Below are 72,089 nucleotides of genomic sequence, written 5' to 3' on the forward strand. Positions count from 1 at the left end.
TTTAGAGATTGCCATGAGCAAACATGAACACAGGAAGGTGAAACTTCAAAGACAGACAGAAAGCAGTTCTTGAAAAGGCATAATTCAAATGCCATCATTGCAACTGACTTTTTTTAGTAAAAATAGCAGAACCATTTTTCCCCATGTAAAGCGCTATTCATCTTGCAGCACGGACACAACACAGTCACATTATGCTCTCCAAATCAATGCTGTTAATCTAGTTTAACATCACACTTTCTATTTTCCATGAACTGAAGAGTTTGCCCGTGACTTTGTTTACAGAAGGTCACATTCCAAACCCATTCAATTTTGCATGCATTAAGGACAAACTCCTAGCAATGACATCCTGTTTTAACCTCTTACATAAGTGGACAGAATAATGGTTCTTCCACAAAGGGGACAGAGTTTTGGTTGAGTATGATTTCCAAGGGCTTGACTTCAAGCTGAGACCAACTGATGGTTGGTCTGTTTTGTTATTTGTTTTGGTGTGCAACCTAATATTTGCTTAGGCTAATGATTTGAAAATCTATAATGCATTGTCTGTCTGTGAAATTTTTAATGAGTCAGCCTCAGATCATAGCTCTTGTTTTTGTTCTCTCTTATCAGAAGAGAGATGGAGTCCATGGAGGGAGATGATGACAATAAGCTCTCTAGAACATACCAAGTTGGGTGATTCAGCACAGTGTCTCCACACACTGTAATTAAAAGGCAGGCAGACACACATTTTCAATAATGTGAAGGAAAGTGTTTTCTAATTGCTGGGTTTTTTCCAACTGAAATACACTTGTTTAACCTATAGTGCAATCCATCCCTTCCTACCATTATGTGTCATCAGTGAGTCTGAAGGTTTATTCAAACTCTGTGCTATACTCCCCCGAACGTTTCATACAAGGAAGATTTGAAATTTTGTGTTCACATTTTGCAAAATTCTCTCAGGCAGTCTGTACAAGCACTTTCAATATCTTTACTGAAAATTCAGAAAGAATGGACAAGTCCATTTGAAATCAGGACTAAGAACATTTAATGATTATAGATGAAAATGCTGCTATCATCAGGTCCTGTGTGGAGTATCTGCATCTATTTACACCTCTCTCTGTAGGCGGAGCGGTTTCTTCTCACATATCCTTGCAATGATGCATTTACATACAGAGCCTACTCACAGTCCATATCAACTCTGAAGCATTTGGCACCATGTTGCATTCTATTTAGTGTTAACACTTATGTTAAGAAAGGATATACCAGGAATACAGAGCAGCAGTGTAAAAGCACTGCTTTCTTTCACTTTTTCTCCCTTTCTAGCTTGATGTATTATTCCGTGCAACACAACACTAATTCATATTAAATTCTAACTTTTCTTTCTAAAGAGCTTAAGTATTTCTTTTTTTAGCTTCCTTGCGATTGTTTTGATGATTCCAAATGATCAAGCTGCTGTTTAGTCCTGGGAGATGTCCTTACTGTATGAAGAGGATTTTTTTTTTTATTCCACCAGTATTTGTACAGATGAATACATTTAGGTTTTGGCTCAATCTAATGTTCCAGAGGCACACTTTTCATGACCTTTGCTGAAGCAATTATGTTAGCTAAATTAACTGAAGTACCCTTCTACTGCTGCTGATTCAGGGGATCTTGAATTTTCAGCCACTTCTCAGCAAAGACCTAGGAGACAGTTGCTAGATTGAGATTAGGACCTGAAATTTAATAAAAATCCCAGCAATCAGCACAAAGAAAAGTATATAATTTTAGGGATTTATTTTTTTACCTCACGAGTATAAAATAAACATTCTTTTTAAACAAAAGAATTCCTTTAGCTGTAATTTAAAACATGTAGAATAACCATATATAGTCAAAAAAGGAAAAGGATGAGGAGGTACCCCAGGAGAAGGAGAATTCAATACTGGCATTTTAACCAATTTTGAACCTGCATTGATAGCACTTGGGCTTCAACATCAATCTAACAGAGACTCCTCTCCCTTTTTTATTTTTTTTAAATACTTAGTGTTGAAGATTATTTTACTGATGAAATCATGATGGAGCTTAAAGTCTTAAAAAGCATTTTTCCCAGTTTTAAATATTTTTTGTTTTTATAATCAGTGTTGACTGAATGAAGCCTGAGGTTGTAGAGGAGCTTGCAGAAGAAAGTTTTGCTGCAGCTTATTTTTTCCTAACTAACGAGTGGGGTAGAAGAGCTCATTTGTGTGATGGCTCCATTTAATGATGTTCAAGCTCAGGCTTTTATTGGAAGAGCCCCAGGCTGTGGAGCTGTTACAGGTAGAGTGGGTGAACAAACCTCTGCTAGGGCTGTGGTGCCTCAGCAATAACTATTACAGATCAGGGTGACACAAACAGCCTCAGGCCATGTCCACAGTGGGGGTTTATCCTTTTATCAGTCTCTGGGAACATCCCATGGAGCTGCTGCACCAGCACTGTCCTCAGGCCGGGCACTCAGCGCTGGGTGTGAGCAGAGGCAGCTCTGCAGGCACAAAGGGTAAATCCCTGCTTGTCATGGCTTGGTCTGGGTCCCTGTGCCACAGAGGGCAAATGAGGATCCCCAGTGCCAGTAGGGACAGACACCCAAACGGGATCACTCTTCCTCTCCACACAGATCTGCCCTCGAGTCCCGGGCTCTTCACAATTCCTCTGCATGCCTTTAAAGCACGGAGAGTGTCTAATGCTGAAAGCAGGCTTGGTCCTGCTCCTAATGAAATCATTAGTAATGTTGCCATTAACAGTGATAGGTGCAGGACCGGGCCTGCAGCTCACAGGTATCATGTTTCCTGAAATATTAGCTAGACCATGAGTTGCAGAATGCCACATGGTGTCCCTGCCAATCCCTGTCTCTTCAGGAGCTGTTTATGTGGAAAAGAAATCACCTTGGCACTCCTGATCTGCTTTAGCATACCAAAGGTGAAGGGACTTCACAGACTTTAATTGAATGAAGTCTATAAATAATTATAATTTCCTGTAACTGGAGTTGAAAAGGTATCTTGGGAAGGATTTTAACTTTTGTTTTGAAATTATACTTCCCTTTCTTCCTGGCTTCTTTAAGAAGTTCACAGCACAAAAGCTGAAGTTTTCATCGTATTTTTAGATCATGATATTTGACAGCTCTTGGCCTTCTTTTATGTGCAGGGAAGACTCTCCTGACTGGCTCACAGAATGAGCATTAGCTCCCACAATTTAACAGCTCCAACCTCAACATACCCACTTCCTTCCTTCCTCCAAACTACTGAAATAAAATGGATGTGAACAAGGGCACCAAAAGGTGAAGAAGTAAGAAATCTGACTGTTCCCCTTTTCTTTCCCAAAGGCATTTGAAAGCATGCCTCCCTTAGCAGCCTTTTCTTCACCACATGTAAGCAACTTGGGTGGAGTAAACATGTCTGTGCAGTGATAAACCAAAGAGAGCCATGTATCATTTCATCCCGAGGGAAGGAGCATCTGGTGCATCACAGATTTGTCAGGAATTAGGTTGGGAGTCACAGTACTATGTTTTTTAATCTTGTTTGACTTAAAACTCTGTTTTGTAATCAGTGTAATAGAAAGGCACCGCTGAGACACGGGGATTAGCTGTGGAGAAGAAAAACAATAGTACTCACAGTGCTTTGATGTGATTCTGTTTGAATTAGAAAGTGGCACTTTAACAGCTCACAGAGATGCATACAAAATCTCAGCTTAGCAATCATACTGTCCAGCACATGAACTTCTTGCAAAGCACTGTCAAAGTCAGACAGAAACAAACTCTGAGCAATTTAGAAGTGCAATAAAGGATTCAGTATGCAAAAAATCACAGGAAACACGGATTATAATGACTGGCTACAGCTATCATTGATGCCAGGCATATGAGTGGAAAGGAGCATTTAGTAATGAAAATAAAATGCTTAATAGAAGATATTTAATAAAAGAATGCCTATTCTTTAATTAGAAAGAGTAGAAGGGAATCAAGGCAAATAATACATAGGATTTTAGACTTTGGTTTTGTGTGATGTTTTTGAGTCCTGGCTTTTGAACACAGGCAGAGTGATCATGGAGACCTTCCGTCTGTAAAACATAAACTGGGATTTATCACCCTAGAGGAGCTGCCACTGTAGAAATGCCTGTTTCAACATTGTTAAAAGCTGAACATATTTGGCAGCAGAGTAAAGCATTAGGAATTCTTTAAAACCCATCTTTTGATCCAAACTTGTATTATAAATAACACAGCAACAGCTGTAAAGGATTCTCATTTTCCACCATGAACTTGGTAGGCAGAGACTTTTCTTGCTGTAAGTACATTTAAAACTTGCTGAGCTGATTCCATTAAGCTTACATGTATTTGTAAGGCCAAATAAAACATATGCTTATTATTGTTATTATTTTAGTGTATTTGCTCCTACACATATTACACGAGCAAAATCCTCTTTAGTAATAAAAGTTTTGCAAGAATTTAAGCTGCAGAATAAAAGATGAGTCTACCCTGAATGGCTCCTTTTTGCTGGCAGTCAAGTTGCACACCACCAGAATTCCATGGAAAACAAAATCTTTAATTTGGAGTTTTTCAAATTAAATTTCAAGGCGTGAACTTGGCCTAAGAATTACCTCTTCATGCCACATAAGCTCTGAGAAAGCAGATGGTCTGCAAAAAAGGGCCCATGGAAAGCTGGTTTAGGCTGCATCAGAGAGAAAGGTCCAGAAGTTTGACTTAAGTGGAAAACACGAGACCATACTCTCTGAGGTATGACCCAGTGATAAGTTCAGCTGTGTCCAGTTCTGTTTCTATCCATGCTCAGTCACATCCCTTTCTCCATGTGCTAGGACACTCAATTCCTAGCTCAGGACTCAGCCTGCAGTGATATTATCACCTAAAGAAACCCTTTTCTATCTCCCAAGGGATTTCTGTTTCCTTCTGCCAGAGGCAGAGACTTCATTTTTCCTCAGTAGCTTATTCTTCAACTAAACAAGCAGAGTCCTTTGCTTACAGAAGGAACTGAAATCCCCATCTTTGGTTCCTAGGGAAGAACCCTCACCACCCACCTGCAGGTGCCATGGTATGGGTGCACAGCAGACTCCTCTCTCTCCTCACTGATACTCCAGTGGGCCTGTATCCATTAAAGACAACTGAGTGAAGGTACTTTCTAGTGTAAGATATTAATTTAGTTCTTATTACAAAAATATGAGATTGTTCTCTGAGCAAGGAATACAACCCAGGCTGCCTCCCTCTTCCAAGAAACCCACACTATTGACCATACACCTGGAAAAGCTGACTCCACTGAGCAAGAGTAGATAATTGTTTTTTCTCACCTAAGATGACTTCCACCTTTTCTTATTCAGGATCCTCCAAAAATCAAGTTACTTTGTGGTCCACTGAAAACTGTAGGAATTTAACATTTCAGACATTAAACTTGCCTCTTTCACCTTCCACAAGCCCACAGTTTTTCTTGTAATTCACATCTTTTTAATGATCAGGAGCATCAAATTGCCTCATAAAGCACAAGGGTTTGGGTAGAACACCTGCAGGAGCTCTCCTGGCAAGGCTGAGAGCTTCCTATGCTCACTAATGAAGACTGTCAGGTACAATAACATGCTGAAACTAGAAAGGAAATGTGATTGCTGCTAAAAAAGTTTTACCCTACTCCTGACAGAAGTTGGAGGTAAAACAGGCTGCTTTTTTTTTTCTACAGAAATTCAAAGACTGCAAATACAGGGACAATGCTGGGTTTCAGAAGGGAATTGGTGGAAACTGTGAATCCAGAAACATATACAAGGAGAACTCTTATTTTCTTCTTTTATGAGACTCAGGGAACAAAGCAATTAGGAAATATTTGGTATATGTAAGACAAAGAAAAAAGATGTCTTATTTTCCCTTTGTCCTGTCACAAAAACCTTCCCCTTCTTAAAACTGCTGATATACACACTTTAATTTTATTCGGACTTCCGTAATTTTACCTTGAACAAGAGCAGTAAAGCTTTTCAATAAAGCAAATGTTCACCTGTTACATCTCTAGTTTGCAGCACATGTACCTTGCTAGCTATATCTAGAGCAGCATTAAGGTATTTGGAGTGGATGGCTTGTTCATTAATAGAAAATAATTATATGCATATGTATATGTATATGTATATGTATATGTATATGTATATGTATATGTATATGTATATGTATATGTATATGTATATGTATATGTATATGTATATGTATATGTATATGTATATGTATATGTATATGTTGTTTCAGGTCCAGTCTGAGCATATGAAAACCTACATTGATCAAATGGGTCTCTAAAATGTAAATCTTGATAAATAAGTTCCATGGAACATAAAAATCTTTTCATCAGGAGCAAAGGCTGGATATGGTGCATCACCTGTTCTGGTTCCATAAACAGAGCTGAGGCATGCTAAAAGAGACTGGTGGATCCAGTCAGAGAAATGAGTACTATTTTCCCAACAATGTTGTTGACAGATTGCCATTCAAGAACACTATATGTAGATGAATAGAGAAGGAAACACAAGGAATATTCTATAATCTCCCTAAATGCGAGATTCCACACCACCTATCCTTTGACCTCTCTGATTTTCAGGAGCAGATCGGAGAGGTCACCCTTCACACTTCCAAGGTAAATTCAATGAGGTTATGACAGTTTTCACCTGATGAGGATTTGGCTTACTGAATATGAGACTAATGGCTTCAGAAAAACCTTCAGCCTTGGCAGCAATAGTGAATTCTGTTTCATGTTAGTTATGTATACCTCACACACTTAGCTCTAACTTACTGTAAATAGAATGAAGAGTGCTTTGCTGCTGAATAATTTATTGCACATTAAATATGGCCCAAGGCAATAGAGTTTTCAAGTTCCACAAAGGCCTTATATATTTCCTGCTGTTATAATTATGCAAAGGAAATACTGACAGTCTGAATTATGAAATATAGATTATCCATTCAGCAACAGTTCAAAGATGTATTGTATGTATTGTATGTGATTGTACTGAGCAAAGAGGGGATTTCAAGCATCCTGTGTACTCTTATGGCAGGTACAGTGTCTATTTAAACATCTCCTTGCTGTGTAGCAAAGTTCTAGAGCAAGAAGAGACTCAGTTTCCCAACAAACTTGCATGACTGACATTACTGACTCATACACCCTTTAAAGCCACATTTTCTTCTCTTTTCTTTGTTTCCTAGTTTCACTTTATCCTTCTTTTCATGCTTAATGAGACAGAAAAATACCTTCACTGAACATCTTTCATTGAAGCAGCTCAAAGAATACCACATTAAGGCTCACAACATTAAGGCTTCTGTGAGGAAGGCAAGAGGTACCCAGAGATTTTTTTCATTTACTAGAATGTGTATGAATCTCTGAAGCAGAGGGCAGTAACTTCTGAGAAGCAATGTACCTCCGGATTATTCTGAAACAGCGTAACACATTGATCTGAAAAGGTGCTGCACAACAGGTCAAGAAAAATACTCAATATTTGTGCTTAAAGTAGATGTGTAAATGTATTGAAGTTACATGTTCTTAAAATGACAGGTGATTAAAAGTTTCATTTCCACACCTTGAAGAACCAAATATTTTAGGAAATCAGGATCACTGGATTCTTCAGTCCCAGTGATATCTGAAGAAAATACCAGACAACATGGATGGGTTTTCAGCTATGGACAAATTTTAAGAATACTTTGCAATTTTACTATGTCTTTCATCAAAGTTCAGAATGCAATATAAAAGTTAAGAAGCACACTAGTTCTATGTTACAAGGGTGGACATTATGTAAAATCAGATTATGTGATTTCTGAAGGTTGGGGGAAGAAAGAAAAAAAAAAAGAAGAAAAAAAAAGCCTGGCACAAACAGAAACACCTTGCTGGCTTCCTGGCTTCTAGCACTGGGTTATACTTTCATTATATTTTAGAGAGAATTAAGCACTCCCTTTTGAATCTAGGGAGCTATGCACTAATCTTAATGCTGGAAGCTCTGATCTAGAATTTATTTTTTATTCTTTAAAAAGTCATCAGGCATGGGACCAATATTTTGAAAATCATAAACATGTGGATTCGAACATATTCCAATTATTCAGGATTGATTTTTTAATGTTTATGTTTCTGTGCTTTTGAAGTGGAGGACTTTCAGAAAATCCCTATCTTTGGTAGTAAGTCTGATAACTTTCCCAGATTCTCCCAAAACATCCCTGTACAAATGGAGTTATGAAACTTTTCTGTGATATGATGGAGTGATATATCATACTGTCTGTGGAGATGATGCATCATAAGATTTATGTTATTTTAGAGGATGGAAAAAGAAATTGACAATCAATGGCATGCCAACATTCTAATACAAAAGCTACTTGTGCTGAGTGACATTCACTATCTGAATGTCAGATCAAATGCACTTTGTTCTATATATGGCATGTATATTCCCTTAGTCATGCAGTCATGGAACTTCACCCTTGCTATAACACCGTATGAAAGGAAAACAGGCTGAGAAAGCAATTCCAGCTTGTATAATGAGGATACGTTGGATTTAGTTTAACTGAATCAGAAGCGCACTGCGGTCACTGGGAGGAGAGAGTGAGAACAGGCATTCTCAGAACCTGTGAAAAATAGAAAAACAAGTGGCTTGACTAAATGGAAGATTTAAGGAAGGGGGCAAGATTTGTCCATAGCCTCTCTGCCCTTCTTTGTACTTAAGCATTATGATTGAATATTTAATTACAGTAATTTCATGATTACAAGCCGCACCATTTTGACTAAAATTTTGCTCCCACACTGAAAATGCGGCTTACACTCAGGGGCAGCTAATATGTGAATAATTTTCTGACATTTCCAACCCCAGAAGTGCAAACCGAGGTGCTGAGCCGAGCACTGGCCAGTAAAACCTGGGTTTACGCGATTGTTACAAATTGGTTAGTCTGTTGCGCAGCGGGTGGAGCCGGGATCCCCACTGGCAGCGCAGGATGGGGAGGGAGGCAGGGGAGCTCCCTCCTTCCCTCCTCTCCCGCAGCCCGGGGAAGGCAGGGGCTCCCTCCTGACAGCCCCGCGGCTCGGGGGGAGGTGGAGGGCTCCTGTCCCCGCCTGCCGCCGTGGGAGCAGGGGGGCTCCTTCCCCTCCTGCTGCTACCGCCACGGGAACGGGGCGGGCTCCTTCCCCTACTGCCGCCACTGCCGTGGGTGCCGGCGGGCGCTGTGTCCCCCTGCCACCACGGGGCAGCGCCGGGCCAGGGTGAGCGAGCCCAGAGGTGGTGGCTGGCCCTGAGTGGCCCTGCCGAGCGGCAGCGCCGGGCTGGGCCACCTGGCCCTGTCGGCAGCCCAGAGCGGGCCGAGCCCTCACGGCTCGAGCCGAGCCAGTAAACCCCGCCATGCCGCGATTCTGTTACTAACTGGCAACTTTGTTGTACGCGGGTCCTCCCTGCGAACGACAGAGCGGCTTATAATGAGGTGTGGCTTGTTTATGGACAAAGAACAAAACGTTTGCCAACACCCGGAGATGCGGCTTATAGTCCGTGCGGCTTGTAATCGTGAAATTACTGTATATTGATCATGTACAATTTTTATTTAATTCTTCAGAATCGCTGCCTCATTTAGTGGGTGGTGCTCAGAAAACAAGGCAGCTGTTCAATATTCCTTTTTATCCACTTCATTCACTGTGTGTGGTCTCATGCCTTATTTACTTCACACAATCCCAAATCAGCCCTGGGTCTGGAATTATTCACCAAATAGTATGTGATTATGCAATTAAAGACTGTATCAAAACACACAAAAGGGTAGAATTAGGATTGCACACAGTTGAATTTAAGTTACTTGAACTAGCTAAATTTTGTGTGCTTGATTTTTCTACCTTAGCAATCTCCTCTATGCAGTTTTGTTTTTATTTTTTAAATAAATTTTTTTTAATCTTCTGAGAAAATATCTGCGGTGGACTTTTGTAAACCTCAGTTACTAGAACTGCAAAATTGTGGCTAAAGTTGTGAATGGTTTGCTGTGTGGAGCTAAAATGTCTTAATATCCCCATAAGAGTCTCAGGATTTTCTCTGCTGGGTCACTGCTTGATGCAGCAGCATCATTCTTTCCTATGCCATTCTCCTAATGGAGCCTTGTGAGAAACAACCCCACCTTTGCTGAAGGAGTAAAAAAGGCTCATTGTAGATCTTACCTAATATAACACTGTGCCTTACACAAGGAAACCCACATGGGTCTGGAGAGAGATGACACATCCTGTTCAACAACCCCTGGCCAGATGGGGGTACCTCAGGTATGATGGCATCCCTGAGCACAAACTGTGGCCTGTGCTTGTGGCTTACCAGGGCCACGCTTTCTTCCTCACTCAGCAAAAAAAGGCTATAAACTGACCCTCTATAATACGGGAGATAAAAGAACTATGCTGTCACCTACTTCATTTCCACTGTGGTTTTCACACATTTTCACCCTATTTCCATGGATAAGGGATTTTACTGTTAGCGAGGCTGTTTTTGCATGCTGCTTTTTTTTCCCTTTTATTTAATCCAAGTCTAATTATACCCAAGTATGTCTAATTATATCTCCTAATAGCAGGCTAAATAATTTCCAACCCTTCTTGGCTTTTACCCTGTTCAAATATTTAAAACCAGGGCCAGAATCTCCTCTCATTTCTAGTGAGTTATGTCAGTGCGTAAAATTTAGCTTAGACCAGTGGACCCACAGACTCACAGTAGGTGCAATGTGGTGTGACAAGACGGGGGCAGCTCATACTCCAGGATAATCCTAGGATACAATCACTTTGGTAATTGAGGCCTAAATGGGTTCAATTTGGCAATTTTCCATAACCCAGATTTCTGAGGCTTTGTGGGGTCTGGGAAAGAGGAGGTGGAAGGGAGCAGGAGGATTAACTTATCAAAGGGTAAACTGATTATTTTGAGTTTCAAGTGCAGAGGCTTTGGTAAATGAATGCACAGAGGGCTCCAAGCCCACACTTAGAAGCACTGGGCTGTGGGTGCTACAAAGGGCTGACTGTTAATTAATTATTGTCACATATGTTGTGTGGACGGTTAAACCACAATTATTTTACATTAGGGTATAGCTGGAAATGTTACCCTTGCTCTTGCTTTGCATGACCTGCTGCAGGACACAGATCAACATTCATCTAACTTGAGTAAAGTAGCCTGTGTGTTGGCTGCTGCTCACATTTTTTTCCTCTTTATGTTGGCTGTCTTCCTAAACCTATTGCAAAATTCAGTGTCCTGCACTTACCACCACTGCCTCCTCTTCCTCCACTTCCACCTTAAGCCATGAATAAAGAAAGGCAGCTGGATTTTCTACCACTTTACATATTTAACACTATGTAAATTTACTCTAAAACTGCCCACCCAAGGCCAGACCTTGCCAGTGGCCTGGAATTGATCACATAGAAGGAATCTAAGTAATCTCATTGACCAGTATTCAAAATCAAATATCCCATATCAAAATGAAAAAGATAAAGTAACATCAAAAGTGCCTTTCTGTTTAATAGGAGCTGAAGTCCTCATTTTGAAATAAACACAGCAGAATACTTGAAGTTCTTGTTTTCTACCATTGTGGGGAACAGTTACCCCTTAAATTTATTAGGAAATTACAACTTTGGAATAGGATGTTGAAGAAAAGAAATCTATAAATATAATTTTAGTCAACATTCTAAGATTACTAGATGTATTATAGGAGCTCCTTCAGAGATTTCATAAAAATTGATCTTAAAGCATGAATATAACAGATTTTTGAAAAATACAGTCTGAAAATATAAGGAAAGTACAGCATTTCCACTTTTGTCTTAGACTCAAATGCCTGAGAACATATAGGCAAATAACTATATGTGTAAGTTTAAATTGATTTTCAAACACAGCTTTTTAAGAACCGTAGACTTTATATCTTTCTTTTTTAAAGCACTATTGTAAGAGGGCTTTGTGAGAGGAATATCAAACCCAAGTCTGAGGGTTGGATTCAGTTTGCCAAAGCAATACACCAGGCACATCCCATTCCCTGACTGTCCCTTTCCTATCAGTCCTCAATCAGCATCTTAACAAACACCAAACTGCCACCCTTAGCTGAAACTGACCCTGAAATAGAAATGCAGGAAACAGGGCAAAATATCACAATATGTTTCTTCTGCTTCTCTCCTCTTTGCCTAGATCAATCTCTGGTGTCACAAGAAGAGCTAGCATTCTTTTATATTCCTTTGATTGATTGACAAATTCATTTCTCGTCTCCAGATGAAGGCATGTGGATTGAACTGAAGGGTGGACAACCAGCTGCTCTGAGTCACTAACAGCCAAAATTCACTCTCAGCTGCCAACAAGGGAGTGCTGCAAACAAGGGATGGATTACTTTTTAGGAGCTGAATGACTTTTCCTGAAATTAACAATTGTTTCAGATAATGTAATATAATATAATATGACATAACATAACATAACATAACATAACATAACATAACATAACATAACATAACATAATAGAATTCCTATTGTATGTCTTCTTCATATATATATATTTATATATATATATGTATATGTATATATGTGCACATTTGTATTCCTCAATGACAGGAACTTGGAGTTGACCGTGCTTCCACTGAGAACTCCACAAATAGCTTATTTTTTCCCAAATTATTTATTCCAAACTCACTGTTTTCCAGGGGATTTAAGTTTCAGATCTGCTATTAGCAAAAGTTCTTTGAAAAGGATTTTTTCTCACCCTTCTATCCCAAATTTCTGAAAACACTTCGCTTGGAAAATATGGTAGCCTGATATTTTGGGTTTGGGTGGCAAGCTTTGTAGCAGTGAGGCTACAGGTTGCCTTCTGAGAAGCTGCCAGAAGCTTCTCTTATGTCTGACAGAGCCAGTGCCAGATGGCTCCAGGACTGACCCACTGCTGAGCAAGGTCAAGCTCATCCAGTAGTAGCACCTCTGGGATAGTAGAGTTAGAAAAAGGAAGAAAAAACAACCAGACATCACCCACAGTGAGAGGACTGAGAATATGTGAAAGCAACAGCCCTGCAGACCCCAGGGTCAGTGCAGGAGGGGCAGGAGGTGCTCCAGGCACTGGAGCAGAGGTTCCCCTGCAGCCCTGGTGCAGCTCATGGAGAGGCAGCTGAGCCCCTGCAGCCCATTGGGGTCCCTGCAGGACCAGAGATCACCTGCAGCTCCTGGAGCACCCCAGGCTGGAGCAGGGGAAGGGCTGGAGGAGACCTTCTCCTCCCAGAGAAGGAAGAAGTGGCAGAGAATGTGTGATGAACTGACTGCAAACCTCACTCTCTGCCCCATGGTGCCTTTTGAGGGGAGGAGGGAAATAAGATCAGGAATAAAGCTGAAACTTTGGAAAAAAAAAAAAAGCGGTAGGGGGAAGGTGTTTTAAGGTTTGGTTTTATTTCTCATTATCCTACTCTGATTTCACTGGCAATAAATTAAGCTTATTTCCCAAAGTGGAGTCTGTTTTCCCATGAAGGTAACTGATGAATGACCTTCTCCTGTCCTGACCTTACAGCTTGCATTGATGCTTCTCTGTGCATACTAACTTTCATCCAGCATAATGGAGATCTTATCTGGGCATTTCAGTGGAATCCCATGATTCCCATGCACTACTTAGCATGCATCTAAACATACAGTTTTCAAGTTTGGAGTGATTCTTAGCTTGAAGGTTTGCTCATGCTTCTGCAGTACTTCCAAACTCTGCAAAGGCTAAAACAGATGCTTTATTCTTTGAGTGAAAGCTCTGTAGGTCTGCAGACTAAGTTAGCAACAGTAGATGAGCTCCTGATACAACCAGTAGGTTTATATATGGATCATGATAAATCTTCCAACAATATAATACCATGTTCTAAAACTTTGGGTTCTGCATTAACTTTGCACTATTTTATTTTCAAAAAGACTTCTTGTATCCATTCTGCTCATAATTTTTACTGTTGGCATGGTAACTGCCTAAAAATGTGCTAGAGGCATTACAGCTCCAAGCTTTTCTTGTAGCCTATGATGCTTAATCAAAAAGTTTGCAATACATCCCAGTACTGTAAGTGGTAAAGCTAAAAATATTGCTCTCTTCAGAGCATAAACAACTGCAACATGCCGTCAGAAAGAGTTTGTACTTACAATGAAATGGAAAAACACCAACACCCCTTTATCCACTTCTGCACCTCAGCAGTGTGCAGCAGTCCTGGAAGTCTTGAATGTCTGTATTGAGTAAATTTTTCCCTTACAGCACTCTATTCTTTTAAGATCAAGATAAGAATGAAGGTTAAAAGAGTTTGCTCTCTTTAATATGTGACAAAGATCCTATTTAAAGCCATGATAGTGCAAATGCATACACACAGAGGGATTAATCACAAAAGTTAATGGTAGCACTGAACACATGGGGACGACTTACAATAGTGGTAACCTCCATGTTCAGCTGGCTACAGAATTTATATAACATTCTTAACTGACTTAACTGAGTGATATTGTAAATATTCAATATTTATTATAAGACACAGATGCAAATTCAAAGGAAGATGGGGACAGTAAAACCATCACAATATGATGCAGGAATGTGTAATGCCAATGGCAAGCCTACCTGCATACAGCTATCTTGATGCCTTGGAGAGGCTACCTAGAACAGGGCTAGACAGAGATAGAAAAAAAAGTAGGTATTTATTAAAGTCCTTCAAAGGGCACACCTTGGGCAGTGCAGGAGCCTCACAGAGGCTACACCCAAGAGGGATGATGGTCATGAGTTTTTCAGACAGATTTAAGTTTGGTGTACTTGCATATCAGAGCTCAATTGTCCAATTAGATCTTCAGGTAATGAAGTAATTTACTCCAAGTTTTACCCCCAGTTCACTGATGTTTATGTTTTTGGGGCCTGAGACAGTAAGGTGTCCTTGAGTTTCAGGCATAGAGAGAAATTGTTTTGTTTGAATAAAATGGGAGAAATGCAGCTGACGGGCTATGGAGTTTCGGTTATACACTAAAGCAGTACTGAGCTGAAAAATGTGAAAGCTAAAATTCATGGCATCAATTTCACAGCTAAATCTGCATCTGTCTAAAGGACAGAACAGGAACTAGGGCTGTCGTAACCACCACTTGTGTCAACATGGAATATTCCTTGCTAGAGTGAGATTCTTCCATTAATAAGATGGACAAAGCAGTTCTAGACTTTGCCTCAACAAACAGGGCAAACATCTTGTTGGGGCAAATGATGGCCCTCAGATGGATTGTTTGTGCTGCTGATGTGTGTGAGATGCTGATGTGTGTAGTCTGTATGGAATACACTCTTTCTTGGTACAATTATATCTGGGTCTGTAAAAACAAGGGTCTTACCACAATTTTTTTCTAGAATATTATGAATCAAGCCAGTGGACCTGAACTGGCACTCATGCACTCAGTGAGAGCCTACTTAAACAAATATGGGCTCTTAGAAGGTGTGTGTGTGAATTCTAGGGCAATGTCCCAGGTGTGCATCCTCCAGCACACAGCCAAGGGGGTACAGCTATTTGCAGGGCCTTTTATCTCTTCTAAGATGCTGATCCTTATGTTCTCCCTTCTTTTTCTGAAGATTTTCAGACAAGGATATTATGTCTACTCCAGTGTAAAGAGGTTTGATTACAGTGCACTGATGACAGCAGTGGTAATGGTGGTGCAGGTAATGCTGACTCTGAAATAGTTTAGATTTGATGGAAAATCCTGTGCTGCAAAGCTCTACAGTCCTAATATCTGGCAGTTTCAATGTTTTGATGGAAGCCAGAGGTGCTTAGAGCTTCTGAGGATCAGATTTCTCAATGACTTGGGTAATTTGCATTTGAAAACCTTGCTTTGAAAGGTCTGGCCACAACACTCTCTGTTGTACTCTAATGAGACTAGGAAAGGCTTTTTGACTGTCACACACCTCTCTAATGAGTGTATGTGTAAGTTTGTAGTTTATTTTTATTCTGGTCTCAAGTGACAAACTAATTGGAACATAGGAAGGTAATTTTTATGGTCCCAAATTTTTGGATGAAATTACAGTTTCCTTCTCTGTACATCACCAAATTTTTGCAATCCCCTTGATAAGACAGGTATAGAAGATCCATCTTCCACAAGGTGAAATAAAGGTACATCCATGAGAGTGATGGTCTTGTGGAATACAAACACATAAGCACTCAAATCCCCCAGTGTGGAGATTTACTTTTTAAAGTGCTTTTTTGCAAGAGAAACCTTTATTCAAACATATAAAAGGTAATGATTGTACCAGTGCAAGTTCACTCTGTTCATAGAGGATTGTAGGAAAAGGCTCTTAAATAGCACTCTATTCAATTTTTTTTAAATCTAGGTTTCTTTTGGGAACAGTTTTTTGGTATTACTAAGTATTACATTTTAACAAGAAGGTGTAATTCTGCTCTTCATTAAAGCTGCTGAAAAATCTTATTTATTATTTCATAATTTCTTTGTATTGTTCAATCCAGTTTTCCAAGGAATAAGGGCTAATGAGACCATGATGCACTTACCTGTCCATCAGTCTTACTATCCATCTGACTCCACTGAGACATTTTGGATCTCTTGAAAAAATTCAGAGAAATAGAAATTGCATAGTTATCACATTGCTATAAATGTTTTGAAAATATGGAACTACATAGGATAGATCTATGATATTAGCTGTCCCCAGCGGGAGTAAGGATGAAATATGAACTCCCTCCTGATTACACAACAGAGCATCCATAAAACAAAACAGAAGTCTCATAATTGTTGCAAAAATTTCTCTGTGAGATTGTGCCTTAGTTGATGCTAGAGAATCTATTTATCAGTTAGTGCCTCACTGCCATGGTTTCACTGAGCTGCAGCAAGGGCTGAAATTTTAGTGAACTCATTTGAAAAGTCTTCCTCTATTTCCTGTTTATAGTTAGAAAATATTCCATAATTTCGTAAATATGCTAATTTTAGGTACATTTGGATTTTGTACAACATTTCTATCCCATGAATGGGACAGATCTTTTTTAAGGAATTCAGTGAGAATCAGTGTGTTTTAGGAAAACCTCGACTTTTTCAGTGCTCATGTAAGTTGTCACCCAGTCCTAGGGAAGCACAGGCACCACTCCAGCTTTGAGCTCCATCCAGGGCAAAGGTGTGGCTGGACTGGCACTCTGGGACTTCTGTTGATGACGTTGTGATTACCAGGTCTCTTAACATCATTCAGTGGAAACTGTAAAAAAGGAATTTAAAACCCTCTTTAAATTAGGTCCTCTGAAATACAAGAAAATATCTGCAGAGGCGTTTTCTTGATGTTGAGCTTCTGCTCCTACTGGGAGAGACAACCTTTCAGTTTGGAGAAAAGAGAGGACTAGATGGGAGTTCTGGTTTTCAGGTCTTGTCCAATTCACTTCAAAACCCCAAGTGTGCAATTAGGTACTTCTGGCTCTTAAGATAGAGGAAGTATCACCTTAATTACTGGTCAAACCTTGCCAGGAAACTATACAAATTATTTCAAGCCAATTTTAGAAACACTAATTAGAGAAAATGAAGAATAAACCTAGAAGAAGTAGCATTTTCGTATGTTTATATATTAGAGTGTTTTTAGATATTTTACCATTCCTTTACTCTGTGTGACTACTGTTTCACAAAAATGAGACACTCTTTACTGTTGGACTGGTCTTAAAGCAGAGAAAATTCCCAGGAGCTGCATGTTTAACACAGAGGTTGAATTCCAAGTCGTCATTCCTCTGACTCAAATGAAACAAGATGGTGGCTCCTGTGACAAGAGGAAAGGCAGTGATCCTACCTCCCTGGGACTCTAAGTGACCACCTACTCCTGAATAATTATAGTCTTAGGATGACAGTGCTTTGAAATCACTGCCTTTCTTTGGCATGCACTTACAATAAAATAAAAAAGGCATGTTTTTCTCAAGATTAAACTATTATGTTTTGACTACATATTTTCAATTTAAACTGTAATTTTACATATATAATATTTAGGATACTTTATCAAGGAGATTGCAAGGGTTATTGTGACTTCCTCTTTACTTTGCAACGCTTCGGGGCAATATTCAATTAAATTGATTCAGCAGTTAAGACTTTTTGTCAAATACTACCTGTGCTGCATTAGCCAAGAAAGCCTCTCTTCCTTTAATGGCTCTGATTCCTGCAGGAGAACCCGAGGTACAAACAGCCTCAGACCCTGAAGACACGTAACCATGTCTGTCCTAACAACATCAATGTGAAGTTACATATGTTAGCAAAATATGTGGATGTAGGCCAGGGTAACATCGAGGGATGTTTGCCAGGTCCTAATTGAGCAATAAGGCAGGGTGTAGACTCTGATCCCATGCTTTGGTATGTTGCTAGGCAAAGGGCAAAAGCTCTGTACTATCACTCAACAAGGTGTGCTGTCATTGCACAATAACTCCATCCTGTGCACTGGGATGATTATAGAGTGCTATTTTCAGTGTGTAGAAGATACTTTATTTATGTATATTTTATTCTGCTGACAGGCAGAGGAAATAGCTGCTTGGTAAATGCCGTGTTGTAGTAAGTGTATGGCCTATTCTTAGCCAGACAATCATGTGAAAGGTGCTGTTCTTTACAGGCCACTGTGGGAGTGAGTGGTCTTGCATACAAAGGCTGGATGGAGGACTTTAAAAAGCCAATGCCTTGTTCCTGCTGTGAGCTGTGGGCATGCAGAATCCTACCTGTGCTTGAGAGTGAGGAAAGAGGAGTGCCTTGCTACCTCTGAGACTGAAAGGTCTACAGCAAAAAATTCCCAGCACATCTCGTGAGGAAATCCAGGTTATATAAAAAGATAACACTGCTCCTTAGAAACAATTTCTCATAGGAAGCAGCGTGAAATTGTTTTCAGCTTCACAGTTATCTTGTTTGTTTTGCTAATCCTCACAAAGATTAATAAAGGAATGATGAGACAACAGCAAACTGTAAGCACAGGAAGCGACTATTGCCTAAAGCATCTGGATATGATTATGTAAACACGATGTAATAAGAAAGCTGAGAGATTTTACTTTCGAAATCTCCTTTATTCCCTTCTAAAAAAAAATGCCCATTTAGAATATTTACCTTATTCCCCAAGTAGCCTTTCAGTTGTTAAAACACTGCAATTTTCACTGCAAGCTCCTTGATGTTGTTGATCAATCTACTCTAGATTTGATATTTTACCCAAACTTTTCCTGGCATGTATTCTGCTATATAACCCTTTAATTCAAGAGAGGTGTGTCATTAAATTTGAAGGGGACATTTTGTGTCTAACTGCTATATGTACTATTTTCCTCCAACCCACTGGTAAACACAATAAATATTTTGAATTTTTTGTACAAGGTATAGTTTCTTTGTCACTGAAACAGTGACCTCTTCTTAAAGGGCATGAAGCTGAACACTCTCCACAGTGAGCTAGTCACACCCACAGATAATTTTGCTACTCACTAATATTCCCAAGAGATAAATCTTTTAAGAATATTGTTATATCATATATGTTAGCAAGTTGAATATTCTACTAGTTTTAGCTTTCTTCCTCCCTTAGTAATTCCATTTTGTACAGGGTGCTAGCTCTGTGAGTTTATTTTTTTTAGCCCTTTTGTTCAAAGTAAGGACTTCAGTTTTATTAACCAATTATCTTTAATCTGTTCTTCATATAGAATTTATATTAAACTCATTCTGACCTCTTTGTTGTTATCTCTTCATAGATAATCATGCAGGAGGCATTGGGGAAAATGCAGAGGAAGTTCAACTGTTCAGTAACTTAAACACTTTTTTAAAGCCAGAGAAATATGCACCTTTACTGTCATTTTATACCTATCAGATAATGTAGAATGACAGGAGAGTCCAGAAGGGAGAAGTGGAAATTGTTCCTGTCTGGCACTTCTACAACATCCCCTGTAATGTGCAGAAAATCCTGCTTAGCCTCAGTAACTCTTGGCAGAACATGGTCACTGCAGAGGCCTCTTAAGTGAATGCAAGTCTCATATTTTGGTAGTACTAGGGTAGGCTAGGTGGGTTTGTTTCATGGAGCCACCAAAAATATTTCTCTAGTGGTAGGGAAAAAAAGAATTCTCTCTTTTGCTTCTTTTTTTTTTTTCTGCTTAAGCACAGGGCTTAAAGAGCCACGAATAACACATGAGGCCAAACACAGACTCTGTTGTCTTTTTTTTTTCTTTTTTTTTTTTTTGTCCAAAGCACCATTTAAGTTGAATTTTGTGAAAAGGAAACACATAAAATGAGGCCGAGACAGATGTCTGGCAGCGGTATTTCCAATTCAGTTTGTTGGAGTCTGATAAGGTTATAAACAACAAAAACAGTGTTTCCCTTGACTAACACAGTTAGTCAACCTTAACATCAGAAAGTAAACTAACTTTGCTCGTAATTGTAATAAGGAACTACTGACTGCCAGAATATTATATTTTTGCCCATAATATTAAATTATAATAGATAATTATGGGTATCAAGATGGGCAGCTCTTTCTTTGAATGAATATTGCCCTTTCATTGTTTTATTTAGGTAAGATACCAAAAATGTTAAAAATGAGTAGTCATTCATTATATAAAACAGCAGCTGAGCGGTAGGTGGAGGAATGGTTGCTTGTTCCTACTTCTAAGCAAATACACATCCAGCTTCATTTTTAAAATTAATTTTATTTTGATGGCAATAAAAGGGGATCTCTAATGACACAGAGTTTCAACTGGTAAATCTTCCTTGCAGTTTTTCTCTTTAATCTTGAAAGCTGGTGTAGTTCATTCCAATTGCCCACAGCATCAGCTTTATTCTCTTGAAAGAACTTGCTCTCTTTTTACTTTTCCTTTAATGTTTTGAGCCCTTACCAGAAATGGTAATCTTCTTAAGGTGTTGGCAGGAGCCACAGAATGCACCAAAACTAAATCTCGTATCTAATGAAGTATCCCATTATCAGGACCACCCAAATGACTCAGGTTTTTCACAGACACAGTATACTCCTTTATATGATTTTGTAGAATTAGAAAGGAGAGAAGACTTGGGGGTTGATTAGTCAGGTTAGAAAAAGGTTATGAAGATCACTCTACATAAATAACAAGTCTTCTAGTTGTTTTGAAATACATTCAGGTCTATTCATTATCACAGCTAGCCAGTATATCTGGGTTATTTGATTACATGCAGACATTCTGGTTCTGGGTCCCACACCTTATGGTGAGGAACTCCCCTTGGTAATTTATAACCAAACTTTTCCCAAACTCCTCTTTCTGCAAGCTGGCACTGGATCCTATGGAGATAGAAACCCTAGGGGAGCTGTGAGATGCTACTGCACATGTAGGTTATAAACCTTCCCTCTGACCATGGCCCTGCAAGCTGAACCCCTCACATACTGCAGCACACTGTCCAGGCTGAGCCATGGAAATTTGTAGCTGGAACCCTGCAATGGGATGGAGAGAGCAGAGCACCCCCCAGGAACTAGTCTGTCCTGCAGCAAGAGCCCAAAATCAGGTGTGACTGTCAGCCTCACTGCTGGTTTCTCTCTGTGGAAGCCCAGAACGGGGCTGGCTCTGGAAACTCTGAAGCGTTTTGATTGTTTCAGCACAGGCTGGGAGTTGCTGTTGTAGCACCTATTGAAAAAACAGTGGTTTGCATCACAAGAGTGGGATGAGACATAGTGATACTTGAGCTAAGTCACCACCACTGCTTCCCAGCACAGTTCAAGGTGTTGACTGCTCCTGGAGTAGCTGGCATCCTGCTTAGGGAAAGATCACCTCTTTCACCATCTCTCATAGTAGTGATTATAATCTGGCAGATGAATCTTTCCTCTCCTGGAGCTGAAATCCCTGTGACTGACAGAAGATCATATTTGGAGGCTCCACTCTTCTGAAATGGGCTTATTCTGGAAGTCTGCCAGTGTCACAGCCTGGCAAAGCAGAGGGATCAGAATTACCCTTGGCTGTTCACTCAGGCTTGTGAACTGTTGCATCACCACTGCAGGATGTTACAAGCTTTTAAGTTTAAGGGACAGCTCTTTACTTTAGCCTTAGTATTGTTTTCAATAAATTCCACATATATTCACTTCTCAGGTCTAGTGCACTTTGAAAATGTAAAACTTCTCTGTTCAATAACCCTTTGTCCATCTTAGCCGAGGAAGCCAGGAAAAAAAAAACCAAAACCAACATGAAATCCCAGGAAGTAACAAACTGAAGACCCGCATAGAAATATTAGATGGCAACTGTTATTCCTTCATGCCTTGTGAGACAAATAAAACAATGTTTTTTGTTCATTTCCTCCCCACACCTCCACCCTTTTCTAAGGTTAACAGAAAGGATTCCTTTAGTACACAAGTTATTTTAAGATCTTGAACAACTTAGAGATCTAACATCTTTTTCCATGTGTATAAATAAACCCACCTGTTGCAGTATCATATAAATGTGATCATTAAAATAGATACAAGTAAAAAATAGTAGCATACATTTCAATCTAAAAGTGATTCTAGGAACAAAGCAGACATGACTAGCAGGCTTTTCTGTTTCAAAAAGACAAAAGGGATTCTCCAGTCTGAGGTGGATTTTCCAGAGTCAAAAACCTATCACATGCCCATCAACATGGTAGAAGTTACTGGAAATTGAAAAAAATAAAATTTTCCTTGACCAAGCTGTTAAAGTTCACAAGGTATCACTGCACATAGTAAGGGTTGCCAAAGTGGAGCCAGGGATGCATCAAATTTGTTTCAGCTTCACAAATTCATGTGTCCCCTTTTTACAATCACAGTTCTCCAGGAGTTAACAAAGTGCTTCTCCCTCATTTTCCAATAGAGATCAGAGGCACAATCTGAGAAAGCTCCAAGTTATTTTGTGATAAAGTCAGCACAAAACATGAGAAGACACGGCATCTGTGTCAAACTTTGCAGGCAGTTTCTAACTACAGATGAACAGCCATACTGCAGATAAGAAACAGATCTGAGACTAAGCTTCGTGCAAATTGTTCTCAGTGAACTACAAATCCATACTGCAAAGGTGGTTATTTTTAAAATTTTATTTTGGCTTCTTTGTTTGGTGATCATATGACATTTTCAGCACCTAGAAATCCTTCCCTTATGAGAGTGAATGAAATGTTGTTACTGACGTAACAATTATCTCCTCATCCCATAGCTTTCAAGTTATGACTTAATGTTGAGAAAACTGTGGGCTAAGTGAGTGAAATAACTTCAGTACCTTCAAAGGATGTGGTTAGAATAGTCTGCAGGGGTGGGAAGAGAGTTTTCCTTTGCAGTTGGTAGAGCAGCAACAACAGAGTGTCTTTCAATTGCTTCTGTATCGCAGCTCAGGGCTTTTAGCCCCTGTCTGCTGCACCCACACACGATCTGGTACAGACATTGAAAAAGCATACAGCAACCTCTCAGCTCAGGAGTCCTTTCAAAGCAAGCTTCAGTCACCCAGGGGGCTAGCAATCTGTAGAGGCTGCATTTTCTATCCCTGACATGGAGTATCACATTGGCTCTGCTGCATTGGGACCACCCTATGCTCATGGTGGAGAAATAGGATTTGCTTTTCATTAATTCTGTTACTATAAAAAATTCCTGTAGGATATTCTGTAGTTAGAGCACTGAATCATTTCTGAAACTTCCTATTCAAATATTTGTTTTATATGGCAATGGTATTAGTAATGTGCAAGTTTTATGCACTGCTATTTCCTCCCACACCCATTGAAAACTAACAAGAGCCAGCCTGTCAAAATAAGCATGTGAATTATAGATCAGCTATAACATGCTTCAAATAGCCAGTGTTCCAGCCTAGGTGATACTATATAACTCTGCTTTCCCTCTGCTTGCAAAACTGCACAGTCTACAATTCACCAGAAAAAGCCTACAAACAGAAGTCTGGAATTATCCCATCTCATTGGAGATACTCAAAACAGGTGGTTAAGAACAGAGAATTTTCACCTATTGTTGATGCAGAGACAGAAAACTTCTTTTTAGCTCACTTATTATTTAAGTTATCCTTAAAGAGGGCCATTGCTGGCTACTGATGGACACCAAGGTGACTCTGATTTCTGCTTAGGTTCTTCAGTACATAGCTCATTCTCAAGAATAAAATGAGACAAGGCTACCTCTGACCCTCAAAAAAGTTTGCAAGAAGGCTGAGCTCATTCTTTCTAGTCTGGCCATTTTTTTATAGACTGTATCCCCTTGGAGATGGGCTCTGGCATTACTCTGTGGTGCCAGCTGCTCCCAATACTGAACACCTAATACATACATTATCCTGTAGGCAGTATTCAAAGTGATCAGGAAATGGGAGTAAATAATGTGCCTGCAATGTTTGCTCATGTGGGGGTAATAAAAAGGAAAACTGACTCTGAGGAGCTACACAGGGGCCTTATGCTACAGAACGACTGAGTAATAAAACAGCAGTGGAAATCCAACATTGATAAATGCAAAACTGTTCATGAGAAGGAAAATAGCCTGAACTGCATGACCCAGCAATGGGCTCTGGTCACAGAGAGGATACAGAAACACTGGAGTCATTAATACAGCCATAGGCACAGACTATTACATTCAGCATAGCAATCAGCAGTGATCAGAAATGCAAATCAGTATCAACAACTATTATAAAGAAGTACAGAACAAACAGCATGTCACTGTAAATCCATACAGTTGTTGTATCCTGAATATTGAGTAGGTTTTCATTTCCCATCCCAAAGGGTACAGCAGAAGCAGAAAAGGAACAGTGAAATGAGACCTGTTATAAAAGGAATTATTAAAGAGACTGAGATTTTTCAGTTGGGAAAAGCATGGGATATAATACAGAGCCTATAAAATCATGAACAACAGAGAGAAATTAAGTACAAAATTACTGTTTGCTGCTTCTTCAAACACAATAACAAGGGGGTATCAAATGAAATTAGGAGGTTTGAATGACACCAGTTCAAACTAAGAGTTACTTTATATATACAATTAAGATTTGGAATGCCTGGCCACAGGATGCTGCTGTAGCTAAGAGCACACGAGGGCTCAAAAGCAAACCAGAAGGATTCACTGTAGAGAAATCCACTGATGGCTGTCAAACAGAAATGAACTGCTACCGGTTCAGGAAGCAAATGGGTAGCAAATCACTGGGAGAGGAGTTGGGGAGACCACTCTGAGGCTGTGCCAGTATGTGCTTGCACTGTTCTTGTCCTCTGCCATGGACATCCGCTGTTGCCTGTGTGTGAGAGAAGATGGGCCACTGTTCTGACTTTGTAAGGTCATTCTATGGTTTTAGTGTACCTACAAAACTCCCATGCTTGAAGAGAAGAAAAGCTCATTTTAAGTAAGATCATATATCTTTTTGTCTGGTCAATGTCATCACTTAAGTAAATGGAGGGTAAAAAAATGCTCATGGAAATCCAAACAGGAAGCACTTCGCAAACAAAGAGGCGCAGGCTGGTGCCTGCAGAGCTGCTGCTCTTCATGCTCCATGGGACCTGAAAGAGACCTCTGCTGCATTCAGCCACAAGGACAAGGACATGATTCTTTTTTCCTCTCCAGATAGAGGCAGTTCTGATGCTTATCATTTGAAGACTGTGACACACCTGGGCAGCAGCAGCACAGAACTGCCAGAATCATGACTGGAACTCCTTCTGCCTAATGTTCTGATGATACCCAGGCCAGCAGCCAAAATAAAACTCTCTGATTTTAGTGTTCTCGTGGACTTCAGTCTTCAGTGTCAGCAGCATGGTTACATTAAAAGTGTAGCATGAAGCAAGGCTTTGTTCCAAACAACACAGAACCGGCTCATCTAACCAGCCCTACCTCTGGGTGTAGGGTGACCTTCACGATTAGCCTTTTAAAAGCCTTTCACTATATATGGCACTTTCAGTCTTGGCAAGATAAATCTGAAGGGGGAGCAAAAGGATGTCTCATGATGCAAGTACTAAGGCATTCTTGGATTTTCAAGAAAAAATACACAAAACAACTTCCTGACTCAATGAGAGCTGTATCTGGCATGGGAAACTTCTACATTAGACCTCATCCTGACAGGGAAGTATTAATCACAAAATTTAGAGTTTGTTTAGGTGGAAGTCATAATGACTTTGTTGCAATGTGCTTTTTAAATGCATTTTATGTTTTACACACAAGCAGGATAAATTCCTAACCAGTAAAATTTACATCATTGCCCTGAAAGATGTTGTTCTACAAAGCTTAAAAAAATTAAGAGATGTATCAGCCACCCTGGAGGAGAAAATTTAAACCAACAAAAATGTGAAAAATAATTTACAGCAACTCAGAAATATTTCATTAGATCTTCAAAAAGTCATGATTGAGAAAGATGCACACACTGGCTAAAATCAGTCATCTGAGGAAGGACTGGAAGAAAGTGAATATTTTGCCAATAATTCTGTAGACAAAATAGGGCAACCAGGTAATTATAGGCCTGTCAGTTTGACGTCTATTCCAAGCAGAGTGATGGAGTTGCTGATAGGAAAGTCAATTAATAAAGTATTAAAACAGTGCAATTTAATTAATGGCAATCAACACAGATTAATGGAAGAAAGATCTTATCAAATTAATGTGCTATTTTTATAAGACTATGAATTTGGTGGATAAAAGGAGTTGTGGTAATATTTTATACTTTGACTTTGGATGCATTTGCCATACAGTACTATGAGTGATTCTGATGGAAACCAGAACTAACATGATGAACTCTCTGAGACAACCAAGTTGTTTTAAAGCTGGCTAGCATGGCACCCAACAGCCTAACCTAACCTGGGGCTCAGAAAGTGGGTTCTGCAGGCACTGCTTATCAGCCCTGTGTTAATTAACAATGATTCCAGCAATACAGAAGGAAGCAGAGCCTTTGCTAACACTACTTTTCAAGGAACCAAAATCTGGAAGTGGATGGAAGTGGGAATGCCTTTTTGACATTGCTTGAGGAGTAGGTGCAAAAGAAATACCAGGTGTATAGATTCAGAACCAGAGAGAAAGATCACTGTAATGTACCTCAGGCCTTACTTCACATAAAAATTCTCTGGGAAGCTGAGACTAAAGTTGAAAATGAAGAATGAATTAGGGTCCTAATAGACCCCAGGTGAGCTCCAGAGCCCTCTGAAATTGTATTGCCAGTGCAGTCATTTAGGGTGTGTAGAGATGCTATCCATGGAAAGGCAGTAAAGGGCTTCTGTTACTTCTGCATTTGACATTGTAGCAGGTTGACCCTGGCATCAATAAAAGTATTGGAATATTGTCAGTCCTGATGTCAGCAGCTCAGGGGGGATGTTGGCAAACAGGAGGTAGTTTAGAGAAGGACCACAAGAATATGAATAAAAAAAATTGGCAGTAAAATGGAATGACTCCACAGGGTAAGTCTATTTAGATTTAGTATATCAAAGCAAAGGCTAAAGAGTAACTTGATTATGGTTTGTAAGTGCTTTCATGTGGAACAGACACTGCCTAATAGGGGAGTTTTTGCTCTGGTATAAAAATATACAAGGAAGTCCTATCAAATGCTGAAGACACATCATTTCTGTTACATTAAGGATAGGCAACTACTGCAAACATTTACCATTTTCTGTGCTAAAGTTGGGTGTCTTTTATCTAGTCCTTCTCAAGTCCTTCTCTTGTTCAACTGGAAGCAGTTCCAGGTAAATTAATGACTCATGCTGAAGAGTCAGAAATGGTCTTAAGGTGGTTTGCACCTTTTACATCTGTGAATGCAGCTGTAACATACATTTTTAAGCAAATTTTTAAAAAAAAGTGAAGAATGGTATCCAAATTTAGCTGATGGGAGCTCCTTGTGCACATCAATAAGGGCTTTGAGAATGATGGGGGTGATGTTTCTTTCTAGCTCTGCTTTGGTAGCCTGCTTATTTTTCAGTGCTACCCAAAAAGCTGGCAACACAAAGGATTACAATGAGGTTTTGGAGAACAGCTCCTAGAAGCACATCCAGCTGTCATGTTTCCATCTCACATTCGCCTCCACCAGCATCATCCTGATGGGTGCAACTGAGGCAGCAAAAGCTGTTTAAGAGGGATTTGGTTCAGGTCATGCACTTCTCTGTGAAACAACTCCCCAGGGAAACCTCAAGCGAAAAACGAGTGTCATATATCCCTAAAAGAAAAGAGCTCTTAATGACAACTGGTTGGACTGTGCTCAATCTTTAAAGGTTAGGAATAACAAGTCACAGCATTTTATATCTTCTCTTGCGTATAAGGGTTTCCCTGGGATGTGCAAACTTAGCACTTTTCTTCCTGATCTTACACCCATGGCTTTGCTCTACTGACTTGGCCTATCACAAAAGAAATAAAAATAAATATGCTCCACCTCCCTTTTGCTTCTCTTGGCAATACAACTTAAAATGTGGAAAATATAAAAGGAATGGTACATATATCTGAGCAATGAGGGAGTGCTTCCTCAGGTTATTTCATAAAGCTAAAAGAGCAGGATGGTCAGAAGAGAATTCCACTATGTAAGATTGATTTCAATTAGCAAGGGATAACATTGATATGGATATACATAACACGACCACTTTTAATTTCTGGGAATGGTGCCATCTGTGAATAATGAGAGTTAGTGGCAACAGAGAAATGTAAGGTCTAACTATGGGAGCCAACAGCCCACAGCCTTGACAGTCAGATTTGGAGGGAAGTGTTATGATTTAGAAGGTCAATTTGCTTTTGTTAATGCTGAAATGCATCAGCAACACATTCAACATACAGATGGAGACTTGTAAACTACCAGGAATGATTAGGCTGGGAACATAACTGTGGTCGTAGCCATAGCTAGGGCCTGGGGATGTAATACTATTGCTTGGAAATACCCAATATTTAACTGAGACCCAGAACCAGAGAGAAAGATCACTGATTCTTTAGCTGAGAACTGCTTTGCTTCCTGGGCAGAACATTATTTCATACACAGAATTTTTTTCTGGGGACAACAAAGACACTTTTGGGTCCCAGATTAACAAACATATAATGGCAAACCTGAAAGCACTTTGGTTAATTGCTTTTTTTTTCTTTGCAATTAATGTACAATATAACAAGAAGGCAGTTTGCAGAAATGTTGGACTTGCTTCTCACTACCTCATTTAACTGGCTTCTGTACATAAATTATGTTTTAGAGTGGGTTTTTTTATTTTTTATTGCACTGTAGTCAGTTGTAAATCTTGCACTAAGTTATTCAACAACACCTTTTCTTTTAGCTGTCTGAGTGAAGAATGAAGCCTAAGGCTTGATTCTGATGGCAGATATGGCACATAGGTATTTATCCTTACATACTTTATTGTATCCTTATTTCACACACACGTAAGCCCCACACATGCAGTTCATGCAAATGGGTACATTTCATCTCAAGTTACCTCTTGATAGCAGCTCATCAAAAAAAAAAAAAAAAAAAAAAAAAAAGATCCACATACCAAAAATCAAAATCATGAGGTTTTTTAAGAAGAGATGCTTGTCTCCATGTCTTTGAATTGCCTTTTTGATGTATGGTGGTGAAAAGACTTGTCCCTTTACTGTCCCATGATTTATCATTTTCCTTAGCCTTCCTTACTAACATACTAGAGTTATAGCATAAACGATAAGCAAAAACAATTACAAAAACCAGAAAACATATTCAAACTGGCATGGGGATCCAGCCTTGACAACTGATGGGGAGGTACTTTCCAGCATATTTTGAGCTAGCTACTTGGATTAATTTTGCTGAAATAAGACTGTCTTCTCAATATGACAGCTCTCGGCACTTAATAGCTGTTTTATGTTCCCAGTAGGCTCAGCTCTGCACTTTGTAAATCAGTAAAAAAATAAAATTAAGGTCTTTCTTTTACCACTTCAAAAATTATTATCCTTTTTGTTCTAGCCTGTGTTTGTACACTGATAATATATTTTCTGTAAAGGGACAGGGAGCAGACTGACCTGGAAAAGGAAGTCTTTTAAATGTAGAACTGTCTTTGATCACTCACAAGACTTGTGCTCTGATCTAAGCTCATTGACATCAATGGAAGAAAGACTGCTATTGGCTTGGAGAGGAGGATTGGCCCCTGTCCACACAGAGTCCATATTTGCAAAAGCAGATGTTAAAAGATAAAACAGATTGAAAATCAGAGTTACAGAAAAAGATACTTTTCTTTTCACAAGATCAGATTTATGACACACTTTTCATTTAATAATTTTTTCTCAGTCCCTGAAACAGGAAGCTCCAATTTCTACACCTGTTTTTGCTGTTCACCTGCAGATAAACCTTGGATACAGAATAGAGGAGAGTTTGGTGAATGAATTCCATAGCATGAAAATATAAGGCCTTCTCCATAGACTCTTCTGAGATACTTAAGAATAGGAAAAGTGCTCCAGGGAGAACATCACACACACAAACCCCCTTGCCTCCCCCTCTCACCCCATCCCCTCCTGCAGCTGCATTTCCTGCAGAAAGAGCACTTCCAGAGAAGGAACTCAGTGCTATACTACTGGACAACATCATCAAAGAAGCAGATAATTGTAGGGTCTGTTTAAAAGATAAAGAAACTTCTAATTGGACTGTCTCTTTTGGTGACAGTTTCCAGCCAAGGTAGATCAGCTCGATGAAGTGCAAAGAGCAAAAGTCAGTGAGTAAGCTGTCCTAAAAGGAATCCTTCCTAACTAACTTCAATCTTATGTGTCTTCAGAAAAATCATGGGGACATATAATAGTTTTGTCATATGCCAAGCTGCTGGCTGCTTCTTTGGTAGCTACCATTGATTCACTGTTTTGTCATACATACTCAGAAAATTTCTCTCATTCAATTGAATGAGAAAATACAATGAAACAATATTTGCCACAGTTTACTTCAAATGGGAGTTTCAAAGTGTTATGAACATGATACTTAAACTTGGACCAGCTAATGGCATCCCTTTAGCCCTGACATTCTGGCTGATGTGTTTCAAGGCACATCTCTCTCATTTGGTTAAGTCACCTCAGCTATGGGAGACTGGATGCAGTTAGGTAATGCTTCAATGCCGACTTAGTTTTCAGACTTTGTTCTGACTTTTATGATCTCATCCATTTTCACATCTCATATGTTATATGTTGATCTTCCTCTGCATCTTCAGCTGACTGACACAGACTAAAACAATGGGCACAGAATTATGTACATCTAATATCTCTATGAGGCTGATAAAGGGGTTTGACCGTTCAGATCTCATTACTTCAACATTGGACTGAAACAGCAGTCTCTTCATTGACATAAATGACAGCAAAACCAAAATTCACAAAACATTAGGTTTGGGGAGGGATTCCATAGCAAAGGGAGGGAAGTAATTAAAATATTCTGAAAAGTAAAACTCATCTGATGGATAGGTAACCGTGTCATTACACACTGTATGTATCCTTCTATGCCTTACAGTGCAGATTTAATTCAGAACTCAAAATTTATAATAATCTCTTCATTCCAAACTTGAATATTGAATCTCTTCTTCAGATTTAGATCCCAATTCTGGTAAAAATCAGGAGTTTCCAACCAGAGGCTTAGGATGAATTACACTTTTCATCCCTTTCTCCTTTCACTCCTTTCTCCTGTTGGGCTTGGAGGCTCTGGGTAGCCTTTCCAGAGTTGCTAGGGACTGTGGCTCCCGCTGATGCTGGGTAACTATGAAAGTTAAACAGAAAACATTTATTTACAGAACAAAGGTTGATGCAAGAGCTTAGGTCTTTGTCATAGTCAGAAGGAGCATGCAGGGGGAGAGGAAGGGAGAAATTGTGTAAAAAGCCATCTACTAAGAAAAGAATGTTTGATTTGGATCACAGGATGCGATACTGGAGAATGTATTGCATAACTTTATGGCTTGTCCTTATTTGCAATGATTCAGTATCCGGCACTGCTCATCGCATTTCTAAAAATGGTATTGAAAAGTTACAAAGTATTCAGAGGTGATGGGAATAAGTGAGGAAAGGCAGGAAAAGCACCTTTTCATTTTACAGCAAACCCTGCGTCTGCAGCCTGTCCTACGGGTTGTTGCAGATCACTGGGTCTGTGTCCTTTCTCACCACACAAGTGACATTCACCAGGTCATATCTCTGTTGACAGAAGCTCGTCTTCTCCATGCCAAATTTAAAATCATGACAACCCTTTCCTTCTGGTATTTATCTTATAACTGTGAAACAGGGCACTTACAGCTCCTGGTGTGGAGAACAAGACATGAGGCAGGTGCAATGCTGTGGAGAGCCATTTCCAAAGCCTCCCCTGTCGAGGCTAGCATCCCTAGCCTCTTTGGAGCCCTGTTCACAGGCTACTTCTCTTTTCCTCAAAGCAGGCATCTCCTCCATTGGTTATTTCATTATTGTTACACTCACTTCTCTCCACCTCTTGCAAACAAGCATCACCCAAACTGGCAGGTGTTCACCACAAAAGAACCCTTGTCCCGTTTCTGCTCCTCCCCGGTGCTGGTGTGAGGAAAGGACACTCGGGACAGGGACAGTCCCTTGGCATTGCCCTGCAGAGGCTGCAGCTCTGGGACAGAGCTGTGCTCTCCTCACAGACCTCTCCTCACTGTCGGTATACCTTTTTCGGGGGCGGTAGGGGAATGTGGGAAGAGGTGTGAGTATTTGGTTTGGTCTGGGCTTTTTTTTCGGTCGTAGTTTTGAAGAAATTCACCACCAACATCCAGACAAAACCTAGGGAGCACATGTCAGGCTCATTAGGAGTTCAGGGAACCGCTAATCAAACTTCAATATATAGCTAAACTCCTCTTATTTAAACAAAAGGGGACCGAATAAAAAAAAAAAAAAAGCCAAACAAAAAAACCCAACACCAAATCGACAGCCTGCAGTGGCGCTGGGCGGAGACAGACCGACCTCATTCATGGCTTTCTCTGTGAAAAGGTTTACGTTTTCTCCCTCTCTTCCCTTTCCCCGCACTCCCTCCTCCCCTCCGTTTTAATTTTGGGACGGATTAAGACAAGTCTGGAGTCGGGAGAACTCCCAGCCGGCAGCAGCAGGGTCCAGCCGCCTGTGCTCCCCTAAGAACCTCGCTGCCCGGAAAAATCCCGATCGCTTCATTGAGAAAAAACCGGCCAGACACGCGGTACCGCATCACCCCGGCAGCGGGGCGGGCTCCGCTTTCAGGGGCGCTTAAGCCACTGCCATTATTACTGTTATTGTTTTATTTGATATTAAAATTAATACCAACACCTCGCCCCCAGCCGCAAGGGCAATCCCCGGGGCGGCTGGACCTGCCGGAGCTCTGCCAGCGGGGGAGCCGCGGTCAGCATCCCACGGCTGCACAGCGCTGCTCACACTGCTGGACGCACCGGCACACACGGGCACACACGGGCACACACGGGCACACACGGGCACACACGGGCACGCACCGGCACACCCCCGGCACCCCGAGCCGGCGGGCCGCCCCCGAGCGCCGGGCTGGGCTCGGCAGGGCTGCGGAAGGACACCTCACCTTGTTTACCCCGAGCGCGGCCGCGCGGGGGGAGCGGCGGGGCGGGCCGGGGCGGGGCGGCCGGGGCGGGGCGCGGCGGGGCCGGGCCGGGCCGGGCCGGGGCGGGCGGCGGCGGCGGGGCAGTCGGGCTGCGCGCTGGGCACCGTGCGGGCGTGCGGCGGCCGGCAGCGAGCACGGAGGCAGCCAGCGTCCCCGCCACGTAAGTAGTCACTGATAGCCGGGGGGAGACCGTGCCGCGGTGGAGGGGAGCGGCGCGGCTGGCCCTCTGCTCCCCGTGTCCTATCCCCAAGAGAAAAAAAAATAATCATGAAACAAAATTTGCTCCCCGCATTTATTTTTTAAAGCGATTCCAATTGGTTGCCCCTTACGGCCTTTCGCTTATCGCCCTCCCAGCCCCTGCAGTAAGAACTCGGCCCCTCTCGCCGCGCCGGTTTTTCTTTTCTTTGTGCGTGAACTCCATTAAGCGCGGCGAAGGCAGCGAGCCCCCGCTCACAATCCGCTGTGCAGGGGTAGCGTGGGAGCGCTCTCTATTCTCTGCTTGCACTTTTTGTTCTGTCGCGACAGCGACATCCCATTCGTTTCCGCCGGCGCGGAGCGGTGCGCGCTGCCCCGCGCTCCCGCGGTGCCGGTGCGGCTCCCCCGAGCCTCCCGCCGCGGTCCCGCTCCTTTGTCGGCCCAAGTTAAATGCTCCCTCGCTGTTTCGCGGGGCATTCTCGGAGCGCCCCGGGCGCTAGCGGCGAGGCTCCCGCGCCATCTACAGCCGAGCGGCGGCAGCGCGGCGCTGCCGGGCCGTAGGGGAGCGGAAGGACGGTCCCGCTGCGCACACCGCGTTACCGACCTTTTGTTGCCGCCCGCGCTGCGCGCCCCGCGGGAGCGGCGGCCGCCCAGCCCCGGCCGCGCCGCCGGCCGCCCCTCGGCTCCGCGGCCCCGGGCGCCGCTGCCCCGCCGCCGCGCTGCTCCGCGCCGCTGCGCGCCCGGCCGGCGGCGGGAACAAAGGGCCGCGGGCTGAGCGCTCTCTCCCTGTGCCCAGGACGCGGCGCTGAGGCTGGTCGCCCGCCGCCGCCGCGCTCCCGCTCCCGCCCCCCCCGCCACACAAAGGCAGCCGCAGCTGGACGGGCGAGGGACCGCGCTCCACGCCAGGGCTCCGGTGCAGCGTCTCGGCTGGTCTTCTCCATACTCATGAACATACAAAGGTCAACCCCTATCACGATAGCACGATATGGGAGACCGCGGAATAAAACCCAGGATTTTGAAGAGCTCTCGTCCATACGGTCCATCGAGCCAAGCCAGAGTTTTAGCCCGAATCTAGGCTCGCCGAGCCCGCCGGAGACCCCGAACTTGTCGCATTGCGTTTCTTGCATCGGGAAATACTTATTGTTGGAGCCTCTCGAGGGAGACCACGTTTTCCGAGCCGTACATCTGCACAGCGGCGAGGAGCTGGTTTGCAAGGTAATGCCTCTCCTTGTTCTCCCCCTGCCCGGGCTCTCCCCTGTCGCTCCCGGGTTTCCGTGTCTTGCAGGAGGGCGAGCACGGCCGTGCACCTCGGTTATTGAACAGTGAGAAACAAAAGGCAGGGAGACAGGATTATAGGCGAATCCTGTAACTTTTCCCTCTCTCCAGACAATGGCCACGTTATAGCGGTGGCCCGGAGCCAGGTCTGCCTTCTATTGGCAGGGGGATATTGTTCTGGAAAGAGCCGTTCCTGAAGTAGGTTTTAACGTGAGTTCAGACCAGGAGAAAGCCTCATCTTCCCCACACTCACTTTTCAAAATGGAGTAGGGAATCCCCAGCTAATTTTAAGGTGCTGGGACCTGCTGACTTCCTCGATTTTTACTGCCCCCGGTTCTGTGCGTTGGGGTACGGAAGAGGATGAAGAAGCGGGGGGTGGGGGCAGATCGCCATCAGCTTTGTCTTAAAGATGATTTTTAAAAAAAAAAAGAACCACATCTAATTAATTAGCTAGAGCTCCCTCACGGTGGAGGTTGTTTGCAAACAGCATCCTCCCCCATTGCCCAACTGAGCAAGAATAAAACCTGCACACCTACGGTTTTTAGAAGTGCAGACAAAATAGCTATCCCACTCTTTGTAGCCTGCCGGCTTTTCTCTGCCTCCTCTCAGTTTGTTCATACTATTAAAAGGTGAGCTGTGGGAAAAAGAAATCCACATGCGTGCACATCTGTGGAGGGATGTTTTCCCTTTTTGAGCTGAGGGAATATTATCCTTTGTTCCCAAACTGTGATTCTTATTGTCTGTAGTGAGACGGACTTCTGTCCAGCAAACTGAAGCAGTACCCAGTAGTAGTTTTTATAACTACGTAGCAAATTGCAACCTTGCAGCACATGCTGTAGTGTTTGTATTATTCCCAAAACACGGCATTAATGCCATTTGGCAGATTTCTAGATGGAAAAATAGATGTATTGTAGCTTACTAGTATTCCAGGGATTAATAATAGTGTTGCTGACTGTTTCATACTTTCTCTTACTTGATTCATAAAAAGTTATGGACTAGGCTGTAGCAGAGAAGTGAAAATAATTGCTCCTCCTTGCTATTTGTGGAGATTGGAGTTCAGAGGGCAATTTAAATATGCTTACTGATTGAGTTATAAAACCTGACGTTAAGGCAGCCTCAGACTTCATGTGATTATTTAGGGGAAAAAAGGCCCATGGCTTTGCAAAGAACTCATATTGCATGCTGAACTGGATGCTTTGTTAGTGAGCTGAAACAGAACACGAGAATTTCGAGAACGAAAGCCCAGCTCGATGCGGTAGTACAGTGCTGCGCTCTAGGACGTTGGCATCTTTTCATGAAATAAACAGATCTCACCAAACTGCTGCTCTGCATGAAATTCTAGGTGAACTTGCATAGCAAGTGGTGAAGCGGGGGCTATGTGCTTCTTTGTTTCCTGTTTGGTTTGCAGGATTAAGGCACTGTTTTGATAACAGTATGAACAGTATAACTGCAGCTCACAAAGCCTGGGCTGTTATTTTTTTCCCCTTCCATTTAAGCTGTATGTTTTTGAGCTGATCCTGACATTTGAATAGTATCAGTTTTTCCATATGTGCGAGGCACTACTAGCTGTGCTCCAAAAATACGATCTTAGCCTGGCTTGCTAGTTTCTGAGTATGCAGTTGCCAGTCCTGAACTCGGCTTAATTTAATGTGTGCTTTAAAATGCCTGCAGTATCATGACAACTATTTGTCAAGTAGCCTTCCGGCAAAGAGAGGTGCTCTCTGGTATCTCACTGAAGATCCTCTTAGAGATTTCTTGCAGAAACCTTGGGTTGGATAGCAGACACATACTGATGATTCTCAAGATTCATTTGGCTGCACCCACTGACTCTACAGATGCCGTTATTTGCTTCAAGGCTCTGTGGCATCCAAACAATGGTAACTTCTCACTTCCAATTCCCAGCGAGTCCTAAATCAAACTGCAGCTTATTGGACATTTGCTGAATTGAGGCCAAGGATCTTAAAAGCTGGGATACAAAGGAGCCCTTTATAGAAGGTATCTGACACCGTAGCAGTAATGATAGTGCTTCCTATCTACCCTCTTTCAAACACAGTAATGGTACATATCCAGAACTACTTATTTAACATAGTCTGAGAACCACAAAATGTAACTAATTTACATTATGATAATCTGGTTTAGGAGAGAATTCTGGAAAGACATTTTTTCACATGAGGGTTTGAGCTACATGAATATTCCTGCTTAAATTTTATTTTACAGCAGCTTCTTTGTAGAAGAGCCATTCATTTATAATGTAGTAGTTACGAATTTTGAGATCCAAATGTCAATGAATTCTCCTCTGGAATGAATTGCACACCAGGGATTTCAGCAACACCCCCTCTTCGCCCTGGTTCTGCTTTCCTGGTGCACCATGTCACCAGAATGCCTCGGTGCTAATCCTCCCCCCGTAAAATGTGCTGGGTCTGTTTGGCAGTCTGCCTTTAAGGTTGTTTCTCCCTGTGCCGGGGTAAGGCAGTGCAGGTACAGGGTGAGGGGAAAAGGAGGTCCTTGAGGAGGGGTTGTCCCCATTTCTTGGGATTTGGGTCCTCTTCTGTGGAAGGAGTTTATTAGGATTGTGCTCTGAAGCATTAAATGATGCAGGTTTTGAAGCCTCAGGTAAATTTTGATTAAAATGTATCTTTCTCATTCAATTTTTAAAGGTTTTTAAAGCTGTAGGGAAAACAGGGAGGTATTTGCTTCTCAGAGAAGGTGCAAATACCCACTACTGGAACATAAATGGTAGAATACAGAAAGGAAAAAACCAATTGCAGTTTAAAACAGTGGTTAGAGAAATAGACCAGTTCTTCATTTTTGTATTTTGTTTAAAGGACACATGGCTACCTTAAATTCTTTTTACCGAAGTAACAAAACACTTATGAGTAAGTTACATATTAATCGAATTTTTTATGCTGGTGGAAATGCTAATACTTGCTTTGCAGTGCTCTGCAGCAGGTATAATTAAAAAAGAAAAATCACTCCTATCAATACTTTGCTCACAGTCTCTCTTAGCACACTGACTTCTGTTATTCTCAATGAAGTCTTTCATTTTCTTGTAATGTGGTCTTTTCTCAATTGACTCAAATACTGATTCATTCGTCATCACTAGATTATAGTAACTTTTTATATTTGGGTTTCCCAGCAGCTTTTTTAGTTCTTACAGCTCATTCATAAGATCAGTGATAACATACTTAGTAGTAAAGGGACACTTTGCTTTTAATGGAGCACTTGATTGAAATGCAGAGAGTTCAGGGTGGTTTTGTCTTTGCCTTTTGAAGGGTGTTTGTCTGTGCTCCAACAGGCAGAGCTATTTCCCGGGTTGTCCTTCTGATCTTATAAACAGCCATTGTGGAACTGAGACTTGGAAAGTGAAAGTGACTTTGCTGTTTTTCAGAGATGAAAGAAAGGCAGGAAGTAAATAGGAATAGCAATAGATGATACTTTAAGCCTGAAAATCCTTAAGGCTTTAATGGGTTAATAAAATCAAAAGAGGCAAGCATGTGTATCAGGGTGGATTTAATGTGACAGCTTCTCTCAATGCAAAGCTACTGGCTGTATTTTTTACGAGTTTATTTGGATGGAAAAGAGAAAAGAAACATGCTTCCTTCTGAGTACTGCCCTTATACATCCCTGCTCTTCACAGCTTAATTTAGATTGCATTCTGGATTTGATCAGGTGTTAGCTAATGTAACTATGCTTGCTACCAGTTTTGAAGATTAGCCTTTCCTGTCAATGTTACGTGTGTCTTCTGTGTGGGGTTGTACAGTCTGCTTTGTCTTGTCCTCAGTGCCGTGAGTTTGTGACATCCTGTTTACATTGGTGCAGCGTTCAGCAGCAACATAAATTGTACTTAGAGATGGTTTTGTTAGCAGAATCAGATGTACCATGACTTCACTGTCCTTCATGTCACTAACCCTGGCTTTACTGTCATTGTTCCTGCAGGTGTTTGATATTGGCTGCTACCAGGAGTTATTAGCACCATGTTTTTGTCTGCCTGCACATAAAAATATCAACCAAATTACTGAAATAATTCTTGGGGAGACAAAAGCGTATGTGTTCTTTGAAAGGAGCTATGGGGACATGCATTCGTTTGTTCGTACCTGCAAGAAACTTAAAGAAGAGGAGGCAGCCAAACTCTTCTATCAAATAGCTTCAGCTGTTGCACACTGCCACGATGGTGGACTGGTACTGCGAGATCTCAAGCTGCGAAAGTTTATTTTCAAGGATGAAGAAAGGTAAGAGTCTCCCTCACTTTACAGCTGGGGGTGCCTGAGGTCAGACAGGTGGAGTTCCAGGACATTGTACTCTTTGTTGCCTCTATACCATTTGTTTGTAGTACACTTTATTTTCCTCTGCAGTGTGATCCTGGGATGGATGTGCCATTTTACCTTCTGGCTTAGGTTTTGGAGTAAATTGGGTATGGAGCTCTGTTTGCTTTGGTGCTTGGCCTCTGCAACTCCACCTGGAGGAGTTTACTCATTCCTAATGGGGAGGCATCTCCTGCAGGAAAACTCTAAAAGGGTGTCTGGTGTAAGAGGTGCACTGTCATAAAGGTTGCTGGTGTCAAAAGAGAATCCAGTGTGTTAAAGAGGACTGGGGACTGAAATGGCTTGTTTCAGTGAGGAGGTGTAAAGAGGAAGAACAATGAAGTGTTTTATGTAGGACTGTTCTGAGCACATCTTGTTTTCCATGCTGGGAGGATCTGGAGGCTGTTTGTAAGAGTATTACGTGGTCACTAGTTGTACTAAGACTAAAACTACCTTGCACTGTGGGTAGTATCAGCTGTTGTAGTACTTGGGGAACTACTGCTTGGGTTTTTTTAATAATATCTCCTCCCTATACACCCTGCTGTGTAAATGATTTGGTGAAGGAGTATGGAAAGAAAGGGAAAGAAATAGCACTGGGTGCTCTGGGTATATTGAAGGGCTCTTTCAGATGTGCAGCAATAGCTGTACTGTTGCACCTGTGGAAATGTCCTCTCTCTTTCCTTATGTTCACCAGTCTTCTTTGTCTTGAACAATTAATTTATTTACAACTTCCTCATAAGGTATCAGAGCAATAAATACTGTAAGAATAATGTCAGGCTTTCACAGAGTGTTTAAATTGGAAGATAACCATTAAAAAAAAAAATCCCAAACATCTAAAGGGGAGCAGAGCCTCCCTTTGTGCTTCTTCCTTTCTTAGTAGAGGATGGGGAGATGTTTTGCCCTTTTAATTAAATGCTAAAAATTGTCTGAAAGCTTGTTCAAACTGCTGGAGAGTGAAATGGATGTTTGGAGAGCTTTGTTAAAAATAACCAGTGCATATCAATTCTGTTTGGGGGAATTACAAGCAACAACCAAATTCTGTAAGTTCTCCACAGGCACAGGAAGTTTGTGATCTGAAAATTAGAAAAAACTAATACAAAATTCATTCAGGAAAGAAAAGTTCCTGCTCTTAAAATAAAAATGACATCATAAAGGTGACCATCTATCCTGTTTAAATATTCTCTACTTAAATTTTATTGCAAGCTGAGTTTTGCAATAGGCCTCTCCTTTAATCTCTTTACAGACTGAAAAATAATATATATTTTCACTTCTTAATTCAGTTCAGATTGTTGTCAGCAAAGCATTTTTCTATGCAGCCCCAAGACCTGATTGCCTCCTCATCTTTTTCAAATAAAAAAACCTAAAATTAAACAAGCTTAATGTCCATCCACAGAGTAATGCCGAGCAGGTAGATATAAACTGCACTTCACAACTTTTACTCCCAGTTTAATAATTAAGCACCATTGTAGAACCTCTGATGCAGATAAGAAGGAAACTTGTGCAAAATAGTTGAGAGAGGGATTGTTCTCCGTTGTAGCTGATAACGTCCTGATGTTAAAGTGTTGTTTTTTTTCCTGGGGATATATGTAAACATGTGTGGTTTTGCACGAAGAGCAGAACTTGTAAGAGCTGCTCCAAGGGAAGGCAGCATGAGCTCAGAGCAGTGCAGTGGGAGCAGACGAAGGCCTGTGCTGAATGCTGCTGAACTCCTACCCTGCTGCTTACCAGGAACTGAATGCAGCATAGGAGGCACAGGGCCAAATCCTTCAGCCACCCAAGAAAAGTGGTGTGTACTGTAATAGCAGTGGTGGCTTTTATAAATGTTTTTGACTTAGCTGTTGTCTGCGAAATGACACTGTTACTCAGTTTTGAGCATTGTCTTCTAATTATACAATAATTCACTTTAAAGGTCAAATAGGACTTGTTGGTTATTTTTAAGATAATCATAATGCGGTTTTCTTCTGGATGTAATGTTGGTTTGTAAGTAGGAAGGTATTGTAATCCTTTCCCTGCTAAATAAACAGAGATGAAATAATGTGAGATAGAAATAGAACAGCAGTGACTGCCTTTTTTCACATCCTCTGATCATCATACTGTAATCAGTCATCACTTTCAATCTGCTGCTAAATTTAGAAATGCAGAATCTTCCTGGTCCTCCTGAGTTGACAGAGGTGCTGGTGTGTTGCTTGCAGCCCTCTGGGCAGCTGTGGAGGGTGTCTGTGTGCTGGGCAGTCCTTGAGGAGCTGCCGAGAGCAGCCCTGCCTGCCAGGTGCCTGCTGCACCAGCCCTTGCTCTCCCCTGCTCATAATGAACCAGAGAGGGAGGGAAGAGATAAAAATGATGTTTGAGAAACGCGTGTGACCTCTGCTGCTGTACGTCACTGGCTCTTCAGTGGAGCTCTTTCTTGGTAGTTCTTTTCCTATTTCTTCAAGGCTGGTTTTTTTTCAGTTCATTTTAAGTAGCTACTGCTTTGGAACTTCCTCTTCTTGAAGACTCTTGTGGCTTTTATTTTGGTAGAAGAAAAGATGGGAAATCCAGCATGCAGGCAACACATGAATGGAAAACTTGTTGCTTTTATTTTTTTTTTTTTTTTTTTTTAGTAAGATGCTTGTCTGCTGTTAGCTGAGAGGTGCCAGACTGGAGGAGCCAGAGGGAATGTGAAGGTTATATGGAAATATTTTCATTTGTTTAAAAAAGAAAATCAATTAAAACATTTCTTAGTGCATCTTCTTTTATTGATCCTAATGAGATCCTGGTAGTTTAATAGAAAAACAGAGCTGCTGAAGTTTTGCAAGTGGGTTCATAGTGTTGAAACTTTTCTACCTCATTCCCATTATCTAAATTACAGCTGGAATTTGCAAAGATCTAGCAGCACCACAAGTGCTCTTTGCTTCAACTTGATGTCCCCACTAAAAATGTGTGCTATTTGAGTGTTGCAAATCACAGTGCCTTGGGATGTTTCTAATGAACTGGGAGGGAAGAAGATGCAATAAAGTATTGTTGTAGGCTAGTAGCACTGAACATTTTTTAGGGGTCCTAATCGTACTAGAGGTGTTCCCTCAATGTGCTAAATCCATGAGAGGCTCTGATCATGTCTTACACTACTGCATCTGTGCAAGTACCTCCGCACTTAAAATGAAACTCAGAATTCCACTGTGGAAACAAACAGAAACAATTTGTGTTTCAAGGCAATTTATAATAGTTTCTTTAAATCCTGAACTGTAGGAAGTTTGAAGGTAGGGTAAATTGCATTCCATAAAAATTAAGTGTACTGTTGCTACATGGGTTTTTTGTTTTGTTTAAAAGGTAGCACAGTTGTGGTTTTTAGGGGGAGCTGTGTCTGTGGATCCCTTTGTAAACTATAGGTGAAATAGGCAGTCCTGTAGTGTTGAAATTTCAGAGTTAAACTCCATAAACCTGCGGCTGATTTTGGTGAAGCAGAAGTTCTAAGACATTACAGCATGGCTGGAAATGTTTTGTAAGGCTGGGTTAGCAAGCAGCAGCACATCTATTAAATGAGTGCAGAGGCTTCCAGGACACTGAAAATATGGAAAACAACGCTGTCTTGCCATGCTGAGTCTCAACAGACTTTCTAAAGTACCTCTAAGACACTTAAACACTTCAAAACCTGTGTCCTTACACTTCAGAATGAAACATGAATCCAAAACAGTGGATGACATAGGAAAAAACGTGTTCTTGTATGTTTTCTGCTTCCATCCGTGTTGTTAAATGTATTTTGTCCTGTGTATGAGACCAGGTTGGTGTTGATGTTGTGAAGCTCCTGCTTTTTAGTATTTTTTCTGTGTTCATGGCGTGGTGTTTCCATTTTCCACGTACAGCCTGTCCTCACAGAAGGCCCTTGGGCAGAACAACCCTGCCCTTCTCCTAGCTGGTGTCCCATAATGTAGCAGAACAGGCAGGTTTTTTTGGGTTGTGCTAAAAATAGTGCTATACACAGTATATAGCTAGTAAAGCAGTTCATCAGTCTGATACATAGCAGATGCTTTGAGAAAGAGCCATCTGAAAGATCTCAGAATTAAATGAAGCATTTCTGTGTTGGTTGTTTCAATGGTTTCCTTAATACAAGAACATTTCTGCTGTCAGGGAATTATTAATTTCTTTAGTGCGTTTTTAAGCCTTTAATTATATTAAAATATTAGCTGTCGTAATATTTGAAGCTTAAAGACCTTGTACATTCATCATACTTGTTGAAAGGAAAATTAAAATAATTTTGGTATTTAGATATTATAATTTTCCTCTATTCTTTGAGTAAACATGAGGCAGGTGGGATTCAATAAAAATAAACAGGATTTGACACTTTTTGCTCTATGCCAGGGGAATGCAGCCAGTACAATACACTAATTTAGAAAGCCTGTTGTAGAATATTTACTTGGTGCTCTTTAAATATTTTTTTCTTCTATAATTTCTCAGCTTTGAGCGGATAATGCTTTAACATGACCTGATTGTTTGCAATCCTTATGATACAAACCTGGTCCCACAAAAAAATACAAATACATATACCAACCTTCTTTCACGTAGACCTTTAATTTTCTTAGTTAGTAAGTTTTTCTCCTCAGCATTTCTCAGATTATAATGTGGTCATCAGCATTTTTATCGATGTGTTAGAATTTGCTGTTACCCTTACAATTCTATAGAGAACTTCCACACAAGTTAATGCTTTCCCTAAGTCCTAGAAAGAGAGTCCTGAAGTGGAAGAAAATCAAACAAAATGGGAGTGCTCTTAAAATATCCAAAGATTTAGAAATAACAACAGTCTTCATCTGTTTCATCATTTAAGCACTTTGCAGTACCCTGAACGGGGCTACAGGACCAAAGAGCACAAGTTGTTCAATAGTGGAGAATTGCAGATCGGATTTCAAACCAGAAATTATTATTCTTAGTATATGGGAGGAAGGCGAATTTCTCAATGGACAGCAAATCTGCTGTGAGAGTTAGGGTAGGAGATGAAGTAGTTGCACAACGTTTCTCACAGAAGGATTTGTGCCCCCTTTGCCTTTATGTGGTTTGGTTACTAAGCCTCTGCTCTGTCACCGTGTTCCTGGGACCAGCACTGAGTTTGTTTTGTGTTTGGTGTCCTTCCCAGTGGAAGGTAAGAGGGAGGCTGTTGCAGGTGGTGAACACCACACCCGCCCTGTGAAGTGCATAAATCTCCCCCTGAGGGCATTGATAATCATACAGGTTAATTGTTGTGCCAAAGGTTATGAATTAATGCAAAAGCCAGGGAAGATTTGGCTGCTGTCTGGCTCTGGGATGATGATGGGAGCTCAAATGAGCCTTGAGTCAGCTCAAGGCCTTTCAGTGAGACCATGAGTGTCAAGAACCTTTGCTGTTGTGCCCAGTGCTGGAGGTTTTACCCCTGGCCTGTCTGTGGTTCATAGCCTTGTCCTCTTCACTCTCCCTGTTCAGGCAGGATGCTGTGGTATGTGCTGGCTGTCGTGCCAGTCATGGGTGATGCCTCTCCTGAGATGCCCATCGTGGGATTGCTCTCTCTGAGGAAAAGTGCTTTGTAGTCCTGGGAGTAGATGTGTCTTAGGACATCTCAAATTCAGTTCAGCAGCTGGTCCTTTCAAAGACTTGAAAACCTCCATCCTTGCTGCAAAGTGGTCCCTTGTTGAATTATGAATGGAAACTGAGGGTGTCTGTGGATGTCTGTGCTGGGGGTGAGAAAGGGAGGCAGTAGCCCAATTAGCCCCAACTGCAGTGGATTGTCAGAGGGAAATTCTTCTGCTGCCTTCTCTTCTAATTGTTCTTATTATCACACTGGGAGATTACTTCAGGCTTGGGAGGGAGAAAAAAGTGGAGATGGTAAACAGGAGCCAACCTGGGGCATATTTGGTCTTGAGCACCTGCTTTTTTGGTAGATGTGTATTGCTTGGAGACAGCATTGCAGACATCTAAGCAGAAGGTTTTCAGTAAGGTTGTGAAACAGTGGCATGGCTCTGCCTTAGAGATATTGAACACCCATCAGAGGTTCAGAAAGTGCAAGGCTGTTTTCACAACATGTTTAAAAACTAAAATTGTGGTCTTCTTTCCCTGTGGAGCTTCATCATGCATTGTATCAAAAGACCTAGAAAAGATGGGGAGCACATCAACACACAGTTGACAACACAGCCTTTTAAAACTCTGATCTTCAATGTGATCTAACAAGATAAAGGTGAGGTGATGAGGTAGCTGCCCTGGGCCAGATTCTTATCAAAAAAATGGATTGCTCAGGGTATTGTAACTGAGCTCCTCTGTGGAAGGGTGTGCATTGGATTTCACAGCCTGCACCCCAATACATGCATCACTGCCTACCAACTCTCTGGGGAACATGTTGTGTCCTTAGGCAATAAGGACATGGAAGAAATGCAGTATATGGCATACAGGACAGGCTGTTCCTAGCGGTTCTATTTGAGTGTTGTAAAGCTGAGGTCTTTGGGGCACCAGCCCTTCCTGGAAGTGAGTCAGAGCATTTTTAAGTGGAATTCTGTAGAAAAGAAAATCCCAGATCAACTTAAAACAAGTCAAAAGCTTTGAGTTGCTGGGTACTGCATGTCAGGAGGTTGCAGGCAGGGCTGGCTGAGCTGTTAGCATCCCTGAAGAGGAAGGGTGGGGGAGATGTGATTTTTAGAGGCTTCCTTATTGTGCGGAAGTAGCAGTGAAGGAATCTTCCCTTAGGAGCAAGGTTCATCCTGTAAACCTGTGCTGCCTGCAAGTCCCAGTTGTCTTTTGAAACGTATCCTTGAGCCTGTTTCATTATGCAAGAGACCGTCTAACAGCCTTCTCGCAGAGTTTGCTTTTTCCTTCCCTGAAGTTGTGTAGGATGTTGTGTGGTGAACACCCATGCTCTGTGATGTTTCAGACTGGAAAGGGCTCTGTTGGTGAAAGGAGCAGGATTTAAATTGATGGCATAACATTTCCCCTTGCTCTTGTGTGCCTCTCTGCCCCCAAGGAGATTGGGTAGTTGTGAGTTCAGAATGAATCTTTGCACCGAAGCTGCAAATCATCTGCCCAGGGTTTCGCTACTGCCTTCCCTGTCTCACTGGCTCCCTGATGGCAGCCCACTTCTGCATTATTTAGGAGAGATTCCCTTAGTTAAAAAAAAATAATCGATTAGCAAAAGATAACTGCTTCCGATGTAGAACTTCCCTTTTATTTTTTTTTTGCCTCCTTGACTAATTGTGTGCATGCTCTTCTCATCTTTATGATCGGGCGTGAGCAACTGACCTCAATTAAATGACCTGTAAATTATTGGCCACCTAGGAGCAGTCCCTGGTCCACTGGGCAGTCAATGGCTTGAGTGCCTTTACCTAGAGAAAGGCTTTTCTTGCCTCAGTCAAAGCAATATTGAAATGTGGGATAACATTGCTTGGGTGCTTTTAGTTCTTACTGTTGGAGCAATATTGAGAAGCACCTTTAGAAATTGCCATTTTTTATTTACCTACAATTGTATTTTAAAAATGGCAATTCAGATGGCAGTGATGTTTGTTTCCTGATCTCCAGAATCTGCTGCATAGAATCTGTAAATCTGGATCTTCTAATTTGGCACAGCCTAAGTAACAATTGGATGGTGTATCTGGAGTGTCCATAGCAGCTGATTTGGCTGTCGTATGGGGAGTGTTGCTGTACAAAAAATGTAGGTCTGGTTTGCAGTTAGTGTTCCCAAAAAGCTGTTGTTCAGGTATTATTTCTCATACAGATGGCTTTGGGGACAGACTAGAGGCAACTGCTTTCATTGATTCAGCTCCTTTACTACTGACTGCTTATTGCAGTGAAGATATTTTCTTCTATCAGTTGTTATCTCTGCTTTAAATGTTGAAGATTTTTTTTCCTCCTGCCTTATGAGTTTAGAGCCCTCTGAATAATTTCACTGATTTTTTTATAGAAAGTGTTTGCTTTTGGAGAGCAAGTGTGAATATTGGATTCTTACAGCTTGGTTTCAGTGTCAGAAAGCAAGATAGCAATTTGCTGGTAGTCCCAAAGCTCTGCAGGGAAGAATAATGTGAATCTGTTGGAAAAAAGTGTGGGATGTGCAACAAAGGCAGAGGTGAGTGCTAACTCAGAAGGCTGCATTGGAGAATCTTCTGGAAGACATTTAATTGATTTTGTTTTGTTACATTACTGAAGAGCAAAGTCTGAATGCAGTCAAGTAATGAATGGCATATTGATAAGAAACTCAGAGTGGTATTGTTTTTCATGGGTTTCCCTGACGGTTTCTATGGGGACAAAGACGCATTTCCCGTCCGAGTGCTGCTGCTGCCCTCTGATTGCACTTCTGTGGTTTCATTCACCAGTAATGGGAAAGCATTCATGGGCAGAATAGCTTCCCCTTTTTAAATAGCCATGATTCAGGGTTGTATTTTTTTTTAATGCATTAAACTAATGCAGTGTTTTATCAATGATCTGATAGATGCATAATGCACTTTTTCCAAGTGCTTATTCGGGGTCTGCATTAAAACTCAAAATTATGTATTGTAATTACGTAAGCGTTGGCAAAAGTCTTTGCTGCCCTACAGTGTGTGCAAAGTGATTCTCATCTGGCTGTGGCAGTAGCTTACATGCTTACATTTAAACTTTGGGGATTAATTTTGTTGAAACTGTTTGTCAAGCTCAAATGCTGGTGCTTTTGGAAAACTTATTTCTCTTGTGGGAATCCTTTAGGTGACTGATTCGGTGAGTTAATTATTTAGAGAATGAGGGGTTTTTAGAGAACTATATTTGTTTGTCCTTTTTCTTCTCTGTGATGGGAAGCACTTCAAAGTTGATTGTGATTTCACACCTTCATGTTTAGTTTTTTCAGTCCTTTGCCTTAACAAATGTTAAATTTTGGGTTGTCCAGTTAATCTGCAGTTGGATGCACATCTCACCCTTTTCTGTGGAGGTTCTCAGAGTCGACCTGTAGTTTGCAGGGTCTGTTTGTTGTTGTTAGCTTTTATTTCTTTTCCTGAGTATTTGATTTCAGTGCTTTCTGAGAGAGGTGTGTGGGAGAGAGAGATTGCTTCTCATTCAGCATGTCTCTGCGTTTCTCGTACTTAGACTTTGACTCCCATTTTTCCCATTCCCCTCCATACTCCCTGCCTCTGCTGTCCCCTCCCAAAAAAAAACCCCAAACCCAAAAACCTCACTGAATTACAGAAAACAGAGCACTTTTTAGCCAATGCTTGAAATGCAGAGTGGTGAAGGAAGACCAGCAGAGCTGGAAGCTGTTTCTCGCAGAGATGGGGTCCTGTGCACTGGGAAATAGCAAATAGCAGCTTCTGAGCCAGGCTTTTCCTTCTGATTGCCTGGAAGGACGTGAAGTGACTGTAGAAAGGGGAGTGAGAGTTGCTGTGCACACCTGCGCAGTACCCACTGCACAGAGAGTCTGTGGGGCTGAGCAGGGTGGAATCCCCTGTCACTGCACACAGGCTGCAGTGGGTCTGCCCAGCCCAGTGCTGCTGGGGGTGCTGCCAGAACCACCCTGTGAGCTCTTTCCACCTCCAGTGAGTCCAGTCAGACCGCCCTTCAGTCCTGTGCTCTGCCTGCTGTACGGATGGAACCTGGGCTGTCACCTGCTGCAAAGACCCCCTTTACAATCGAAACTGGGAACACGCAGGCTGTGCCTGGTGTAATGGGGAGAGGAGAAAGCCCCCCTGAGGCTGTTCAGGTGGCAGTGTGAGCTCAGGGGGTGCAGGCCCTGCAGTCTGCCAGGGAAACGTGTGCCTGGTGCTGCGGGAGCACTGCCTGCTGCACAGGAGCCATTTCACCACTCGCACCTTGCACACACGGGAGATTCTGGCAGAGGGTTTGGGGCTGACCAGGAGGAAGAGGACTGAAGGTTCTGTTTTTGTTTAATTTGGGACCTTTTGTTTCCTCAAAGCCTGTGAGCTCAGCAGGATGAAAAACCTGGGTTGAGTGTTTTCATTTGCCCACGGCTTACAGAGGAGCAGGCAGATAAGGGCCAGCTGTTGTTCCATTTGCTTGCTTAAACAAAACCCGCTGTTACGTGTGATGGCTGCAGCACCTTGCGAGGAAAAGCAAGATGGGGATATGGCTTTTGTGTGCTGCTTCTGTTCTCTTATCAAGAAATTATTTCTTCTCTTGGAAAAAAAAGCGAATTTTTGACACACCTTGCAGTCTGTTCTCTGTGTTTTTGTACTGTGTCCGTTGTAGGAAATGAGAGATTAGGGGATTCCAGTAATTTTATGTAATATAAAAGCTTCTTATTGAACTGTTTTTCTAAAGTCTTTGGCAACTCCCAGAAATGTAAAATAGGATAGGAAAGTAAACAACATTTCCCTGTGTTGTTGACACTGGGATGGCAGGCGGCTGTGTGTGGGGGTGAATTCCCTCCTGGAAGCTGTTTATAAATAGCCTGCTCTGCCCCACTCCCTGTGTGTGTTCTGCTTCTGTTAGCAGGAGTGAGTCGATGCTTTCCTGTCTGGCAGTTCAGTGACTTAATGCATGTTTGAGTATCTGGCCCCACTGTTTTATTGCTACACATGCTTTTCTATGGAAAAACTGAGGTGGGCAATGCAAATGGAACCACAACTCATGTCCCTGCCTTCCCTTTCATTTCCTCTTCTCTGTTCTCTGCCCTCTTTGGCATGTTTTCTTCCTCTGGGCGTTTCTCCTTGCTTCTCTTCCTACGCTGTGCAGGTGTGGGAATGTGTCAAAGCTGAGTGCTGTGAAAGGACTCTCCTCAAGTCACTCTCCTGTTGTGGACCCTCTGCTTTGTGTACAGAGGGAAGTTTCTGTGGTCTTGGTAATTGTAGTTAAGTTTTTCCTACAGCCCGCTTCCTGTGTGGTGCTTTGCTGCTGTAAAGTATTGTTTGAGTGCTAATGAAGGGGTTGTCCATGGCCAGAGGTACTGTTAGGATGGCAGGGGTAATTAGTGAGGAAGCAGGTGTGTTGAGCAAAGCCCATCAGCACCGAGCTGGAGGAGCAAACACTGGCCTGTTTCAGGAGAGAAGGAGCTGCCCTGACACACGGTGCTTGGGAGCCAGGTATTCGGAATTCTGTATTTATGACTTCCTCATTTGGGGCGTGTTGCCAGAGGGGCTTTCACCTCTGCTAGTAAACGTATTTAGCTGTTGAAAAGGTCCAAGTGTCATGAAAGTTTATGGCACAGTTGCCTCTGGAGTACTCGATGGAGTAAAATGCTCTTCTGTTGGTTCAAAAACGATAGGGCTGAGCTGCCCTGGAACTAAGTCTAAGCCAAAGCTGGCCCAGATGTCTTTCGCAGCTCAAGCTCAATCAGTGTTGTCTTCAGTAAACATTTAAGAAACAAGGCTCTCCTTGTCTATTTTAATGCCTGTTAAATTACGTGCTTTAGTCAAGAGACGCAAGTTCTGCCTTCTGGGCTGAAGTCCATTCCCTGGCTGTGGATGTCTGTGGTACGGGAGCAGGACCATGACACAGGGCTGAGAGTGATCATAACAGACCTGTAGGGATGAGGGCAGTAATACCCAAAGTTGAGTTATGACCCCAAATTATTAAAAGGAAAATCTTCACTAATGCTATGTCATTTTGCCATCCCAAGGCACTGGACAAGCCCTGTTACCTTTTAGTGACTCTGTTCTCAAAGCCATCTTTTGCTGGGAAATAGTCTAAAGGGTACTTGGTAATCCTTGGATGCCTCCAACAGGGACAAATTTTAAATATAGATACAAAGCCTAGCAGTGAGAAATGAAAAAAAGGTTCATACGGTGCTGTGACAAGCAGTTCTGCATCATTTTTTCTGCTCCTGTGTGATATCCATAAGGGAAGAAAATTCGCTTACAGAGATAATTACTGCAGCACAATGACAAGTTCACAGTGCTTTGCAGGCAGCAGGAGTTTGCAATCTAGATAAGGCATCCCTGTCATCTCTGCAAGTCCTTTGCCAGCTTCTCTGTTCATTCCAGTGTGAGGAGCTCCTCTGGCTCAGCTGGGTAGATAAGCTTGCCGTTAATCTTGCCCTTCAGCTCACCTGATCTCCCTTTGCCCAAAAGTCTTTTTGGGAAGTCTGAAATCTGTTAAAAGTGCTCTTTGTTAATTTCTGTTAAAATTGCTGGGGTAAAGGAACATGTTGGTTGGTCAGAGGGAACTTTTAAGGTCAGAATGACCATTTTATTACTGTTAAACCTTGTGGAATTCGAGGTGCACAGAGTGGCTTTGCCAACATGAAGGTGTCAAAATAACCTTGTGTAGTTAGGACTGGGTTTGTATTTGGGCATGAATCCTACATGGGTAGGTTAGAGTGCATCCAGCTCAGAAAAGGTCTTCAGGTTCATGTCCCCTTTTGGAAATCATGTCTATGTAAAATAAACCAAAAGCATGAATATGGCAGTTTCTTTTCTAAGAGATAAAGTTATTAATGAGTTTACTGGACATGACTATTTGAAATCTTGTACATATATGTGTGGCAGTATTCCCTATAAGTGTCTAATATCTCTAACCAGTATGGAAGGGACAATGTCAATTTGTCTGTAACAACTGATGTGAGTGGGATTTTAAACTGTGCACTTCTACAGTTGTCAAATTTTGTAGAGTATGACTATTAGTAATTGCAATAACCAGAATTTGTTTGACGTTTGCTTATCTTGATAGTATTTTTTTTTTTTTCCCTGTGCAGGACTAGAGTGAAATTGGAAAGCCTAGAAGATGCTTATATTTTAAGAGGAAATGATGACTCTCTTTCTGATAAGCATGGATGCCCAGCCTATGTGAGTCCAGAGATCTTGAACACAAATGGCAGCTACTCTGGCAAAGCAGCGGACGTATGGAGTCTAGGTGTCATGCTTTATACCATGCTAGTTGGACGCTATCCTTTCCATGACATTGAGCCTAGTTCCCTCTTCAGCAAGATCCGTCGTGGGCAGTTTAACATTCCAGAAACTCTATCCCCTAAGGCAAAATGCCTCATACGTAGCATACTGCGTCGAGAGCCATCAGAAAGGCTGACTTCACAGGAAATTCTGGACCATCCATGGTTTTCTACAGATTTTAATGTATCGAATTCAGGATATGGTGCTAAGGAAGTATCAGATCAGCTGGTGCCTGATGTCAACATGGAAGAAGACTTGGACCCATTCTTTAACTGAGCACAAAGACTGGTGTTCAGAAGGTACACGACCTGGAGATGGACACATGAAGGAGCCCTTCCTGACCGCGTTCAGTCACATCCTGCATCAGCCTAGCTTGGTAGCAAAAGACACTCAGAGGTCCTCGGATTGAGAAGGAACCTCCACAAGGAGCTAATATAACAAATGTAGCATGGGGACAGATTGGGGGGGCGGGGGGAGCTTGCTATCAGGTTAGATTGATTTGGAGGAGAAAAGGCAGCATGGAGCAATTGTAGCTTCTCACCTTTTTGGAGCCAAGGAGACTGCACATGCCAATTCTGGTGCAGCTGTATCACTCCTGTTTCTGTTCCATTAAAAACAGTGGTAACTCACAACAAATAGAAACTTTTTTGCCTCAGCTCACATCTTGGCATCGCACTGTTAGATATTTAACTTCAGCCATTATTCAGGGAAAATACAATTGGCTTACTTTTTTAATCAGATGTCTAATAATTAATGGGATTAATAAAAAAAAATTAGGTGCACAAAGACGGACATGAAAAGTGGGTGCTAAAAAAAAGCAAAATTTCAGTTCATGTCTCTTGATAGCTATTTTCAAGTCATTTCTTCTAAATAAACTACTTAATATTCTTGTCAGGAAATGACATTTTAATGCTTTGTTCCCTTAAGGGGAAGTAACTGTCATTTAACAGGCTGTTCTGTTTTGTGTCAAATGGTTTGTTGCAGGAAGCTATTATAACTCGGAACTTTCAGATGCATTACTGCTATAGTAGGGGAGAAAAAAAAAGACAAGAAGAAAACTGTATAATTTTTTTTTTAAGATATGAGATACTGGCTTCCATATCTGCCATGCTGCACGTGTATGACTAGAGAGGGCAGAAAGCCCTTAATGGTGTCTTCATCTGAGAACCAATCTCTTCTTTACTGACTAGCCCATGTGTAAATAGAGGGCTCTTTATTATTGAGGAAGAGTATTGTGGGTTTTTTCTTTGAATTCCTTTAAACTTGGGAAAAAGAATTGTTTGATTTTCATTTTTGTTTATGTCCAGACTAAGAAATAAGAGGGTATTAATAAGCTGAACATTTATATTACAGATATTCCTCTTGAAACATACACAGTAATATGCACCTTTTGTATTGTCAAGACTTATTCTATTTATTGAAGAAAATGTCACAGTAGTGATGTATTAAGCCAGTACTTCAATTACGGGTTGACTTGGGATGACATGTTACATGCTGTAGTTAACACACTTCTTTTCTGTTCAGGTATTTCTGTCCCTAAATAACTTTTTATTTAGCTTTTTTTTTGTTTGGTTTTTTTTTTTTTGTTTTTTTTTTCTTCTTCTAGATAGCTTTATTTGATTTAGACTGGCAAATGTTTTTATTACTGCTTTTATATTGCTGTATGATATTGAAATCTCTTGGCATAAATATTTGTGTTTCCAGTACCTCAGTTGTTCTGATATTACTGCCTGTATACGTTTTGTGAAGTGGTCATGTTTTTTGGGTAGGTACATGTGGACTCTGTAGTATGTAAATGTTACTTGAATTTGTGCTTAATTATAGTATGTGGCATGTGCGTACAGCTACTTGGCATTTGACGTATGGATGCTATTTGCCTGCCTTGCAGGAAAGTTATGGTCCCACTCTCAAGAGGATGTTTCACAGTTCTTTATCAAGAGACAAAGCTAGCTGCAGCTGACCTGCCTTGGTTCTATTTTGGTAACTAAGATTATAAAGGAGTAATGTTTTTACACTCTGAAGATGGTGCTGTGTCAAGAAGGACTTTTTTTTTATTTTATAAGTACCTTATAGGAGGAAAGATTGGTGATGTGCATGGTGGGGTTTTACTGCCTCTGGTGCTTTGTCATGTATTTGGTTTAATGTTTTTGTCCTAATCTCTTCAATAAATAAAATTGTGCATATTTAACTAAACTTCAGTGGTGAACAGTGTTCTTACTGAATGTCTGAGATGCTGGAGTTTGCTCTGTTAGGATCATTCAGCTGGTATTTTCTGTGTTGCTGACAAACTCTTGCTTAGTCCCATGAACTGAGAAAACATAGTACTTGTATTTATTTACAAGGTAACACTGTAAGCCTTCTCATAAAAAATTTTACCATTTGCTATGAATAAAACTAGCTTTTATTTTCTTTTCTTTTGGCTTGTCCCTGTGTCCTACCAAGCCCCTTTACCTTTTTCAGGAAGGGTACTGAAATGTGGTGAGAACTGTGGTGGTGGAAGCTCTTTGGCTGATGAAGAGAGATACAAAATGGAGTGAGCTGGTATTTGCACTTTGCAAAATCCCAGGGCAATGTGCATCTTGCATTTGCACCTCAATTCCAGAAAGGATGGATATGAATTAGCACCTCCTAATTTAATGTCTTTCATTTCATAAGGCCAGATTCTGTTCCTGTCATTCACCTTAATAATTAACAGATGCAGGTAGTGACATATGACCCTGACATATATAAGAGCATGTAGGGTAATAAGATGCTTTGAGAATGTGAAGCAGGGCATGTGAGTTCTGGTCTATTAAGAAAAGACAGTTTCAACTGGGCTTTGATTTGAACCACAATGCAGGCTGTTTTCAGCACCTCTGTAATTTCAAAAAGATAGAGGTGATTGACAGTCACCCCTAAAGAAACCCCCTCAGCCTCAAAACTCCCTATTGCAAAACAAAGATTATTGCACTAAAACTGCTAGTACAGGGTTTACTGTCAGCCTGGCTGACTTTGAACTACATGATTTCTTTCTAGGTAATTCTTGGCATGTGTTTCAGTTGGTAGATTGAGAATTAAAACTTGATTATAGCACTAACCAGAAACATTATTAACATGTAGAAACACTTGAAGATCAGTTTTTAAATGATCTGTATGCCTGCAGCCAAAGTTTAAATTATTTGAAATTCTTTCAAATCAAACTCCCACAATAAATGTGCTTTATGGAAAAAAAGCAGATTGTAATCAGTCATAGAGAGAAGGGGGAGCACTGAGGATTTCCCTCTCCCCCACTAAAACTTATGTGAACAGCTTCTGTTCTGTTTGGGTGGAAGTAGTTAGACCTTATTTTCCAGCAACCTGCATGCTTGCTTTTTCCCTGCCAGTAATTATATGAAAAATGCAGCTGACTAATGATTGCTCGTTTGCAGTGAATTTTTTTATTTGAAGATAAAGCTGCAGAGGAATCCTTTAGCAGCTGAAGTCGGTTTCATAAAATGCTGAAGGGGTGTCTTGTATTTGGAGCTTCCTTGTTCCTAAAGCCAAACCCAAGAGGGGGATTAACGATTCTGATTTCTGTCTCTTTTTTGTTGTTTCTGCTTCATGTGTGCTGCTAGTTGAGTACCCAGGTATGGCACTGCTTGTTGCAGAAATGCTTGAGACAGCTTTCTTAGAGCTGCTCCAGCCTCAATTTGGGTACCAACTGTAGTGGGATTTGGAATTTTTCTCAGCAGACTGTCACATAATCTAAGCTGCCTCTCAGTCCTGGGGAAAGGATGATCATCTCACAACTGTGCCTGGTGAAAAGCCACATCTACAAACAAAACCATTTCACAGAATATGACTCCATGGCAGACTTTGGAACCCCTCCAGTCCTTCCTTCTCCTCTACCCCTCCCAACTGAAAAAAAAAAAGTTTCGCCTTTTTTTTTTTAATTTTTTTTTACTACAATATATATTCTGTCAGTGCAGCACTGTGTGATTTCAAGCTACAGGCTTTCCTTCAGGACTGCACAAACAAGAGACAATTATTCCTTTGGCACCATGATGTCATATAACCTGATCCCTTACTCTTGCTGAGGTGTGCTTGTGTTGGGGAGATAAACAAGTCAATTAAAAATGCATTCTCTTGTAGTTTAAATAACCTTGGTAAACTTGTGTTTCTGGAAAGAAAAAAAATAAACTAAAAACACCCAACCCAAGACTCTTGAATCCCAAACTCTTCTTTCCTCGCAATTGGAGAGAAAGGGCATGAAATTTGATACCAAAGAAAAATTATTAAGAAGGGAAAAAATAATACTCTTCATCCTGAAATGATTGTGTTGAAATCTGGAAATGCATGAGAGAGCACTGTGACTAATTGCATAATGAATACCAAAAGAATTAGTAATAATCAGTTCTTTATTTAAGTTTTGGCTAAGATTTCTATGAAAAACTTGCTAATTTAATAAGTGACAGTCCAGCTAACAACTTCACTAGCTTGTAATTTTCCTATTCTTTCAGTAGAAGCAAATGTTGAAAATTGGTAACACGATGAGACAAATTGAAATCAAAGTGTAAGTAAAGTGGGGTATAAATGACCTGCAATGTGGTGCAATTCTCCTGGAACAGGAGAAACTGCTCAGGAAAATTTCTTAAGAAAACCCAAACAAGACACCTAAAAACCCTTCAAATCAGGCCAGTTCTGCCACTGACTTTTGCTTTTCCCAATGTTCTTGACACAGGTTCTTGGTACCAGTTCCTGTGCCTCCATTTTGGCTTTTTTGACATCTGAATTAAGCAAATGAAGGCTATTAGCTTGAAATTTTGTACCTCTAGAAAGGCCTCTATACAAGTTTGAAACTGTAGGCTGTATTTGACTTGTAAATTTTTATGTATATTGGTGAGTGAATGCAAATAAGTGAAACAATACATTTACAGTGGTGGTAGTGCAAATTCTGAGAAATTTGATATTATTTGCACTGATGTAAATTAGTGGAATCCATTTCTTAAGGCCCTGACTTCTGTGCTGAGAGGCATCATTTATTCTGTCTATTACTCAATTTAAATTTGTTTAGAATCCTCTTAAAAACTGGCTCAGTACAGGAGTGGATCCCATTGTTCTGGTTCTCCTGCCTGCTTCACCCAGCATCTGTAGCCAACAGGGCAAAAAGGAAATAGTCTTGGCAACCTTTGCAAAGTAGGTGAGTTACTGCTGAGCTTTTCTTTGCCCAGGAGGTTGAAGCATTGCAGAGCTGGTGCTGACATCATTCCAAGCACACACAAAGCTGACGTCAGTTGCACAGACTATTGCAAGGTGTTTATCTCCATCTGATTAGGCTGGCAAAAGGTGCACTGAGAGAGCAGTGCACAAAGAAGGAAACTCTCTTTGTCCATGCTTCCCACTCACGCTGATAATCAGAGTCAGTCCTGGAAAGACTGAAACATGCTGATAAGGCTTCGCTGAAAATCTGTGGTGCTGCCATTGGGCTGGACTTTTTCCTATCCAAATCACTCAGAATCAGTGTTGAGCACACAATTTGTTGCAGGTGGGTGTTGGGCAGCCCCTCCTTGCAGGGGAATCCAGGTCTGAACTTCTGGCCTTCTCAAAGTGACAAAATGAGAAGGGACGCTGCTGTTCTGCCTGCTCACCTAAGTGTGGGTCACACAGGATTGCTGCTGGCCCTGCCCATGTTCTGGCCCTGCCCCAGCAGAGCATGCAGTCAGCACCAGCTGCTGCCATGGGACACCCAGCCCATGGCCTCTGCTTCCCCCACCTGCCAGAATGTGCTGGAGACGTGGAGAGAAGCAGCAGAAAGCAAATGTCTTCCTTCATCTGTGACCAAATGTGCCCTTATAAACAGAGACTTCCACCTGTAACCGTGAATCACAGAATAAGCTGAGTTCAAAGGGACCCACAGGGATCATTGAATCCAACTCCTGGCCCTGCACAGCACTGTGCCCAAGAGTCACAGCCTGTGCCTGAGAGCATTTTCCAAACACTTCTTGAGTTCTGTCAGGCTGGTGCTGTGACCACTGCCCTGGGGAGCTGTTCCAGGGCCCAGCCACCCTCTGGGGGAAAAACCTTTTCCTACTATCCAACCTAAACCTGCCCTGGTTCAGCTTCAGGCCATTCCCTCAGGTGCTGTCCCTGTTAGCACAGAGCAGAGATCAGTGCCTGTCCCTCTCTGCCCCTCTCAATGAAGGTCTCCCCTCAGTCTCCTCCACACTGAAGAGACCAAGTAAGACCCAGAAATAATGTGTTCTATGGATCAAGCCAAATTCTTCAAGGTATGGGGCAGAGCAGACTAAGTGTCTGATTTCTACTCATGCTGACTCTTGTTTAAGTTCCACATGGATTCATTGTTTCTCTCATAACAGGGTATGGCTAAAATTTGGTCTAATTCAGTCCCTGGAAACAAGTAAAAAAATTAGACCAAATTAGAATTAGCCAAAATTAGAATATCATAGGTTGAAAAAAGTTTCAAATTCCACACATTTGTGATTTAATTTTAAAAGCTCAGCCTACTAGAAGAGGAGAGTTCTGGTTTACTGGTCATCAATGTTCATTTTGTTGCTTCATATTGAGTTGATTTCTACTTCCTCCTATGTGTGATCACCACAACAGCAGACTATTGGTAATTTCTAAGTGTTTTTAATTGCTAATTTTAGTTTTCACATTAGCAAGAAACATGTCTGATCCATGCAAACAGCCTTTAGAGCTGCTGTAAGATAGAGTGTATCTGTGGGTAAAAATTGAAGCTCTTTTTGGTACTGTTTCTGACAGATCTCCAGCTCCATTAAGGTAAAAGGATTTTATTACATAGAAACTTTTATTAGAATAAACATTGCTTAAAAAATTACATAAGATGCCTACTCTCCTTGGTAGCTCAAATCAAGGCCAATCAAATCAAGATGCTCAAGATGAGTAAGTACATGCATATTTTACCAGTTGTTACTTTTAAAAAACTCTCTAATTCAGTCAAAGGAACATATCTTGGAAGAGCAATAGCTTGATTGCAACAGAAAATTTATGGCAGAGAACAAAAAAATTATTTTTTCCTTTTTTTTTTCTATTCAACTTGACGAGAAATGTTGACAAATCCATTTTCTTGGTACTGTGGATAATCGAGCTTTGCCCAGTCTGAGGAGCTGCTAACATGAATAACCAGTGATCTCATGTAACCTCAGGACAGCAGTGAGATTTGTCAGAAAGTTCCCAATGTGCTGTCTTTAATTTAAAAAAGGAACATCAGCAACATGAAATGCATGATTCAGAGAAATCCAGTGACATTTTGCGATTGTCTGCGGCTGAGAAAACTGGAGTAGGCAACGTTGCCTGATTTCATCCCTGTTGATTGATCAGGCCATGAGGATAACCCACATTTTACCGCAGGATGAAATTTTTCTTGGATAAATTTAGCTTTGTGTAGAAAGCAAGGACAAGGTCAAGGTTGCATTTATATCCTCAGAGCACAGGAGATGCAGGATGATTGTGCCCTTCCTCCTTTTCTTCCCCCTTATGAGTGGCCTTTCTGCATAGGTAAAGGTAGGGAAGATAATACCCTTTGCCCCTTTGTAGTAGAAATATTGCTGATCTGTTCCAGAATAATAATCACACCAACCTGTCAAGGGCCAAGTGGTATTTTGACCTCTACATTTTTGCTGTTTGAGCAGGGGGGGCTTGTACCTTATTTTTTCCATCAAGCATGCTGGGATTGTACAACTGATTTTGAAAAATGCCATCATTTAACAAGTTCTGCTCTTTTATCCACAGTACTTTTCAACAGCATCATCACCATTTTCTGCAGTTAGCAATTTTGGGGGAAATTAAGTTTTTAGGTTTCAGATAGTCTTGCCTGTACACAAGTCTGAAAGATAAAAGAACATAGAAAATACAGGGTATTTTATGCAAGCAGTGTTAGACTTTTGGTAATCTGTTTTCAAAAATTACAGAACAAAAATGAAAATCCTCTGGTCAATCTGTTTAAACAGTTTTATCTTCTGACTTTTTCCACCCTGCCAATACACTTTGCTTTTATTTAGGACAACTGCAATTGTAAGTGACACTTGCTACCATGGGGTTTGTGCTGCCAGGTCACTCAGAGTGCATTTGGAGGCCATCATGGTGAGCACACCATAGAAGTAAGAGAGAAATGTGTTGTGTGCTATATCCAAGGGCTATCTATCTCAGAAACACCAGACTTCTCTAAAGGGTAGAAGGCTTCTCATCTTATTTCTAATAGTAGATGGGATTAAGAGGCTGAATGTTGCTGCTCCCATCCATAAGTAATGTTTCCAACATTGTAGCTGTTGGATGCCAATCGTTCAGCGAAGTGGAAAGAAGTGCATTTTTCTATACTCCTTTGCACCATCAATTTACTGTGAGTTCCAGTCAGCTGAATCAATAACAGATAGCATCCCCAGAGACCTGGGAAAGACCTGCTTTCAGGAGGTTAGTAGATAGGCTATAGGCTTCATTGTCTGGAGTGGAATCATCATACTCTTCCTGCAGCACTAGACCAAAAACTCTGATATTTAGGGCAGTTTTAAAGCTTGTTCCAAGATTGTTTCACAAGAAAAGGTTACCCTGTCAGAGCACAGCAGGGGAGATTGACCACACACCTCAAGTCAGTGTAGTCAAGCCCAAGCTTTGTTCTGCCTCAGCTCTTAAGTTCCTCGCAGATGGGCAGAGAAACCCACTGCAGCTTTACGTGTAACAGGGAGGACAAAGACAAGATTCAGACTATCTAATGCTATTGAAGCTGGAAGTAATGGGCTTACACAAGTGGAATTTAGGGGTAGGATTTGTCCAGCTAAATGTTGACAACTATATTTCTCTCTGCTGACTATAAAAGGAGCTCAGCATGACTAGCTCAGGCAGAGATGTCTCAAGTTAAATGGGAGTAATCCTCCCTGCTTGCCAGAGCCTGGTTTGTTTGCATTCACAGAAAAGTCTTGTTCCCTTTGAGATACACCAGGTATCCAAGACATCTACCAAGACTTGCAGAGGAGAGACAGAGGCTGTGGAAGACAGACCTCTTGTGAAGAGAGAGATGGAGATGGGGTGGGGTGCCCTCAAGCATCTCAAATGGCAGTGAGTGGACACAACTGTATGGACTTCTGTGTAGGGTGGTCCAGAAGACTTTTTTTTTAACTTTAACTTTTTTTTACGTCTCAGAGAAGGATTCTCTTGATAGCCTGAGAGTTTCCTGGGTGTCAGCCATTGGGCATTTTTAAAAATGTAAATACATGTATAATTTATGTGGGAAAATGTTCTCCTTCCCTCTTTGGAAATGGTCACTTGTGAAAACAAGCTTGCAAATGTTGTTGGCCCAGAAGGGATTCAGGCCAAAGGAGCCTGACCCTTATGTAACACGTGAGAAAATGCTCAGCCATGGATATACCTGGCTGCTTTAGCTTTATACATCTGGCAGTCACTGGGCAAAATACAGAAATAAACCTGAATGCAGAGAGACCATAAATCAGCATCATAAAAATAGTAATGATGAATGTTGATACATCAAGATATGCTGGGAGACTGAATAAAAAAATCAAGAGCAAATGCATTTATTTTGTTTTTATAGCATGTCACTATTTTATTTTCCTCTTGTTAGCCCTCAATGTAGGATGTGCTACATAGAGCAGACTTAACCACCTGTTCAGTAGAGAAATTAAGTGCTTTAGAAAAGCATTTTCCATTTCTTCCCTTTAGTGTCCACCAGTGGATGCTCTCTCTGGCCCCAGAAGCAGCTGGTGTAACTCAAATAGCTCATTAAAAGTGCCTTGTGATCCTTTCTGTTGCGTACATGGCACTTTAACCTGTTTGCTCTTCGACATTCTCCTCTAACAACTTCCCTCAAAAACAAGTTGCTTTTTATTTGGGAGAGATATTTGTGTGTTGTCAAAGAGGAAGATTCAAATTGGGCACAGCATCACAAACACAACACTTGCAAATCTCTCTGGTTTTAGGCAGTAGGAAAATGAGTTCCTAGCATTTGCTAGTGCTTCTCCAGACAAGGGTGTTCATTAAACAATGTTAATGTTTTTCTTCTCTTAAAAGCCAAGCTATGGTATGAGGCAGCCTTGTGTTTAGCAGTTGCTCACTGACTAAAAATCCTATGGCAACCAATAAATGGAAGCCAAAAAATGTTGCAATATTATTTTAGAGGACTCGTCTGCTTATTTTTACAGTTAGCCTTGCATAACCTTCTACATTTTTGGACTCTGCCTTATGTAGAATATTTCTTAAAGTTTCCATTTATTTCAATTGTGCACTGCACATTAGGAAAACTCCTAAAAGAATTAGAAAAAATGAGTCACAAATACTTTCCCTTTATGATGTTATCCTGCCCTTCTATAACCCATTTATGTACTGCCCTTACATAATATTTATTTGGTGTTACAGTTTTGCTCAGCATCTAACACTAATTTGTTTAATACGCAAAGCAAAGATAAAAACAGTGTCATAATGGTGGCTTGAAATGTGTTTGCTTCCTGGGATTGAAACATGTGGACACAGAAATGATATCTGGCTTCCAGCTGAAGACCAGAACTGGGTTTCCAGCCTGAGCCATCACATACCTATCCCAAGAGTGTGTAGGGCTTGAGACAGTTTTCTTTTTTTCAGGGTGGTTGTGGAGATACATCTTTTTAAGCAATGAAAAGCAGTGTAATGTTAGGTTCAAAACAATGTGTGAAAAAAATCCATTCAGTATCAGTACAGCTCGAGTGTTTGTTGTGTGCCCATCTCTGTGTTACCCTGGCCCAGCTAATCATTACCAGCAGAATATCAAAGGCTACATCTGTAAGATTCAGCCTTGATACATATAATGCCCCAGAAATTATATATTTCACTCTCTCCTCCCACAAAAATAGCCTCAAAATCCCTGCAGCTTGCTGCTCTGTGGCCAGTGGTGTAGCAGTACATGAATTCCTTCAGGCTGGCTCTCTATAGGTTGTCTGGTTCATGCCTGATGTTGCAACCCCACCACCCATGACGAATTACACATGCAACTCTTGCAAAATTGTATTCTGAATAAATAAAGGCTTGGAACTTTATCCCTGTCTTTGCTCAGCAAACAGGATCTCAGGTAGGATGGAAAGGAACAGGTTTGTGTGCCAGCATGCGAGCATGAGGCTGTGTGTGCACCCACAAAAATGAACAGTCCCAAATGAGAGAGGGGGTGGGCGTGCACCATTCTGCTTCTGTGCACCAAGCTGGGTAAGAAGCTGAGACAGGAAATTATGGCATGTTCCTAAGCTGCTTCAGGGCAATATGGCTTATTTCTGTAGCAAGAAGAGCTGGGAAAGGTTTGGTGCTTCTGTAGGCTGGAGATTCCCAATGAGCAGCACTGGCAGCATCCTGGTCTTCACCTCTTGGGGAAAGCCTTGCCCATGCAAATATACAGCTTCTGTACTTGAAAATTTGTCTTACCTTGTGCATATACAGAAAAATAATGGGAAAAGCAATCAGGTCAGTTCTTAGATTTTTAAAATACCCTCAGATGAGTTGGCACACAGAGCTTTAGGTTTCTGCAGGAAGGATGCCTCAGTTCCTGGCAGTTCATGGAGACCCAATCTGCCTAGCCTGTGGAGCCCAGAGAGTGATTCAGGTCATTCCAAAGCAGACACTGATATTTATCAGATTAGTGGTGCCCTGTACCCATTGCCTGAGAACTATTTTGTTTTTAAAACAGTGATCAAAACATGTAGCTCAAATATAGAAGGAAAAGTTGTAGTCACCAGTAATCAAGAGAGCTGTATCCTCCTTTTAGCTTAACACAAAGGCTAAGAAAATAAATATAATAATTTACATTCCCGATGGCATTGAACAAGGACATTCAACATAAGAAATAAAATAAGCATGTATGCAAACAGATATTTATACATTCAAAAGTATGCATTTAAACATAATAAGGTAGAATATATCTATTCATATGCTAATCCTATTAAAATGTAAACTTGGGTTGCAAATTCTTTGGGATGAGGACTGGAGTTTTTTCCTCTATATTTGTATGTAGCAGCATAATAAAGTCTGGATGTGCCTAGAACTGGGGGACCTTCTGACTACTGAAGTAAAACTAATATATTAAAATGGTTGAATAGTTTTAAGATCAAGTACAATATGTCCTATCTTGTGAGATCAGCAGGCTCCTGCTATTCTTCAGACAAGGCCTCTGCTCTTTTCTAATTGAATTCTTCGTGGATGTTTTTGTACACATTTTATCTATGAACTTTAGCTGCAACTGACCTAATATTGCAAAACCCATTTCTCACAGAACCTAAGCAGGTTTTAACCCAGCTTTTGAAAGGAAAGCAAAATATAATCATCTACTTCAACAACTGGACTCAGAAAACAATCTATTAAGGGCAAATGAAAACAAATAATTTTCCTTCTATTGTCTTTCTCTGATAAAAGGTCACATTAAAATCTCATAAACTGAGGTATTGCTTGTCATTTTAGATGCTCCCTTTATACCTTGGAAGATCAGTTCAAGAAAAATCATACAGTATATTTTGTGAAGGCTTTCTTTAAAGCAATGTTATTTTTAGTTACATCAAACACTGCATTACATTACACATTGTATAACTACACCTCAGAGTAAGCAATTGTATCTGATTTATGAGATAAAAAAAGAGATAGAAGTGTTTTTAAAGTTTAAATTTACAGATTTGGTAAGCATGGTTTACTGGTTTATAAAACCAAACTGAGTGAGACAGTGTCAACAGTGATCCTTTCTGATATACACTGATGATTTGTGCAGTCCTGCTTGGTTTGCTGCTGTTGTTCACTTTGTGAATTTATTTATTTATTTATTTGTGCTCAGTCCTGACAAGTAGTGGAAATATTGCCAGGAACAAGGCTTTAGTGTTCATAGCCATAGCCTTGAACTTCTGTTAGGAAGGTGACTGTGCCACTCTAGTGAGTTGCCCACATTGATCCATCTCCAATGTTTGGACCTGATTTCAGGTACTCCAAGAGTCCTCAGGCTGCAGTCAGTCTGCAAAGCCCGTGTTTGGGGTTTCAAAGCATCTTCTTACCTGAAGCCAGCACTGGCAGACCTCGGTGGGCACCACTGTGTGAGGGGCTGTGGAGTTTAGGAGAGCCCGAGGAGGAGGCGCTGCAGCTTGGCTTTGCTACACCCCCAACCCAGCCCTTAGATGGTTTCACACAAAAAGAAGTCTTGCAAGGGCAAACTCAGTACCTTCATGAGATGGAGGTATGATGCCCTCTTGTTTATAACCCAGAATAGTGATTCTTGCAACAGGAAATGCTGTTGTAAAGGAATATTGTTTCAAATTCTGTGTACTTAGTGTTTGGTGGAGGTTATTGCGACACACTGATCTATTAATTATGGTAGGTTAAGTTACAATTTGTTAATTATAACAAATCCCCCTTCCTTACTTGGAATGAACAGCCTTCATGAAGGGGAGGTTGTGAAATAGGGGAAGAGAAAGATTAATTTATTTTTTAAGAAAGAGTAAATTAGAGAGGAATGCAGAGCACTGTCTCATCCCTTCTCACAGCTCGATACATTCCACGGTTCCTTTCTTTGTTGCTACTCTGCCACTCGTCCCACCTCCCATTGCAATGCATAATTCCCAGTCAATGCATTCAAGTATTTCATACATTCACACATGACATCTTTCCAGCTTATACTGTAGTGCTTTCTCCTCTCATATTTTAGCAAAAGTTTTGTAGTTTTAGGGGTTTTTTTATGACCTCATCTTCTGGAGTGTTTCCTTCTGCCCCTGATTTGAACTCTGTATTTATGTCTCTTATGATTATACAGTGAAACTAAAATGACAGAAATGCAAAAGAGTATTTTCATGTATGTTTTTTTTTAAAGTTCAGAGTTTTTGAAAAACCTGTGTGTATTTCAGAGGCCTGACTTGTTTGTTATTTTTGGTGCTGAAGTTGGACTGAACTACAAAAGCTAAGATATGTTGTAAGCACAGCTCTAACTACTGTGTTGTAATCTTATTTCATTCAGCTGCTGAGGGCTTATATGGCCACTGAAAGGAATGCAGTCCTGGTCTAGTACTTTTCCAGCGAAAAATGTTAATTTTTTCCATGCCATCACCATTTTTTTGTGTACCTATGGTCAAGATCAACTTTCACTGATTACCCCAGGTAAGATACAGGAGAGAGGAGGAAACTAAAGATCTATGCAATTTCTAGACTTCTCAGAAATTATATTCTTTAAGAGCAGTGAATTTAAAAGTTTTGTGGTTTAGTGGTTTTTATACATCATTGTTTTGCAACTCAGTATTCCTCTGCAAAATATCTCAAATGTCAGAACTAAAAGTTAATAAAAATAATGCACATTATCAGAGCAACTTGAAAAACACTTAGCTGCCCATTACACACCAGGAACCTTCAGGAGTAATACTGTTTTGATCCCATTTCTGGCCCATGACATGTTGGTGGTAGCTTACATGTTCCAGACCTGTGTTCAGAAATAACTGTCTGAAGCTGAGTTTCAATATACAAAAAATATTTTGTATCATTATTAATTTCTAATAGTTAGGTATTTTAAAAACATATTACATCTATGCAAATATTGCCAATAATTAATACCATATTATATATATATTATATATAATATATAATATATAATATATAATATATAATATACAATATATAATATATTATATTGTATATTATATATTATATATTATATATTATATATTATATATTATATATTATATATTATATATTATATATTATATATTATATATTAAAATTATTTTATAGTGCAATAAAATACATATGAGTGTAATTTGAAAATACTTACATATTTACATCTATGTATTTATATATAGACAAAACCAAAGGCCATTCTTTGGCCTCTTCTCTTCAGCTAGGTAAGGAACAAGTTCTCATGCTGCATGACAAAGGGGCTATTTCATCAGACTGCTCTGTCATTCCTTTCATATGAATAGGGCTAAGCAGAACCACTAGTGACAAAGGAGCAGGTTGCAGATGCCTCATTGCACAGATTTTGCTTTCACTCTAGGGCAGAATGACTCAGGTGGCTGATAGTACCAATGCCTACAGAAAATAGGAAAAATTTAGGTGGAACAAATGCAGCAGACTGATTGAAAGAACTCAAATCTCCCTAGCCATCCAGCATCTTCCTGATGTGAATCTATTAATCTTCCCTTCCCTTCCCTTCCCTTCCCTTCCCTTCCCTTCCCTTCCCTTCCCTTCCCTTCCCTTCCCTTCCCTTCCCTTCCCTTCCCTTCCCTTCCCTTCCCTTCCCTTCCCTTCCCTTCCCTTCCCTTCCCTTCCCTTCCCTTCCCTTCCCTTCCCTTCCCTTCCCTTCCCTTCCCTTCCCTTCCCTTCCCTTCCCTTCCCTTCCCTTCCCTTCCCTTCCCTCTTCCCCCTGTCCTGTGAATGGTGCTGAGGCTCCTGAACCATGAACTGAGGAGTGCAGAGGATCTGATGAAATAAGTTATTGTTAGAGAAAAAAACTATTGTACATTTTCTTCCCTTCAAAATCCACAGTCTGAAGGGGAAATATCCTCTTTTCCATTCCCCACATGTTTGGAGGGTCATGCAGAAATGAAAAGAGTGGGCAGTTTTTTGTTTTCATAATTGCCCCAACTCATATTACATTCAATCAAGCTTGAATGCACTGTAGCAGAATTTAATTTAGATTTTGTAAGATTTGGCCTTTTGAAATCAGTGTAAATTATAATGTTCCAGTCAATAGTTTGTCCAACAGACAGCAAGTCACTTGATTTTGCTTTAGCATGTCTCAATCTGTTAAACAATAGAGCTTTTCTTTGCTGAAGTGGGATTGGTGTGCATTCAGTAAGAATAAGCTCATTCTAACAGCTTTTCTTTGCTTGTCTGTTTTAGAGAGAGAGAATTTGTAAATACTCTGTATTAAATTTGGTAGCAACCTGTGAACCATGCTGATAAAAGAAAAATTGACCCAAACTACTCAACCTCAATCTAATGAGATCAAAAGACATTAGGTAATTTTAGCTTATTTGTTTGGGGTGGGTTTTTTTGTAGCCTATTTTTTCACAGCTATTTAATTGCTTGTTCTGGGATTTTTTTCCCCCAAGAACATCTGAAGACAGGACTGCGAAATGCTGTAGGACAGGGAATTCTTACACCATTTTTCTAGCTAAGAATGAACCAGAAAGCCCACAAGAAGGATTCTTTTTATCTTTTCTGGACAATATAATTATGTGTTAACTTCTCTGTGTGGTTAGCTGAATAGGATGTTGCTAATTACTAATCACCATCAGGAAAGGGAATAAATATGAAACCATACATAGCCAAGATCCTTTCCAGATGTAGGAATAGGTCTGCTGACTTTAACCTTTTGTATATTGATTTTCTCAGTCTTGTTTCTCTTCACTGTTTTGCAGACCAGACACTGTAAGGAGCTGAAGGAGAAACTGTCTTTGGCACAAAGCTCCTTCTTAAATCAGCACCAAGATATCCCAGCTATTCCAGATTAAAATAAGGCTGATTCCTCTATTTTTAGGACTATTGCCCATGGCTTACCATTTTGGGGTTCACATACAGTACTATTGCAATCAGAAAAACTAATTTGCTAACATAAGCTAGAGGTATATGTTCTGATTCCTACTCCTTGTCAATTCTAATCAGTCAGTTATTTTCTGAGAACTGTTTAGGTTGAATATCACAATAAAATTATTCAAACATTCATCCATATTGAGTAAAACTAAGCCTAGGTTCTACATGGATTTTTTTAAAAGCTCTGTGGTAGAAATTGTGGACCAGCTAAAGACAATCAAAGCCTAGGCATTGACCTCACTGGGACCAGATTTTCATTTTAGATGTTCTATAGGGCCACTGAATTAGGTTTTAAAAAAGTCTAAAAGTGCTTACACAGTGATGTACGTCCATCGTCCATAATGTATGTACACAGTAATGTACACAGCAATGTACACAGTAAGTTCAAAAGTAATGACCATCTGCTCACTCAGGATTTGGTTCCTTATTGAGCAAGATAACAAGAATTAACCTTTTAGGTACTTTTTCAGGGGATAAAAAAAGGTTGGTGGTTTTTTGTTGTGGTTTTTTTAATTTTTTTTTTTTTTTTTTGTCTCCTTGCTGTCTTTCTGCCGGGATGCTGTATCTAATTCCCTTTGAATTCTGGGATATGCATGTAGATGGAGGGGTGGGGGGTGCTTCACTACTCAGCATACCATCCTCTTTACTGGATATTGGGATGAGATATTTCATATTGAGCTTCAGTTTTGCTTTCATTTGGAGCCATCTGACACTCTTAATTATGCCCATTTGGCAAAAGCTGGATCTCTGCCAACCAGAACCCGGAGAGTGGAGTTTCTGTGGTCTGTAACAGTGGTGGGGTTTTTTTTCCCCCTTTTTTTTGTTTTGTTATTGTTGTTTGTTTGCTTTCATTTGTTTTGGTTTTTGTTGTTGTTGTTTTGGTTTTATTTCATTTTAGAGAAGAAGAATGGATAAAAGAATGGTCCTGTTTTTTCCTCTCATTTCTTAAGGGAAATTAAAAACCAGCCATGGCTCTACATTATGGCCTTCCTTTCTGCTTAGCTTTAATTTTAGTCATCTTTTGCTGGTTCCTGTTATACCCAGTTCCTGAACTCTCAATACAACAAATGTTATTGTTCATGGGGAGAATGAGTTGCATAGATGTCAAGTCATCAACAATCAGCTGGCCAGTTGCCTGAAGCCTTTTTTTGTTTTCTTCATGGGACAGAACCACAAGTACTTGTTCATACAAACGAGTCTTACACACCTAAGTAGACCTATTGACAGTAGTGATGAATTGAAGGTGGGAAAAAACCAAGGTTGGGAAATGTCTTTTAACTCTAGGACTGAAGTTTTTGTTCTAGTTGTCACAAATCTTTAGCTGATGGCATAAATTCTCTTGCTTTTGGTAACATATACACCCCTATAATATTTTTATTTTTTAAAAAGGCAGATAGAGGAAATCAAATTCAGAAGTAGCAAATTGTTTTGCAAGTAATTTCAAAAGCAAGGAATGATGTGTTTAGGGAAAAGATAGAGGCTCTTGATATGTTTAGTGAAAATATGAAATTGGATCTGTCTCATGCTATTAGAATCTCATTGACTATTGATTTCTTTGAAAGAATATACTAGTACAGAGCGATTGTTGTCTTCCTTGATATACCCAACTCTTAAGTCCAAGACTGTGGAAGACAGATGTGACAAATTTGACAATGACACCATCTAAAGAGGAGGAAGAAAGCTGAAAAGTAAAAAAAAACCAAAAACAGTTATTAGAGAGAGATATAATGAAAGAGAGCATTATACTTCTTGCAGTAGCAGGAAGAGGAATTAATATTAGTTTTTTCAATAATAAAAGATGAAACCCATAGAAATTTATACATTTCAAGCAAACATTCAGAGAATCTTAAAATCAATCTCAAAAGGAGAAACCTACTTTGAACTTGCTTAAAGTACAAGTTTCAGGCAATAATAACTTATTGCCATTCAATAAGATCACCTCAGGGGGACCATCAGCTTGAAATGACTGGTATCTGAGGAAGTCTTTGTGCAGACTTCTGAATTTATTATCATGAAGGTCTTCTGCCACTCCCACATGAGATGCTCCCTCACCTTGTTTAATATGCAGCATGTTTCCTTCCTCCTCCCCTAACATGAACTATTCTCAGCTGCAGGGTCCCTTTCTGGGGCCACCAGCAACACCTGTGCTCCTCACTGGGATTCAGTTACTTAAACAGAGGTGTCTAGCACTGCTTGGGCCCTCTTGGGCTGGCCTGCCCAGCCTTCAGCTGCTGGTTGAGAGAGTGCAGGTGTTCCCTAAGGTCAGTGTCAGGTGTGTCACACCAGCAAGTCTTGTGCATCTCAGGTATTATTAAGATACTTGCTTAGATCTCTGACAGTGTTTTACATGTGAGCTTGGTATCCGGGCTACATGTGAAGTTCAAAGAGCTGCTGGTTTTGCTCTAGTCACCTCCATGTGGCCCCTGACGTGCCTCACAGACCCTGTTGACATCTTCAGCTTTACTTCTCAGCAGTTTATAGCCCCTCACCTCAGCCCCACAGCCTGCTCCCTGTCCCCAGGTTACCTGCTCAGCTCAGCAGCAAGCACCCACCCCTCAGCCCCCAGGACTCTGCAGGGTCTGTCTGCTCCAGCCCAGTGCAGCGAGAGCGCTGGTGTTGACTAATAGCTTGGCAAGTGCCAGTGACAATCCTCTAGCTCACTGGGGAAGGATGAGAATCCTCTGCTGAAAGGAAGCTGATTGTTCTTTCTGTTAGACTCCACCAAAATCTGTATAGAGGACACCACAGCAGATGGACAAGAAAATAACTCATGCAGGAATTCTGAAATGCCATGAGATTTGTTTCTCCTCTCTAATGCCTGTTCAATAATTCTGCCTTTCTGTTGTAAAGTTGGAATCCCTCATCTGCAATTTTGGGAGTTGATTATACTGGTGACAACATGAAGTGTCTGTGCAGTGACTGGAACCATGTGAACTTTGAACAGAGGATTTGTTTCCCAAAAGTTAATTTGACATTTCCTCTTCTTGTCTGGTTGTCTGGTTGCTTTTGTGTCTTACAAAAATATATTTCTTCTTTTTTCTTCTCCTAGCAGCTGGAGGTGGTAGCTACTTCTCATAGAGGGGATTCTTTTCTCTTTTACATCCTCTTTCAAGGTGAATTTTAATAATATCTCATGTGGTACAGACAATCTTAGTAATTTTAGTATTTTGTAAAATGTCCTCTTTTTTTTAACATTAAAAACCCCTCACAACTACCTATCAGGAAACCCATATTCAGTTTTTTTCCACAGTGGAAACTGTGAATTATTTATAACAGTAGTTTGATTATATTAAAAAGCACAATCCCAAGTCTGCAGTGCATTACTGGCTCCATTCCTTGCCTAAAACAGGCGTGTTTATATTTTTCCTCAGTAAATATGTGATAATTAAATGCAAATAGACCATATTTTTCAAATGAATTCCCAACCCTGGAAACTTGGATGATGATAATCTTGCCTAATAAATGCACAACTGCAAGTGAAATCAAAGTTTACTGAAGCAGAACATTCTTAGCAGTCAGTAGCAGCCATCATTTAGTGAAAAAAAACATGCAGGATTAATATAGACACATCATTGAAAAATGGATAGCCCAAAGGTATTTTATAATTACGGAGTATACCTAAGTATTAATTGAAAACACTGTGCACTCTTTATGGGGTGTTCTCAGCTAATCCATTCCTTTAAATTATTAGGCTATATTGAAGTTATGCCTAAGGCTGTCAT

At 40.9% G+C, this 72,089-nt stretch overlaps 1 protein-coding gene across 1 annotated transcript; it reads left to right on the plus strand.

Annotated features, from left to right (window-relative positions):
• The first annotated feature begins 33,382 nt into the window (after positions 1–33,382).
• TRIB2 (tribbles pseudokinase 2) lies at positions 33,383–54,042 on the plus strand. The gene is made up of 4 exons (XM_033055718.1): positions 33,383–33,450; positions 34,282–34,700; positions 38,697–38,989; positions 51,657–54,042. The coding sequence occupies exons 2-4, from the start codon at positions 34,431–34,433 to the stop codon at positions 52,123–52,125; spliced, it is 1,032 nt and encodes a 343-aa protein (XP_032911609.1). The 5' UTR covers positions 33,383–33,450; positions 34,282–34,430; the 3' UTR covers positions 52,126–54,042.
• The last annotated feature ends 18,047 nt before the right edge of the window (positions 54,043–72,089 follow it).

This window comes from Catharus ustulatus, chromosome 3 (assembly GCF_009819885.2).
Source record: "Catharus ustulatus isolate bCatUst1 chromosome 3, bCatUst1.pri.v2, whole genome shotgun sequence".
Lineage (NCBI taxonomy): Eukaryota > Metazoa > Chordata > Aves > Passeriformes > Turdidae > Catharus > Catharus ustulatus.

Bases quoted from the DNA above. Each gene is read 5' to 3' on its own strand.
- TRIB2 (XM_033055718.1), top strand. From the start codon at position 34,431: ATGAACATACAAAGGTCAACCCCTATCACGATAGCACGATATGGGAGA. The intron at 34,701-38,696 runs GTAATGCCTCTC...TTGTTCCTGCAG, and splicing joins GCGAGGAGCTGGTTTGCAAG to GTGTTTGATATTGGCTGCTA. The intron at 38,990-51,656 runs GTAAGAGTCTCC...TTCCCTGTGCAG, and splicing joins ATTTTCAAGGATGAAGAAAG to GACTAGAGTGAAATTGGAAA.